This window comes from Ambystoma mexicanum, chromosome 11 (assembly GCF_040938575.1).
Source record: "Ambystoma mexicanum isolate Mex_15411 chromosome 11, UKY_AmexF1_1, whole genome shotgun sequence".
Classification (NCBI taxonomy): domain Eukaryota; kingdom Metazoa; phylum Chordata; class Amphibia; order Caudata; family Ambystomatidae; genus Ambystoma; species Ambystoma mexicanum.
In genome coordinates this window covers 1,451,322,333-1,451,383,280 of record NC_090934.1, presented here as the reverse complement: position 1 = coordinate 1,451,383,280, position 60,948 = coordinate 1,451,322,333, and the positions used below count along the sequence as shown (strand labels likewise).

Below are 60,948 nucleotides of genomic sequence, written 5' to 3'. Positions count from 1 at the left end.
ACGGAAGCATCATCACAGACACCATAAGTCTGTTGAAAAATGTTTAATACGGACCAATGGCCACACGTAGAAACAGCGCAGCAACGTGTTTCGTGCCTCCACTGGGCACTTGTTCACACTAAATAATACCATGCAACTCCGGTGTATAAAAAGAGTGGAATACAACTCTATGGTGTTTTACCTGTAGGTATAATGTTAGTCAAAAATGGCGGCCATCTTTTAGTAAACCACTCACTATCACAGATCAGGGGAATGAGTTCATTTACAAAGTGCACAATGTCAACAAATAATCAATTGCGTCCAAAGAAACATAATATAAGGGGCATGAATGTTTAAATATATAAATGCGTCATTCCATGGTGATAAATAACCTTGTATGTTTCATGCTATTGTCATATATACCATAATCATTGAATAATACAATTTAAAATATGTCCCCAAATCCAATTCTCAAATTCTAAGTTGTGAAATTTAAGTGACTCTTTAAATGGAGCTACCCCTAATGAATCAGAATGGAATCTGCAAAACACTCCACATTTGCCCTCTGCGTTGTATATTAAAGCAAGTGCAAAATGCGCAATTGTTAACCTGTATAAATACAAAATATAAATTGTAAATGCATCAAAGCCCCACACGTTCACTCAATTTAGAGGGAGGGGAAAAGAACGTAAACATTGCACAGTGCTAAAAGTAGTACAAAACAAATTAGCAACCGTGAACGAACAAATGAACATACACCTTGCTGAACACATTTGAACATACTGGAAAAATAAAAATTGTCAATACAATATTTGTAATGAAAACATGCTGGGTACAGATATAAATTACAAGTTGCGGATGTAAACTGTACGTAAAGCTGGAAAGTGCGTAGTGAAAATATCAACTGAACACAGGCTGCAAAGTGCTTAGAGCACATGTAAACTGGATACTAATATAAAGTGCATACGGCAAGTTGCAGATGTAACCATACGCACAACTATAAAGCATGTGTGGCAAATATCAACTGCAAAACTAGGGGGATGCCCCCGGAACGTCATTATTCAATTGCTTACTTCTTAAGGGATAGAACAAATCCATATGAGAAGACTAAAGTTGGCGATCAGTGCATGGCAGATAAAACCAAATTCATTTTATCAGGAAACATTTTTATTTTATTAAGCATATTCTACTATAAAAACCACCAAATACACATATCATTATTTCAACATACAAAAATTCTTCTTATATTCAATTTTATTTAATTTTCATATCATATGTATATCTTAGGCTAAGTCTTAAAACTTTTAATCTTCAAACAACGTAGAGAACCACCTATTGTGCAAAATGTCAATGTGCAAAATAACGCAGACCGTGCAAATCACGCAAAAGTATTAACAGTCTGTCGTAAGTATAGACTTCAGTTTCCTACTGAAGGAGGTAGATCCCCTTGTGCCTGCTCCTTGTTAAATATCAACTGACCACATACCGCATAGTGCAAATGTAAACGGAGCACAAACGTTAAGTGCAAAGTGTAGCATGCAGATGTCAATGAATACTATTATACAATGCATAATGCAATACGTAGAAGAAAGCTCCCTAAGTCAGAATAAAATGAACAAATAAATCATCAGAACCATGAAACAACAAAACCCTAGATCAATAGGAGTGAGTATCCTACTCCTATTCATGCCACTAAATAAATGTACAAATCAAACAACCAAAATTATGCCAACCCTACTATAATACACAGGGGACTGAACCCCAAAAAAGACACACAATTCACCAGAGTAAATTCATAAACCATATACTTAACACCTGGATAAGCAAAATAAAACTCAACTAAACTAAATACATTATATAAACAAATGTTAGAAGACTCAGTACAAACCTAAGAAAAAAACAGAATAACTAATCTAATAACTATTAACTATTGCATTTCATATATTGTGAAAGTAAAGCAAATGAAAAGGCATATACCAGTCATGACTAAACACCAATAAAAGTGTAAAGCTCCTCATCCACATTGTGTCCTGGTGGAAATTTTGTTTGAAAATCAATGATCATTTTAGTCTGCAGCTGTCTGAGTCTCAATGTCCAATCACCTCCTCGGGTATGTTTCTTAATGTGTGCCACTCCAAAAAAGAAAAACCTGTTCAACTGATCATTGTGATATTCATAGAAATGTTTGGCAATGGGATATGAAAAATCCCTGTTCTTGATCACCCGGACATGTTGTAAAATCCTAATTTTCAACTTGCATGTCATGCTCCCGACATACCACTTGGAACAGGAGCAACTAAGGATATACACAACAAAATCAGTATTACAATGAATGGAAAATCTAGTACCATTTACAGGATGTTTAAAAGAAGACATTGAGGTAGCATAATCGCGCACCTTGCATCTTGTGTATTTGACAAACACAAATGTATTCTTTGCTAGCCACGAATGTGACTTGGCTGGAGCTAGGAAACTAGAGAAGTTTTTTCTTTCATAGTCCCTGCTCTGTGGAAAGTGAGGCAGGGGCGGGCTGGGAGGACTCTATTTAGATCCTTGTCTGCCCGGATCACATGCCAATATTTAGAAATGAATCCCAAATCCGATTTGAGGCAGAACCAAAGGTAAGAATGAGTCAAATTTCTTGATTGGTCTCACTGGCACTAGACCTGCATGTGGCCAAGAGAGAATCTCAATCAAGGCTACGCGCATTTACAAAAGCACGTCCTATTGGTTTTTGGAGTAACCTCTTGAGGCAAAACAGGATGCAGCCGAAGCACCCAGAGTATCAAAATCAGACAAATCTGAACAGTTACATCAGAACCGCACAAACTCCCCATAGGGGATACTGTTAATGCAGGTCCTGGGATGATTATTCTTAGCTGACAATGGCTGATTGGAACCTGTTGGCTTACAAAACACAGTAGTGCCCAAGCCATTCATCACCTTGGTTACCTTGACATCCAGGAACACCAAGTCAGTGTCCCTATGTGTTTTATTAAAAAAAATGTAAATTCAAATCATTATAATTTTGGATCTTCACAAAGTCCAACCACTCTGCCTCACTGCCCTCCCACAGAATAAACAGGTCATTGATACAATGGAGCCAACAGGATACCTTGTCAGTATTAAATCTAATTGGCAGAGCTCCACAAAAAATTATGTTCCCACCACCCCATGGTCAGGTTGCATATGGGGGGCAAAAATAGCACCCATTGCAGTCCCCCTTACCTGGTGGTAATCGCAATCATTCAAAAGACAATCATTATGTTTAAGACAAAAAACACAATTTCAATGATCATCTCTGGGTGGCGAAGATAATTGAGGAACCTTATGTCAAGAAAGGATTTGCATGCTGCTATTCCGATATGATGGTCAATAGAAGTATACAATGATACGACATCAAGGGTAGCCAATAACATGACATCTTCCCAAGGTGTACCATTAATTTTTTTTTTGTATTTGTAAAGCACACTAGCAACCCGTGGGCATCGAGGCGCTGCTAGTGATAATATGTGATAGAAAATCCTATGTATTCAGCATGAAAGAAGGCAAAGTCAGGACCAGTGGATTCAAAGTCTCATCAATGAAACCAGGCATAGTTTCTAATACAGACCCAGAACGTGTAACAATGGATCTCCCCCTAGGTCTATAGAGGGACCTATGTAATTTGGAAAGAAAATAAATAGTGGGGATTACAGGAGCAGAAAGCAAAAGAAATGTGGCTATATCCGGGTCAAGAATACCAAGATCGGACCATTTTTCAATAAAATGGAAAGATCCTTGATGTTAGAAAAAGGATTGCATTCCAATTTCTTGTAACAGCGTAGATCACAAAGTTATATAGTGAGACTGGGCTCCTCTAGCAGTCACCCTGATTAAGAGGAGAGTACAATTGGGCCCCCCAGATTCACCCAGCCACAAGAACGGAGGACTCAGCCATGGGGCAAAGTTACTGTCATTTATTACCAAATAAACATAATGGGGATCACACCAGAAGAACACATTTCATCTAGAGCTCTCAGCTTCTAAGCATGTGTCATCTGGTTTTATCCTAGTGTGATGTCACAAATCCAGGTTCCCTCCCAGAAACCTATCAGACATTTACTTTGGTCCGTTTGGTTAAGTTATATATAAAGAATGCATATGTTAGTTTTTTGCAATTGGTTGGCCATATCCAGTGGGTCCTGCTAGGACCACCTCTACCAGCACCCATATACAATGCTGCAGGGTTGCGGCAAGACCATTAGCCCTTGCAACAAATGATATCCCTATGGGAAAGGTGAATTTGGATTGGGCAGAATGTGTCCTTGTTAGGCAGAATCACATGCAGTACCCTTTGGGAACACTACATGCAATTAAGACTACAAGTGTCAGTACAATTTCACCTTTCGTACAAGCCTATACAACACAGTTATGTGGTAGCAGTGGCTGAGCAACCAACCTTATCTCAAGAGTTTAGCGAGCAGTAGAACAAGTTACACAAAGGGCCAACAAATACAGTGATTCAAATATACACAGATTCAAGGTTTCTTGGTAAAAGAATATACATGTATTCACACAATCAGTTAGAAAACATTCCACTAGGAAGAGCAGCTCAATATCACACACTGATAAACTACAATACACCACCTATATGTTACTGAACAAGTTCAGCACCCCTGAAGTGGGAGCAAAATGGCACTTCAGTTACTTATAAAAGGGATAAGAAGACAAGGTTATAAGAAAGGCAGCACAAGTACATTTATAGGCAGGGCAAAGGGTTTCAGTTAACTACAAACAGCAATTCTTCTCAATAGGGTTGGGCCAAAGTCAATGTTTGAGTCTTTGTATAGGATAGCACAGTTCTGCTAGATAACGGTTAAGTCTTTGCCACAGATTTTAAAAGAATTTGGCTAGGCGAACAGTTTGACGAATGTTTAGGGAAGGACAAGCCTTCACAGAAGAGACAAGTTCCACGAACTCTCTCGATGGCCGAAAAAAGATTTCCGGACCGCGTTCCCACAGTACCTTTTCAATGAAGAAGAGCTGTAGCTGAGGCAGTTGTTCCTCACAGTTCGAGCAGACCTTGCTGTTCCGAGCTTCAGTCATGGGGACAAGAAGGAGGATGTCGTGAGGTTCCTGCACTGCCCAGGGAAGAGGCAACAAGCTGGCTCAAACATCAGTTTAAGGTGGGAGTGCCTTAAAGTCCACAAGCTGGTTTCCTTCCCTCTGGCTATCCGGTTTTCAACAGCACTCTGATGAAAATTCGACCAGATGGGGACGGTGTCCAGGTGTCTTACGAGTTGGTTGGTCCCACCAAACTCAAGGGAAGAAGTTAACCTTTAAGGGCTTCTCTGTCGATGGAGTTTCAGGCAATTTGGACCTGCAGCAGGGCTTCACCGGTCGTCCAGGAATGGCAGCAGTCCTCTTCCTTCAGCTCGTCTTTGGTTCTTTCGTTCCAGTGGTCGACTCTGCTTTCCAAGTCCAAGAGACCTGCTTTTAAACAGTTTTCCCCCATTCATTCTAGCCTGGCTGTCACTCGCACAGCAGGGTGGGTGTCCTTGCCGGACAGCCAGCCGGCCAATCACGCCAGAGTGCATTCAGGTTTCCTAGGAGACTAAGCACAGGGAGTTTCGGCCACCTCCCTCACATCCTGTCCACCCCAGACATTCAGGCACCAGAGGAGGGCTTCAGCACTGAAGCCCGCCAAAGGCCAACGAACAAAGGGACCAAACCTGGTTTGGCACGCAGAGACAAACACAAGAAGGACCGTTCCTGAAAGAAATGGCAAAAAAAGCCGACCGGAGTCTGCTACCGTTGTTCGCGGTCGGGAAAAATCATTGTAGTTTGATCTAAACCACTGCCCCAGCCATTTAAAGTAGGAAAGGGTAACATTGGACTGTTACATGAGTGTTTTGACTCAGGGGATGCTAGGCAACCCCTCCAGCACTCTATAGGAAGATAGTGTGTGCTGGGTTTGTAATTTTAAAGAGACTAGTAAAGTCAATTTAAATTTACAGGCTCTGGAAGACAGTAGTCAGTCCCAGTGTAGGTATTTAAACCTTGGGAAGTCTGAAGGACATCCCCGTGCCACTGCACTGAAGGTGCTGTGTGACACACAGAAAAGGATGATGCCTATGGAGTTGTTTTAAACTCCATAACCAAAGAACACAAAAGTAAAACACATTGAAAATGAAAAGTTCAAAGGCCCAAAATTTAAGAAAAGAGCTGGAGGGCTCTAAACTAGAGGGAATTTAGCACTTGTGTGAGAATTCTCCCTTACAGTCCTCCCAGCTCTGGGAACTTAGACAGTTCTCTGATTGAATGTTCCTCTTCATGGTAAAGGGAAAGAACATGGAGGTGTGAAACGTTCTCTAATGTTGCTATTCTCTGATCACCCAAGCCTGTGAGAGTGCAGTCAGTTAACGAGTCTTGGACAACACTTGTATCTTCTTCTGTCTGGTTCTCTGGGAACAGTTTTCTCCGTCTGGGCCACCTGTATCGAGATCACGAAATGAAGCCTTCTCGTCTGTTATTATGAGGATTCTAGCCTGAATTTCTGCAGGTGGATGGAATTTTCCTGCTTCCACTCTGTCCTTGGCTGGATGTCCTAATTCTGCTCGCCTCGAGCTGCGGTGCTCATGTCAGCTTGACTGTGCAGTCAGAATCTGTCTCTCCTTTCTTGTTTGTTTCAGAGGCCTACAACTTCTATAGTATTCCTTATGGCTTATCCATGTTAGTAGCAGTCAAGCATGTGCAAGCTAGATATATGAATTATTTGCATCTTGCGGTTTCTGCTTTTTGCGAAAGATATGAATATAGAGATATGTATGTGTGTTCGTCCTCTGCTTTAGTGGGTCATAAGCATGTGCTTCATGCCTACATGCAATAAACTAGTGCAAGTTTATGTAGCTTCATGAATGGATGAGTATGTTCTTCATGTTTAAGCGCAGCTACATCGTGATGTCAGTGAGGACTTCATTGGTTTCCGATTTCCCCGTCAGTTGACCTGATCGATTGATGTCAATTCCATGTCGTACAAATCATCAATTGAGTATGGTCTGAATGGTTGTCTAAGATGATATCGCTTTTCACACCTGCGATACATCGACGATTGTGGTGATAGGGCTAAGAATGACGCACATCTATTGTTTTCACTGTCTACATGTCGAGAGTCGTGCAGGGGGCATGAGAGTCAGATTTGCCCCTTATCTACAATGTAATCTACCAGCCTCTCTGTATAATCAACACGGTCCATAAGGACAATGTTGGACCCCTTATCAGAGGGCTTAATTACTATATCTGGGAGATTTTGTAAATCATACAGAATATTCTCCAGTTTGATGGTCAAATTATGGGGTGAATCAGATCCGATATGTCTCAATTTCTCATGATCTGATGTAACCAGATCTTGAAATGCTTCCAGACACCCGATGGGCATAGGTGGATTAAATCTGGATTTTGTTCAGATTTTGCTAGTCTTGGACGAGTCTGTACTTATATCAAATTCAGATACATTTTAATTGGATACATCAAGTGGAATGTCTGCCAACTCTGCCATATTTATCAAAATGGGCAGATCAGCAATCATTAAATCCGTTCTACCTTGACTGCTTGTTTTTGACACCATTTTTTAGGATTGGAAAGAAAAAATGCTGTCAGTTTTAATTTCCGAACAAACTTCTAAAAGTTCAATCTAGTTTGAGTATAATCAAAATTAGTAGACGGACAAAAATTCAGACCAAACTGTAAAAGTAAATTTTGTTCCAGAGTCAAAACATGTTTGGACAAATTTATAACTTGCATGGACACAGAACCACTAATTTCTTCCCCCAATTTCCAATTCTTGCTAACCTCTCTGTTCTGCTGTTTCCTGATCCTCCTGCCCGCCTCCTCTCCAGGTTTTCCATTTCTTGGTTCCAGTCTCTGCCTCTTCCTCTGCCGTGGCCTCTTGCCTCTTTCTGAGCATTCCCATCCTTGCAAAGGAGAGCGGCATCTCTTCTAAACAATATCCAGTTTTATGGGTGGTACTTCATCATCACTGGAAGAGGCATCGGCCTCTTGAGGCCACAGAGCCATCGGCCGATGTTATACTTGCTGTAGCATTCCTTTTAGCCCGTTGCCTCAGGGTATCAACCCTTTTCGCAAAAGTATACACTTGGCCAGATCATATTACTGCCTGAATACCCCCAGAGTACGCATTACTAGACCGCAATCCTTACACTTGTGTATCCATTATTTGCGTTTACAAATTAAGGTAACAAATATCATTTGTGAAATAAGTATGAGTCTAATTATTACAAAGCGAATCGTGGCAACCCTGCGTTTTGTTATTGGTATGATTTTGTTTATTAGTAACGCAATGACATCATACATGCTAACGCAGTGATGTCATTGCACATATAACTACCGCGGCCACACCAAAATGGTGGTATACATGCCGGCTCCTCGACAGCAGATCAGAAGGAAACTCCATGAACAATAAGAGGCCATTACACTCTATAACAGTACCAACCTTCTGCTACGAGGTTCATTAGCCTTGATACACAGCAACTTTATTTTATGTTTTTTTTTTCATACGGAATGCATTTACTGTAATCCGGCATGCAGCCACTAATGTGGGAACCAGGCCAAGCTACTAACCATTGACGGAGGCATCGAGGGAACTCAGTGAGCACCCCTTGATTTCGAATAGCTGATTTATTTAAGTAATAAGGAGAATTAGGCATTGAGTGTAACCTCACCTTTGCCTTACAGGATGCTACAAGCCCATTGGGTAGAACCCGCGACGCGTGGGGGCCAGCCCACCCCCACAGTAAGTCTCACCTGATCTATTATAATATTGTTTTGGTATTTGGCTATGATGTTGGGAATTGATTCCCCCATATTTTACCCTCAACACTCGTAGCACCGTTTCCCCTATTTCCAGATATCATAGCGCACAAGGTAAAAAGTGCTCCTCCCAAGTAAGTGAATACCTTTTCTGATAACTTATTATACAATCAAACACGATACATACATATATTATCACCATCGTATGCCCAATGGGCAAATTCTTTAGCATAAGTTACAAACCATGCACTACAAGTAGCAGGTGCTCTACTCTTATAATAATTGGTACTTACGATATCACCTACTAACAACCACACGAGTGATTGCGTGAAAAGGAGTAGCTGTTGCTAGTTTATGAATGTAATAAACGGGCTGATGCAAAACAACGTATCTATAATGTATATCTTCATGGAGCCCCTGCACATGGGTGTACTGTCATTGCTTTTGCTTGTTAGTAGCATGTGTTCGCTGTATGCTATTCACTTGTCAGTTGTAGCTCCATGTCCCTGAACACATTTTTTGCACACATAGGCGCAGCATACTGGTTCTAACAAACACCCCCGCCCCCCCCTTTTTTTTTTAGCAGAACCAGATTAAATACAGCTGGAGTTTGTTTAGGCGAACACGCGGCACGCCGCCGAGGCTCGACCGTGTCTAACCAACACATTCCATATAAGTATCTTTTCGGTTGTGTACTTGTTCTATGCATGCATCTCAGATGTGTCTGAGGTTTTTTGGAACCCTCTTTGATGGAGCTCTTGATAGGATTTCAGTTATGACTTTACTAGGCCCATTACCTGTGCAGAGGTGCTTGCCACCCTGAATAATGAGCTTTTAAGCACTAGAGACGATGTACTGGCCAAGAATCCTTAGGAATGACTCTGGAATCCCAAAAGATTGGTGGCGCCGGAGACACCTCTGGAAGTACAGCAGATGGAAAAGCAAAAACAAAGTGTGCACCTTTAAGGCTGAATGGAGTCTGGGCACCTACCAGTAAGATACTTCCATGTCCCTGGGCAGGCTGCAATTGGGACTGGGGTCCCTCATTCAGACCTGTTGGATGTACAACCTCCTGGAAGTTCTCTTGCCTGATATCTAACTTTTGCCCAAGGGACAATCGCTGATTTATGGATAAGCATTGGTTCAAATTGGAACTTGCAGCCCCTGCAACCGCCCCAGCTGCAATAACTTACACACTTGCATTGAAGACAGTTGATACGGTGGGCAGTAGAATATGCTGGGATGGGTAGGCAGTGGGTGTTACCATGTAAAGTAAGCTATTGTTCGAAAAAAAGGAGGAGAGCTGTGTGGAGCTACTGACTGTACCATCAATAGATGTACATTTTGTTTTGCAGACGTGAACACAACACAGTTGTTTGATGTATTCTGGCTACAGAGCAAAGACGGCTGTTAAGCTTACAAATAGTTTCAGCAAAGGTGGCCTGAGGTTATCCATAGAAAGTTTGAAAATCTGTTAGGGTTGTTAACAGAGTTAAAGAAGATAACCGATATTCAGAAAGGTTTGCAGGTATTGGAAGTTGTGCTCAATAAAGAAAAGAGGTATTTTCTAAGTAGGCCATCATACAGCCACCCCATTTATTCCCTATGATCTGTTCCATTGACAATGACATTTCTGAACAACCTTGCCACTACTCTGTGTAATGCTTTATTTAGTTTCTTTGATAGGTGCCATCCTTTGCTGTTGCAGATGTTGCGATACAGAAAAATAAGGTGGCCCCTTCAGACAATCGTGGAAGCTGTATTATGAAGATTTGTGCCCATCCATGTTACTGCATCTGATGTATTGTGAATCAGAGAAATTTGAGCAAGAGTTAGAAATATCGATGAAAATTCAAATAGAATAAATGTTTATTTTGACATAAATTGTAATGAAGGGGTATGTTAAAGGCCTCCCTGTGTTGGCTCAGTTCCCATGTAATGTGCTGCTCATGTGAACAAAGGAAGGAAGTGCATTTTGTGAACAAACTGATTACATGTAAGCATCACGATTAGTCTCCAAAAATGTTTGATTTCTTTACCCATGGCCCTAATACCAATGTATTCTACATAGCACTAATCAGGGTCTTTCTCATCAATCCACATTATAGACACTCATACGGAAGCGACTCTTGGTTTCACTATCCTGAGCCCCATATTGATTAGCACGTGATGTCATTGCGGTGTCCATAAACACGCTGGCATCACGACGTGTTTGAAATTACTTCTGTCTTCTTTACCACATTGTTTCAATGACTTTATAGTCAATTACGCACTTGATCAGGATCTTTTACAGCACTTTTTAAGCACGATCATCTATTACTAGTGTGACTATGACATTCTAGAGGCTGTTATTCTTCCTCCAATATGGCCGACATACGCGGACGGTTGACGTCATCACGTTCCGGTTTTCAATGCAGTGACGTCACCGCTGACTATGCAAAGCGGCCATTTTATGGTGTACCAACATGGCGACCGTGCCATCGGTGGGAACAGCAGCATCTCCCACCTTCTGTTCTTCATTTACAGGTAAACTTAAATCATTGGTCTGCTCAGCCACTTTAATCTAGATAGTAGCTCTTTAGCAACTCTGTACATTAAGTGTGTATATACTTAAGACATTGCACAAAATATATTGTCCTATTTTTACTTTATAGGCTCCCCCTGATCTTCTCTACTTACCTTGAGAGCACATTGCAGAAGAAAAACATATTCATTCTGATTATACTTATGGCCAATTAGATTAGCAACCATGAACTTCCTTGCTTAAACTCTAAGTGAGTATTTATAAAAAATATTTTTCTTTTTTGGATTTTTTATTGTTTAAATTACATAAGCAATTTTCTTCGCATCTTGTAATCACTTCACACACCCTTGTCTTGCTTTTTAGGGCATTTTGTCCAATTACTAACATAACAACGAGACAATGACTATTTTGACCTATCCTTCATCTCATCAAAGGATCCAAAATAGCAAGAACCTAGGATTCCTTAACTCGCACAGTAACCCTGAAGGAACCAACAAGAACAAATTAAGCCAATCACTCCTCCAATCCTATACAACAGAATTTTGGACACTTTGGTCCACCAACCTCCTGAGCAACCGCTTTAGACCCAAGGCAGGGAAACACGTGTCGAGGACTTTCAAGGGACCAGCCCGATAAAGGATGTTCAAGAACTGTTTTGAGAAATAGAACTAACAGGAACCCTAATCAGGAACCCAGAGACAATTAGTGAATTCTAACTAAACTGTCTGGCGCAACCCACAGATAGTCCAGAAGTAAAGCCATCTGGAATCATTTCTATTTGGAGACAACTAGTGCATCTAACTATATGGCCCAAATAGTGAGCAGTATAAATTACCAAATTGTTTTTTCTCACCACCTATTAAAACTTTTTATCACCTTTAACAGTTGTATGTAATCATTTTCGAAAGAGCGCAATCCTAAAACTCAAACAATTTTTCTGTATGTATAAATGCACCACTTTGGTGGACATCTGCCGCAGGCACGGCTGTCCATCCACACACATTGGAATGCAGCAACGATCTACGACATAATTCGGTCTAGCTGGACACTTAACGTTTCTGCCTCCTTAAACCAGACTTATGGCCTCATTCACAGAAGCATTTTTATAATGATATTGATATTTTATTTATATTGCGCTCGTACACAACTGTTTCAGAGCGCAACAAGGCAATGGAGGGGAACAGGGCAGAACAAAACAGCGATCTTACTAGGCCCAGTGACATTGAGAACGTGCAAGTGCATGGGAGAGGGAGAGGGGAAAAGTGCATGGAAGGTGGGAGAAGTGGAAAGTGCGGAGCAGAGGAGAAAAACAGATAAAAGATAAATAATAAATAAATAAATAATAAAGGCAACAAACTGTGGTAGTGCAGCCAGCTAGTGGCAAGTGCTGGGTTTAAGGCAGCAGACAGGGTATGTCTGATAAGTGCAGAAGAAGAAGGGGGTGGGGGAGGCTGTATGGGTACAGATACAGACCCCAGTGCAAGTGGTGGCCCAGAGGCAGTGCGGGAGGGTGGCAGGGTGAGCAGGTAACTGGGCCCGGAAGACAGAGGGTAGGCCAGGTGCACGGTGCTGTGAGAGAACAGATCAGCAGGGGAGAGGGGGTGAAGGCAAAAGCAAAAAGGAAGGTTCTGGAACCGAAGATGGTTCTCCTCAAGTTTCAGAGTGGCAGGACGGCTGTTCCAGAGGGAGGCCCCAGCCAATGCCAGAGATCTACCCCCAGCTTGTTTCTTGTTTCTTTGAAAAACGACTGACCCTGAGTGAGTTAGAGGTGGAGGAGCGAAGACCTCGATATGGGAGGTATTTGAGGAGGGATAGCTGAAGGTATTTTGGACCCAGGCCCCAGAAAACCTTGTGGACAATTCAGAGGGTTTTGAATTTAATCCTTGCATCCACTGGGAGCCAATGGAGAGATTTCAGAGCTGGAGAGATACGATCCCAGGGCTTGAGGCCAAGGACAAGTCTCGCAGTCCTGTTCTGGGTAAGGTGCAAGAGGGTGTAGAGTAGAGGCAGGAAGATTTAGAAAGAGGCTGTTACAATAGTTCAACCTAGAGAGAACCAGAGCTTGGGAGACAGTGGGCTTCTAGGGGAAGGAGAGGAAAGGCAGAGTTCCAGCCCATTTCAAAACGCATTGTTAATCAGGCCTTTGGTCTCAACACCTCTGCCATCAGAATACAGCGACAACATATGACAAGAATTCCGTCTAGCTGGGCACATAACGAGTCTCTTGCACTCGCACACTCTCGTGACCTCCATCAGCACCCATCCACATGTCTTATCTCCTGGGTTGCTTATTGAAGCCCACTTAATTCCTAATCTTGGGCAAATGCACACACGCAACTGAGAATGTTCCCATGCCTGGACTTTGGTCCCCGAGAGCATTCCCACCACACGCGCGTTGAGACTATATTAATGAGAAAAGGTGCTACGCAAATGACAACTACTGCTACCTGTGGATTTTAGGTTTAACTCCCAGTAGGGGCAACACACCCCTTAATTCTGTGGTGGACACATTGAGAGCCTTTTATTTGGGCAGCGGGCTTGGATGGATACCACACTGTAAACTGAATAGTGAGCCGTAAACCAAAACCTGATGGATGAATCGAGAGAGGAAAATGGGAGGTGAGGGTGGCATAGCATATCTACTGAGCAAGGCTAAAATGGACCCAGAAAGTGAATTCAAGTCCAAATAAATATCCAATTAGGGGAACTTACCTCAATATTTATTGGATTATGTGTCTGTAAAAGAAAAAAAGATTTTTCACTCACTGCAAAACCTTGTTGAAATATCGAAGAGCCAAAAGAGTTATTTTCTTTTTTAAAGCTGTTTTTATCAATATTTAAAGCATAGACAAAACAAAGCAACACCACCCCCACACCCAGGCAGCACCCCCAGCAAAACTTACAACCCAAGGCAGAAGCAACCCTATTAGTCACAAATTTAACAGACAGATTGACAATCAGACCCCACAGAGGCGCTTTGCTGATCGACAACAGGTATGCAACATACGGACCCCAAATGTCTTTCGGCCTCGAGGCCGGGTGTACAATAGATCCATATTCCGCCTCCAGTTCGTAACAGTATAAGATGTCAGACCGCCACTGATCATATGCAGGAGGACGGCCCGTACCCCACACCATAGCCACTCTCCTTTTGGCCAACAACAGCAGCAGACCCAGTAGATTTCTAACATGCTTAGGCAGCTCGTACGTGTAATGCGACAAAGCTACAGTGGGAGACAGGGCCGCCCTTTCACCCGCAATTCCCTCAACCATTTCAAACACCTGTGCCCAAAAAGAGCGGATTCGGGGGCAATCCCAAGCAAGGTGTAGAAGGGTTGCCGGGAAGACAATACATCTCCGGCACGAATCGGGCGGTTCGGGAATTTTGTTTATCCACTGGGGTCAGGTAATACTGGTGCAAGAACTTGAACTGAATTAGCTTGAAGCTGCGATTGATGGCCCCCTTTTGTGTTTGCATGCAACAATATCTCCAGGGTCACCCAGGACGACCCCCCATTTAGCCAGAGAATCCCTGGCCCACCCCGCAGCCCCATCGATTATAGCAGCATACAGCCTGGAGATCAGTTTGGACCTAATCCTCGTGCAGAACAGGTGCAGTAGTGGGCTCCTTGGGGAAATCTGCGAACCTGTCTTTCCGTTCAACACGCAGCCTAAAATGCACAAAAATGTCTAGCGCCGCGGCGACACCACCCTCTTGGCCTTAAAGTCTTCCATCGCCAGGAACTAGCCGTTCGGGAAAAGATCCCACAAGCACGCGAGGCCCAACCCATCCATACATTGGATAAAAACCTTCTCTCTCGTGAGTGGGATCCCCGGCACATGTTTAATTGGGAGACGCGGGGAGTAGTGTAACTCATATCCGTTTCCAGGCGCTACAGGTAAGCTCGACCATATTTCTTCTAAAGCAGCATTTATTTTGCAAAGCGGATGGGGTGGGGGAGATGGGGATTCAGTTCTAGAGCAGAGCCAAATATTTCCAAGTGGGTTAGGAGTTTAAAAGTGACATGCTCACCTACCGGCACAAGTGAAACCTCCCCAGGCTATATCCCTAAAGACCAAATTGCCACAAGGGTTGAGTACCGCAGCATTGAAGCCCTCATGATGTCATAATGTGAGGCTTCTCCTTGCCAAGCATGAGTAAGTCTTGCTTGTAGTCATGATTTTCTGCTTTGTGTTTAGGGACTTGTAGTTTAACCTTACCCATTTTATAAAGTCAGGATTACATGCCCCAGAATGCAAAGCACAGGACGGGACGGCTAGTTCAAGCATGGAACATGATTAATTGTGAGTCTACTAGATTAAGAACAAGCATTTTCAGTGCTTCAAGGACTGCTGTTCAAATGATGGGAGACAATATGCTTTGGTCACAATTAATGTGGGGAAACAGTTTATCTAAATTGCTCAACTTATATTGGATGTTGGTAAATGTTTTCATAACGTTAGGAATTCAGATTTAACTACCCTGCGTGAAGAATGTGTACTTTATTTTACATTTGTATATATTGCGTGTATAATTGTCTCATTTTATCCTATGTAAATCTTGAATATGATACATAGAATACATTTATGTATATTTATTTAGTATTGTATACAGTGAAAAGGTTTATATCAACCAAACCAACTAACTAATAACATTAAAAAATGTATTTATTCACTGGTCCTAGTTGTGGTAGTTAAGGAAATAAAAAAGGCCTTGCGGGATTACTTGATTCTCTAAGGAGCACATCATGTGGGAAACTGGGTTGTAAACTATGGTTTGCTGGTTCCACAAAATATAACGATATGATATGATAGGTTATTTATAACGCGCTTAATACCCAGCGGTTTCTAACCGCGGACCCGGGGATCGAACCTGTGGTGCTCTGCGTTGTCTTGCTTCCAAGGCGAACACATTGCCCCTGAGCTATCCTCCCGAGACACAGTACAGCAGGTGGACCGTTTCATCTTCCAATTTAAAACCAAAATACAATGCTGTGTATTTGTCTTTTGCAGGCTAAACTATGACCCTCTTCAATAAATCGGGTTCGCGAAGCACCAGCTGACGTGGCACAATCAGGCCGATAATATCTCCGGAGTCACACTAGAAACAAATTTTCTTAAAAACAAGTTGGATTCACTTCCTCAGGGAAAAAGGAAAGAAACCGAGTGAGCGTCACAGGGGTTATTTTTTTTTAATGTTAATTTTTGTAAAACGCCACACACCCAGAGGCCTCAGAGCGCTAATAGCTGCAGGGCTATAGAGGTTAGCTACAGAGCTCATCAACAGTCACACAACTTACTGAGATAATTAATATTCAAATGCAAGGGGACCTCACAGGAAGGGAAGATTTGATTCCTGAGCCAGTTCAGAAATGATAAGAGAGGGCACTTTCTCGATGGGGCAGCCCCCACACCCCCCCTGTAAGATGCCTCCATAGCCTTCTGTGCCCCGGGTGCCTAAACATTTAGGTCTGATTGCTGCTCTCTCTGGCAACAAAAAAAAGCAAGCAATGTCTGATGAGGTTCTGTTTGATGGATCCTCACAAATGGATTGTGAAGAGGGAGCAGGCCGCGTCTCCCACCTACCCTCCCCCAATTTCCACAGAGACACCACTTTTTGTTATGCCTTGTTCTTTTCCCTTTAATTGTGAGAGCAGTAAGAATTTAAAGCACAGAACCATAGTATGTGAACTACAAGTCCCACACACCCCTTTTCACTGTCCACCAAACCTCGGTGTCCTTTCTCTTCAAATAATGTACTCCCACAGGTTCTTTCCTTACTGGTGCACATTGTGGAGTTACATTATTTTTTCGCCTTGGTCTTGAATATAGTAGGGCCCTGCATGCTGTGTTATGTATTGTTATTGGGGTCTGTTGCTTGGTGGCTGGGTCTGAAGCCGGGGGTGTTGTACTGGTGACGATCGCTGCTGTCCTATTTCTTTTCTTGAGCGCAGCAGCTCATGGCTTCTTTCATCATCTTGCTGACAGATTTTACTCATCAGCAGTGATTATTGGATACCGCGGCTTGAGCCTCATTACTCCATCCTCTCGGGTTGAGTGTGTAGTCGTGGGTTGGATTTCTATTTGGCCTGTGTGGGCTTGTCACAGTAAAGCTGATTTCACAGGGTCTTTACCGTGAGTGGCTCACGGGTACTTCAAAAAAAGTTAAGTACCTTCTGATGAGCACCTGGGTCTCCGACCCGCCCGCACGTTTCCTTGCCTCCTTCGGAGTTAGTGCAGGGAGCACTGCTCAGATCTGGTGTTCAGGCAAGGTTGCAGCGTGTTCCATTTAATAACTTAAGTGGCTGTTGAGATTCCAGGCATTGTCTGGCACCCTGATGTCGAGCCACGGCAGGCACCGGATCCAGCCTTTTTCCGAAATAACATGGAAAGTGGCACACGCAGCAGAATGGAGGTAGAGAACCCGCTTCAGAACACTTATGCTCTACCTATAACCTACTAGCTGGGGTACCCGGCGTTGCCCTTGTCCTGATCGAGTGGTGTCTCATGTGCCCTGGAGGATGGTTGCTCTTGTCATCATGTCAGCAAGTCTTTCTTCAGTTTGCTCTGCCATCTCATTTGCCCTGGAGAAAGTTTCTCCTGTCCTCTGGTCGGCAAGTCGTCCTGCTGTTTGTTGTGTTTCAGAAGCTCTTGATATTGATTTTCGCTTTGCATCAGATGGAGCTTTTGCAAGGGATGTTAGTTTTTTGTGCAGCATGTTTCAGTCACTTAATGGCTTCAGCACATTTGAGAAAATGTCCAAGAAAGATTGATTGTTTGTGCTCTCTTCTCGTGAATGACCTTAAGTAAACTGTAACCTTGCCATTTCCCATATTTGGAGTGGCGTGATAAAAACATGTTAATTCCCTTTAAAAATGCTTTGATAAACACTTTTGAACTGAATACCACAGGCGTTGCTGGGGGGGGGGGATTAGAGGGCCATAGCCCTGGGTCTTTGGGTTGTAGCCCCGGATAGAAGCTCAGGGACTACAACTAAAAGGCTATAGCTAGCCCCGAATCCTACCAGTACCCAACATTAGTGGAGTCCCTGATCTTTTCCAGACCTAGCAACACCCCTGCTGTATACAGTAATAATACATTTCAAAGGAATATCCAACACATCGAACATTTTGCTTCAGACACTTTTCAAAATGAGCTTCCTTCTAGTACCTACTGTAGTGAATCGGGGTGTCTACGGAGTGAATTTTTTGCATCCAAACATAGACTACGATCTTGCCCCAGACAAAAGAGGAATCCATGCAAAATTTGGTAGACGTGGGTTCAACGGTGTGGATTTGCATAGCCGGATAAACATACACACACACACACACATACATTCAGCTTTATATATAAAGATACAGTCCATAGTAAAATAGTAGTATTTCATCTGTTAAACAGACAGTCCTTGACTATCATGTGAACCTGAGGTACGAGTGAAATCTGCTGTTAAATCGACTCTTCTTGACTAAGTATTATTCAAAGCCGAGTTTGAAGTGGTGTCTCTTCTGCACATTATTTGAAGCTGTGCTGGGAGTGATGTCTGCTTGAGTTAAAAGAATGCAGTCTCTTGCTGAGTGCGCGGGCATTTTTTGCAACTGTTGAACATGAGTTCACTTTTTAGGATGTATATTAACTTGATGCAAAACTTGTATTGTTTGAAACCTACTCTAAACAGGCTTAATGTCACATTTGGTTAAGCAGCTTGGTAAAAGATATGTATACTTAAACCTGTGTGGCCTGTTCACCTTTATTTCATGTGCCCCCACCCCAATACTGATGTCCAGTGATGCCACCATGGTACCAGTACTGGGCAGTAGACACGTCTGTATTTTGAAGGCTGCCGGCCAAAGGATAAAGATTTTGAACTTGGCAGGGGAGCCCACATTCCTTCATACATTTCTACAGCCTGGGAGATCAGCACAAGGCACCCTCTGTTGTTCAGTGTTCCACGAGGGGAGGAACAGGACTTTATTTAATGAAAATCAGCCCCAGACGGAGTGGTCTGGCAAATGCCAAAGAGCCCTCCTCTACAGGGACCCACTTGTTTGGTAAACACTTTGTAAACCATCTGGAGAAAAGGGTGCAGACATGCAACTCCCTGCAGAAGCTGAGGTGCACCCATCTTTAAAACCTGGCTTTGCAACCTGGGTCTTTCTCAGGGCTGGGAGTGGAGAGGCCACCCGTATGGCTTCAAGTCTCTCACGTAGGCAGTGTTCTGTCCAGCAGGAGGTCTTCCCTCTCAAGGCCACCTTCGCGTCCTAAAGGTGCCAGCTTCCCTGGCACAGCGGATCTAGCGGCGGGCATGTCAAGGACTCCCAGGGTCGGTGGTTTTCTTTGGGACCGGCCAGTAAGGGGAAGGATTTTGCATTTTTTAACCATTGGAAACTGGAGTAGCAGGCAAGGGTATATGCCCGCAGAGCTAGAGAAAGACATAGGGTGGCAAGGCAACAATACACAAACATTTCCTTTTTGCTCTTACCACCCTTCCCCCCCACCCCCCTTTGCTGTCTTTCTTAAACCACACCATACCTGCCTAGTCTCCGGGTTGATCATGGAGGCTCTGGGTTTTTACGCTCTTCTCCGGATCTCCGGGGAAGACCGTGGAGTCTCCAGGATGTCTGCCATCTACTGGCAAGACGGTTCTAGCCTGAGCACGGCTGGGGACACTCCCAGCGCACACACGTTTGGGTGCGATGCGTCTGCGACGCACATGGTTGACACTGCTGCGCGCAGTGCGTGTGCCGGCTCCATTGCCCCGCTGCCTATTGAATAATCTCTGGTCCATGCGCTGTTTTCCTGTCAACCTGCAATGCCAAGCGTTGAACATGCCATCCCTTGAAGTTCTGCGAGCCACAGGGCCATTTCATCTTTTTCTATTGTGTTAGCAGAAGAAGCCTTGCTGCCAGCCCTGGCCGAAAATAAGCAAGGGCCCGGCCCATTTCAAAATGATACATGCTCATATAGACGTCTTTTGCCATCAGGTTTGGGGCTTTTTTGTAACAAATGTGGGTGAGGAGTGGGCAGAGTCACACCGAGGGGACGGGGCGTCGGTGACATCATTCCCCGGATTTCTCGCTTACAAATGTAGGCAGGTATGAACTCAACTCATGGGCGTAATTTTAGGGTGGGACAGGGGTGTTTGTCCCCCCAACTTTCATGCCACACCATTTTGTCCCCATTCATTTTGCTGGGGCACCTTTTCTTCAGATGTCATGACCCCCCAATATTTTCAGCAAAGTTACTCCACTGATTCAACTGGTCCATATCATGGAGGATCGCCGGGGATTGTGCCATTGGACATAAGGAGGGTAGATCCAGTAACACAGGGAAGTGATACTAAACAAATAGAACCTAATGAGGGGGGGCGTTATTGGTCAGATAATGCCCCCAGCGCAATAGTTAGAAGCCCGAGCAAAAGAGGATTACCCGACCAGTAATGCCCCCCTCAGAGGGTTCTACACGTAGTCCCTTCTCCCTTTACGTGCTGGCCATTGAAAAGATTAAAAAAAAGAAAAGAAAGAAAATGGCCGACATGGAATGGGGCAAAGGGACTACACATAGTCACTTGTCCCTTGGAGCGTAACAGGTAAGTCTTTGTCCTCCCAGTAAGCACCCGGCGAGGGCCACTCGGATAATTTGTAACAATCTGATTGTTCCTCAACGGGTACTAATGTAGGGTAAGGCGCAGAGAAAAGGCTCCAATCTCTCCTACATTCAAATAAATGCAATGTTAGGACAGTGTATACCACACAGGTTAACTCTACACAACAAATGCTATGTTGACTCTGGTGTCCTGCTTCTTTAGTGATCTTTCTGGTAACCTGTCCCCTAGATGGAATGAGGGCAAAATCTTTTTTCAGTATGCCAGTTGTTTTGGTTTTTAGAGAAGGATGTAAAACACAAACAAGTATTTGTAAGTACAAAGGGGGTGCAGGCCCCTTAATCAGTTCTTCTGCACAGTTCTCTTAAGGATAGTATTCTTTATTGAAGCCAAACTAGCCCTGTAAAATGTATGTCCACATCTATACCTATCTAAGCAGCTGCAAAAACATACATAAAATATGTAAAGTGTGCATTTTAAAATAAAGGAAGTTCTCAAAAGTTGCCTATATGTTATCATTGGCTGAATGGCCAGGGCTGTTTCTTGCCCATGTTTACTTTTGTAAATTACTCCTGGTGTGGATCTGGTCCTGGCAACCTTGCCCTGTCCCTGTGTGTGAGCCGCTAGTCCAGGAAGTGCTTGAGGACTGGTTGTGGAGGCTCCAGCCGCTAATTGACTGCTAGGTGGCTTGCAGGAAATCTTTAGCACGCGGGTCGTGTATGCCATGGGCCGGTCGATGATAGGAGGAGTTGCGGTGGAAGGAAGTTTAAGAAACCCTGAGCCATGTATGCCCGGGACCTTCTCTTTACCAACGCTGCCCCTCCTCCCCCATGGCCTAGAACATGAATGCCACATCTGCGTCATATCCTGTCAGTCTTCACCTGGGCTGCGGCTGGCACAGGCCACGTTGTGGCGCATAGTGGGAGCAGGCCGGCAGGAACCACAAACCCCAGACCTGCATGTGCCATCAGAAGCCCCAGACCTGCATGTGCCATCAGAAGCCCCAGGCCTGCATGCCCCATCACAAGCCCCAGACCTGCATGTGCCATCACAAGCCCCAGACCTGCATGTCCCATCACAATCCCCAGACGTGCATGTGCCAGCCGCAGCCCAGGTGAAGGCTGGCAGGATGTGGTGCAGATGTGGCATTCAAGTTGTAGGCCATGGGGGAGGAGGGGCAGCGTAGGTAAAGAGAAGGTCCCGGGCCACGTTAACTGCAGAGTGACACAGGTGAAGAGTGAGCGAAGGATCAGGCCACCTGGCAGAGCATGCTGCAGCAGTGGCCTGTGCTAAGGAAAGAGATGCAGCAGGAGCAAGCAGGTTTCTGCACACTGAGGGGCTCTCAGTGGGTGGCATCCTAAAGATTGAACCAGGGGGCTGTTAGCATGGCCTGCCGGGCAGGAGGTTCGGAGTCTAACTGCTTCAACAGAGCCCTAATGGGCCTCCTTACAAGTCTGCCGGTCCAGAAATAAGGGTGCCGGTAGCAACGTACCGGCACCCTTCACGGACTGGCAGACTACAATCCTGCCTGCCGAAGCCACTTCACGCAGCAGGTATGACCTAACAGTGCCGGTGCTTCCAAGTCGCCATTCCGTGGAGTCCATCGGGATCTCAGGTGGCAAAAACGGTGTTACAGGCCAGCAACAACTCGCCCGGTTACCACCGGCTTGTAATGATGCCCGTTGAACCTAACCATGTATGTTTTTGAAAGTGTCACGATCAACCCTCAACCTGCTGTGGCCAGTTCATTAAGTACAGCTGAGCCTGGAATGTACTGTTAATAAAAAAAAGGTCCTTACATCTAAACTGTACAGAAATATATTCACCTGTGCTTTTTCATCACCCCCATTTATGGGGAGGGGCTTACACACTCCCCTCAACTTTGACCTAGCCTCGCTCCAAAGAATAGCCTTCGCCTGGGAAATAAAGGTATCTAACCAAGATTTAAATCTTGTGGCCACCCACTGCCCTGGATCTGAGGAGCCTCACACAGTTTTCTAAGGCTCCTTGGGTCCTGCTCAAGTGAAGGAGGGATGGACAAGTGAGAGGAACCAACAACCCTGGAGAATCGCATGTGAACTTCATGAGTGCTCTGCCCGCCCTGATGGAACAAGAACAGCAAGGGCACCTGGAAGGGTCTCTGCCTTTTCTGCCGGTGGCAGACCAGTGGGTCAGATTCCCTATCTTCTAGTGGAGACCTGGGCAAATGCCCACCGCAGTAGGGACTATGGGATCAGCTGTAGGACGGGTCTCAGGAGGCACACTAGCCTCAGGAGCATGGTCTGGACACTGTGTGAACTCATATTAGCAGCGGTCAGGGTAGCGGTCATAGCCAATGCCAAACTGACCATTTCCTGTGTCTGAATCACTGTGATCTGCTTCAGGGTGGCCTTCCACTGGACTCAGTGTCTCAAGGGCTTGAGTAGCTTTTGAGGAATGAGCCAATGCAGTGTCTAGCTGGTCTTTTGTGCAGAGCCAGAGCTGTCTGGTTGCAGGCTGAATGAGTAGAGGGTTGTCTCTTGTTAACGTAACTCAGCCATATCCCAGCGGGATGTATGTCCTTGAGGTGCAAGGTCTTGATGATCCTCGGTTCACCTTCCTGGCACGCACTCGCTAGACGGGGAGATCGCCTAGCTGATGCGCCATGATGTTAAATTGAGAATCCCACTTGTGTCCTAGCTTGTTTTATACTCTTCTGCCCAGGCTGCACATCAGAACATGATCGCCAGGCTGAAGGGCATCGAACTTGACCAGGGCATCGTAGTGGCGTTTGTTTTTCTGTGCCGTCTTGTCCACAGCAGCCTGGGCAAGTTGGTAAATTGACTCTAGCTAGCATTGAAGCTGCTTGACCTGGCTGGCATAGTTCCTGCTGACTGTAACATTTAGGGACACAGGTGTGCAGGCAGTATGTCTCCCAAACATCAAGTAGTATGGTGTAAATCTGGTGCCATTGTTCCTCATGCAATTCCAGGCATGGGTGAGAGTGGCCACATGACGACTCCATCTCTTCTTCTATTCCAATTGTAGGGGGCCCGGCATCTCCAAGATAGTGTAATTGGACCTCTGTACCTGGGCATCTCCCTGTGCATGTATTCTGGCAGGGCAACCATAGGGCAACATGTGTATTTTGCACAGTATGCAGGCAACAGAGCTAGCTTGCTGATCTTTAGAGTGAAGTGCCTGCGCTAACAGAGTTAAGTGCTCTGCCGCCACCAGGATGTTCAGCTCTCCTCGCTGATCCATTTCTAGGCAGAGAAAGTCGATGCAGACGAGGTCCATGAGCTTGGAAATAGGCAGGTTGTGGAGACAAGCTCCCGATAATAGCACTTCAATTGTTGGATGGTACGCGTCCTTGTTCCTAGAGAAAGGGGTGCTTTTCGAAGTTCAAAACACTGAGGTTTATCTGTCGGAATCACTTTCAGAATCTTATGTTATGACACTTCTTACCTCTTGTTTCCTGCGACTCTTGGTGTCGTAGAGGAAGGGTCTATCTCTTGAGGTGGCCACACCGACACCCTGATTAATTCCACCAGGTCCTCAGGCGGGCCCCCTCCAAAGTAGATCCAAAATGCCAAAGGGGAAACCCTCTGGGGTAAAAAAAAAAAAAAACCTCTGGGAAGAAGTTCGAGCCCAAGATGGTCTGGGTGTCAGGTACTGGTGGAGTGGTAGGATAACAATTCCTTCCAGCTTCTAGCGAAGATTCAATAGTTGCAAGGATGATTAACAAGAGGAGAGAGGAGTACGAGGGAAGAATCAAGAGCAAACTGCAAGGAGTCCCAGAGACAGGAGAACACGGAATCAAGCGGAGGCGCAGAGCAAAGAGATACGGAGAGAGGTAAGAGCAAACTCATAGAATGGTTGAGACGCGAGGGCTGCAGTAAACTGCAGACATATCAGACTTCCGGGTCTGCATGAGCCGCGCACTGATTGGTTAGCTGGTTCCCAACTACTAGAGCGCTACATCCGTCTTCCGCAGAGAGCGTGACGGGACCACAAGGCATGTCTAAAATGCTGCGCTCAGCAATTCATGGCATTATCTTTTATTAGTTGGCTGGGACAGACACAAGTGTGAAATGGAGAAAGCTAATGGCCCCTTCCTCTGACAAGTCACTAGGGTCTTTAGCATTCCAAAGCCCCTCATTCTCTGTGTACTCTACAGTTAATACCTGAACCACATAAGCCTGCTTTCTTTTCTAGCTAGTCTGCAATGTGTCTAAATTTACATGAAAACAGTGGGGTAATAATGCACACACACTTGCACATTTTACTCAGCAGATGCTTGTGTGAACGAATTCTATGAGTGAAGTCAAGTAGGGCAATACACAGAGATGTCTGGTTGTCTTGTGCAGGTTAGACAATGTCAAGCATCAGGGTGTTGTAATTGCTTTGCATACTCCTTGATTTAGGGAATAAGGGGTGTTTAAAATGAATGTTGAAAACAAGGAAAGGGGTGTTTTAAAAAATTGGAGACGAGCATGGGTGCCACTTTGGATGGAGAGTGCCACAACCGGGAGACGGGCTGCAGGACGAGCCACTGTCTTCCTGGTGGCACCGCTGGTGAAGGTAGCAGCGGTGCTCTGTCAGTGGATAGTTGGGGCCAGAAGAACCTTGCGTGGGCTGACTCCAATGTTCTTGCGCTGTCAAGATGCCTATGTTGGTACTTGTCGTGGAGTGTATACAGTACAGCTTGGTGGAATCCCCGTGGCATCGACAGGCTATGTAAGGCTCAGCCTTCAATGTGCCTCTCCTTGTACAGGACCCCCCCTTCCGTACAAGCATAACTGTGGTTCTTGGGGCCACAACTGAGCACATCGGCTCTGTTAGTATTAGCCTGGAGGAAAAAGGCTATGCTAGTACCCACTAGCATGAATATTTGGATTGCATCACAGGTAAAAAGCAGTAGCTCGTGTGTATCCCGACTCGTGATGCTGCAGTACACAGTTGGCACAGCCGCAGCCAGTAGTCCTAAGTAGTCCACACTCCTGGCTCGGTCTGGTTCCTGGCAACTGGCAGGCTGGCGGATAGCCCTGACTCTGCTGGTAGACAGTTCTTTCCATGTGGTGGATCCAGTTGAATTGTCCAATGGTGCTTCCGGCCTCTGGTACAGGACAATCCTCACCGATGTTAGTGTGCCCCGTGCCTGTATTCTAGGTTGAAGTTGTTGGTTGACACTGCAGCAAGCCACTAATGCCCTGTGGCGTCCAGCTTCACCTACGTCAACACATAAGTTAGGGGGTTGTTGTCCGTCCTCTCCATCAAGGTGACGTCATGAAGGTAATCCTGGAACTTCTCTGCGATGGCCCACTTCAACACAAGGAACTCCATCTTGTGAATGGGGCAGTTCCCCGCTTTGTTCGTGATCTTTTAGGTAACTAGTCTATAGCTTTGCCCCCAATGGTGTTAGGGCATAGCCTCTTTTCAGTACAGCAGTTGGGGGTCTAAAAACACAAACACTTATTTACAAGCAGACAGGGATGCTGGACCCATAAGCAGTTAGAAGACTGCACAGTGTCTTCAAGTCCAGCAGTCCTTATAGAAAGAGAACCATCCCAATAGAAATATAGGTACAAACCTAAATGTACTAATCTGCTGCAAAAACATACAAATATATAAAGTGCACACTTTAAAATGAAGGAAGTTCTCGAAACGTTGGCTTAGTTTACCTTGCCAGAGCTACTTGTTGTCCAGATGTACTTGTTAGAAGGACTCCTGGTGGTGTATCAGGAGCTGGCAGTGGTATTCCTGAGCAATGAAGCACCCACGGTTGGGAGGAGGGGCTTCTTAAACATTATAGTAGAGTGCTGGCAGCTTGGCCCTCCAGACAGGAGGGTCAGCGGCTAAAGGTGCTCGATTTAGGAGCCCGCATTAAGCCTGATCATTTACATTTTTGAAAGTGTCACAAGAGGCCCTGCACCATGGGGGCCAGTTCATTAGGTATAGCCCAGGGGGGGGGGGGGGCTGGGCTGTACCACTAATAAACACAATCTTGCTCACCTCTAAACACTATAATCTAAAGGTATCTGGTCATTGCATCTAATGCCATTCCATCGAAATGTTTCCACCTAAAAGATTTCCATCGAATGCATATTTTTGGGGGGTAAAGGGTTAATTTTTGTTTAGGTGCATTATAAAGGGTAAAAAAAAACACCAAAAAAAAAGAAAAAAATGCATCCGATGTACATTTTTTAGATGGAAAAAATGTGATGCAAATGCATGTTGATGCAAGGAATTTGATGCAATGACCATAAACCTAAACTAAACACTATAACACTATATTCACACCTGCTTTTGGGTAACCCATATTTCTAGGGCTGGGAACTACACAGGTCCCTCAGGAACCCCAGGTTTTAGAGACAGTACAGGGTTTCGTGCTGGGCTTTTACCAAATCTTGCATCAAATGATTCCCCGGAGGAAGCTCAGGTGGTCGGAGGTAAATCCCCAGGTGATCTCGCAGGATATGATAGGTTATTTATAACGCGCTTAATACTCTGAGGTTTCTAAGCGCGGACCCGTGGATCGAACCTGTATTGCTCCTGTCGTCTTGCTTCCAAGGCAAGCACATTGCAACTGAGCTATCCTCCCTAGACGAGTGAAGGGTTTCTTGCAGAAAAGGGCGTTACAAAGAACCACTTTTCTTCCAGGGGGGCTATCAGGAATATTTTTATAATGCTAAAAAAGGAAAAGTGGTTTCGGCTAGTGATCAGCTGCAGGGCTCTCAACATGTCGTCATTTCATAATCGAGACAATTTCATCAATGAGTAAGAGTGTGGAAATCGATATAATATTATGACCCCAATCGCATCGTTTAAATGTATGTTGGCCTACGCCAAGCTGTCTAAAGGATACTATGTACATAGGTTCCGCGGCAAGGTCTTGACCTTAATGTATCGTGTAAGCCGCCATCTTGGATCTAGCCGCCATTTTAGGTACTCTTGTAGTGTGGAAGTCACCCTGAATCACAAAATGGAGGCCGAACGACATTTCGAGAAAGACTTCGGCCATGATGACCTCCGCACACGTGAATGAATAATATGTCCGCAGGCTACTTGTTAGGGCCATGAACTAAGACCCTGTCCTCTGTTTAACCTATGTGTAAATATGTAACCGTATCAGCGGAACTGATCTAATATATGGAAATTGTGTGTTCGACCTGGCTACGAACCCTAGCCATGGTTCCAGAAATGGTTAACTTGTAAGAGGGCTGGCCAATGCAGTACTAAATGTATAAAAACCCAAGCATCCCGATGATCGGTCTCTCCCACTTTCAGTGCGAACCTAACGTTGAAGGTTCGTGTGTTAGTCAGAGAGCCAAATAGCTATTCGTATGTCAATTGACTCTGGTAACTTTGTAACTTTGAAATAAAGCGCTTTGTATGTCCTTTGTAACCTGTGTTGGTGTGTTTCCTTTTGGGCTTCCCAGCCTCATGTCAATTTCTCTGTTTCCACAGTTGGCGCCCGAATAGGGACCCTCAAGATTGATGCCGGATCATTGAAGGTTGACGCAGACTATCGAATCGGGATCGGACGGTGTGATTCTGCGGGCCCGACCGATCGAGACGCGATACCTCGGCAGCGCTGCACGATCCGATCCTTGGGCGATAGTCGTGCGGTCTGACACGGCATCTTGACGAGGGTCCAATTCCGAGGCGGGCAGATTTGCCGAAACCACCGAACGCAGGTAAAATTTGTTAGTTGAAGTCCTTTGTAAACCGTACGGTCCTCCTTAGGTTTGGTCAGGTGCAGTCGTGACCCGGCTCTTAATTTAACCCTGACAATTTGAATTTGGCGTATTGTATCTGCAGACACAATTATTGGACCAGGTAACACCAATTTTTTGAGAAATGCCTGGGAAATTGTCTAGCTGCTTTAGGGTTCTGTTCCGCAGCGATCGACAATCTTTGGAATTTAGCCGTCCGGCACCACAGGAGGGGTCGCCGGCGTGTACTATGTACTGTAAGTATGGCATTGGTAGTATTGTATTTAATGACATTTGGCACAGACAGACCAGAAATGCCTCCGAATTTCAGTGGCCAATCAATGGTAGCTTTGAGATCCCCCGTATTGAATACTTAGAGTCGATCTTGCTTAAAAAGAAGGCTAGGCCAGCAGCCTTTGATGTGTTACAAAATTGGAAAAAGGAAGCATTACAGCAGCTTAAAAGTAGGGATAAACATGCACGACGTCATAAAACGAATGCAGAAAAGGCATTGTTGTATGACAAGGAAAAACGATTAGATGAAACCCAGAAGATGGATAGAGCTTTCTCGCTCGGGGTCCAGAAAATTTACCCCTCTAAAGATTTCCATGTTTCCGAGGAGTTTATTGAGAAAATATTAAACGAACGGAGGCCTGATTCTTCAGCGCCACCTCCGTATGCTCCCGTTGTGGGCACCTTGCCCGTTCCTGCTATTGCTCCTATCGTTATTCCTACTCCTCCTGCGCAGCCTACTGCCCCTAGTTCTTTGGTTGTCGCTCCTCTGTCTATTTCGTCTATTACATTACCTCTTTCCCCTGCACCCTTGTTAGGTTCACCTACACCTCCGATTCTGGGGAGTCCCGTGTTCACTAAATCAGATCTCGGTGCAGGGTCGAAAATTGTGACTCGTAGTACTGTTCCTGCGGGCAGGAAACAGGAACTATTTGCTTGGGCTAAACATTGCATGGAAAAAGGTGATCAAACTGATGTACTTTCAACATTATCTAATTTGCACGATTTTCCCGAGAAAAACGTTTTTATTGAAGGACTGGGGATTCATTTAGGTGTAATGTGGGGTAGATTGCAGACTTCGGATCTCCCACAAGGGGTGAGAGATCTGAATGCCTTGGCACTTTCGAGGGATACAGAGCAGAAAGTATATGGACATGTTGACAGATTGTTTGAGTTTAGGAGGGATTTTGAAAGGTTACAAAACGAGGATGATGAGGACGACAGGATGTATGCACAGAAACGGTTCCTTTCGTGCCGAAGTTCAGCACCTGAGGAAGTACGAATTTGTACCAAAGACGCGATTCGATGGATCTCGGATTCATCGATACCGCCAGATGAGGTGTATGACACATATAGTCAATACACGGTAGAGATGCAAAGGAAGGTAATCCAAGTGATGGTACAGCACTTACAGGAGGAATGTATAAGGAAGAAGGTTGGTTGCCCCATAGAGTTATTGGGTATTTGTAAAAGAGCTTTTTCGCCCGACACTTCTACAGCTGCTTTAGCGCTCGATCTGGCCTTATTGCTCAGTAAGCGGTCAGAGGTCCCTATATCTCAGTTGCCTATGAGAGAGGTCCCTCCGACCTTTGTCCCAAAAGTAGAAATCCCCGCCAACGCGGCGACTGGTGCTGCCGCGATGGATATCCCTGCACATTACGTATCGCAGTTTGTTCACGTCCCGTTCTCTCGACAGGAAGTGAACACGATTAGACAATCAGTCCCTGATATCAGGAAGAACCCGACAGGGTTTTACAAAGAAATAGAATCCGTTTTGCAATCTTCTGTGTTCACCTTAAGTGACATGGATTTATTGTTTCCAGTGCTTTTACCTGTTGATGTATGGAAACAGGTACGAACAATAGATGATGTGCCGGGGTTAGGGGATACATGGGTAAACTTAACTAGAATAGATGGGGAACGACTAGCTGGTGAGAAACCACCCCAGGTAATACTTACCTTACCCGATAGAATAGTTGCTAAATTAAAAACTATAATCCCAGAAAAAAGGATTATTTGGGACAAGCTTACGGCCTGCATCCAAGGGAAAACTGAAGGTACTACTGAATTCTTTAATAGATTCGAACAGGTGTTCTCCGACTTCAGTGGACAGGATTTAGGTACAGAGTCGGGGAAGAGGTTGTTTGTGGACAAATTTGTGCGTGGATTGTTGCCCGACATCCAGTCACAAATTATGTCCTCAGAGAGCGCTTGGCAGGCAAAATCTCAGTCAGAGGTCTTGCATATGGCTCAGTATTACGAGAATCGGGTTAATAATGAAAAAGAGAAAATCGAAAAAAGAAGGGGTGACCTAAAGACTAAAGTATTGTTGCAGCAAATTGTCAGAAACCCCAGAGGAGGTACGACACAGACTAGAGGTCAGTACATTCCAAGAGGAAATACTCCTCCAAATTCTATAAATATTAATCAGTGTGCTTATTGCCGCCAGGAAGGTCACTGGCGAGCACAGTGCCCTGCCCTTCGTCAGAGGTCAGGAGGCACATTTGGAGGTATGGGTAGGCGACCAAGGGGCCGCCCCGGAGCAGGGGGCCCTGATAGGGGTCAGCTCCTACAAGATCCCCAGCAACCTTTTTCACGGGAAAATCAGACTCCGAGTATGGACTCGAGAAATATATTTGATCACCCTTCCGCCGCCTATCTTTCTGAGAAACTTCCCTTTGATGAAGTTCTGCCTTACTAGGATTGCCCGAAGCAGCGTTTGGAACCTTTACCTATTCCCGTTATTCAGAAGGGCCCCTATGTTGAATTATTGGTGGGGAATAGGAAACATCAGTTCTTGATCGACACTGGAGCACAAAAGTGCTCCATCGACCATTCGAGGGTTCCAAACATCCCACTGTCAGGGCAAACAAACGTCTCTATAGGGTTCTCTGGCATACCAACTGTTTTTCCGGTTTCTGCGCCGGTATCCGTTTCTTTGGGTCCTTTTACAGACCAGTGCCCTTTTCTTCTTACTTCAAACTGTGGAGAAAATTTGCTGGGGTTGAATTTGTTGAAGAAACTGAATGCAGTGATTCATTGTTCCCCTGACGGAATAAGATTAACAGTTTCACCACAGCAACCCTTTAACTCCCAATACTTGACCCGACCTCTACCTCCCAAATTTGACGTTGTCCCAGAATGTTTGTGGGCAATAGACGATAATGATGTCGGGATATTGCACGTTGATCCTGTTAAGATAATATTGAAACATGGGGTTAAGCTACCGCGCATTCCGCAATATAAAATTTCAATTGAAGGAGAGCGCGCTCTGAAATGCATTGTCTCCGATTTTGTACATCGTGGAGTGATTGAAGAGATTACAGGTAGCTTATGTAATAGCCCGATCTTGCCAGTATATAAAAAAGGCGACAATGCAATTCCGTACCGGTTTATAATAGATCTTCGTGCTATTAACCGGGTGGTAGCCCCACAATTTCCAATCGTGCCTGATGTAACAACGATCTTAACAATGATCCCTGCTACGGCTACACACTTTAGTGTCGTAGATTTAAAAAACGCCTTCTTTAGTATTCCGATACATGAGGAGAGCAGGTATTTGTTTGCGTTCACCTTGGGGGGACGCTCGTTTACATTCACAAGGGCACCTCAAGGGTATACTGAAAGTCCTAGTATCTATAGTAGAGCCTTAAAAGAGCAGCTCGACACCCTTGAATTACCACCTACTTGCACGCTGCTTCAATATGTAGACGATTTGCTTCTGGCTGCAGACTCTGAGAAAGCTTGTAAAGAAGGCACTATATTGTTGCTTGTTCATTTAGCTGAAAATGGTCACAAAGCTTCACTTAAGAAATTTCAATATTGTTGTCAGGAGGTTGCCTATCTAGGCTACCTCCTGTCAAAGGAGGGGAGAAGATTGACACCTGAACGAATAAAACACATTTCTGGCATGTCTGTCCCAAAATCACAGAAGGAAGTCAGAGCCCTGATAGGGATGGCGTCCTACTGTAGACTGTGGATCCCGAACTTTGCCCTAGTGGTAAAACCGATGTTGGCTTTGACGAAGAAGGGCATTTCTCTGCCATTGCCATGGGAATCGGAACATCAACGATCATTTGAGCTTCTCAAAGCCGCGCTGTGTTCAGCACCGGTTCTGGGTACACCAAATTACGATAAGGCCTTTGTGTTGTTTGTGCATGAATGTAATGGATGTGCTTTGTCTGTGTTAACACAGGAACATGGAGGGAAGAATAGGCCGTGCGGCTATTATTCCTCCGCCCTCGATCCTGTTGCATGCGCTTTGCCGCGATGTCTGCGCGCTGTTGCTGCTGCCGCTGCGTCTGTAAAACAGAGTGAGGGGATGGTCCTAGGCCACGATTTAATTTTGATGGTACCTCACTCTGTCGATATTCTATTGAATAAAACTCAAACACAACACCTTACTTCTGCCCGGTTGACCAGGTACGAATTAGTTCTATTTGCTCCTCATATCCAAATTAAAAGGTGTTGTGTTCTCAATCCGGCTGAACTTTTACCTCTCCCGCAAACTACTGCTTGCGGCGATGACGGATCACATGACTGCCTGTATGCCACCGAACAAGAAACAAAGGGCAGAATAGACCTCTCAGATACTCCTTTGGAGAATGCGGAAGGGGAGCTGTTTTGTGATGGCTCCTGTTTTAAACTTCCGAATGGCACATCTACAGCTGCTTATGCAGTTACTACTTTGAACAAGATCGTAGAAACTAAAAGGATTCCGCATAACTCCGCGCAGGCCGCAGAGATTATAGCGTTGACCCGCGCTTGTGAGCTCTCCCAAGGGCATAGAGTTAACATTTATACGGATAGTCAGTACGCCTTTGGGGTGGCTCACAATTTCGGAAAACTGTCGTCGGAAAGAGGGTTTCTGACCTCACACGGGACCAAGATTCAGCATGGTCCCTTAATAGTACAACTACTTTTAGCGCTCTCACTCCCTGAACAATTAGCAATCATGAAATGTGCAGCACATCGCAAGGTCATAGATAATGTGGGAAGAGGAAATGCTTTTGCAGATTTGATAGCTAGACAAACAGCTACAGACCTTAGCACAGACATGTACACCTCGAGGGAAGTGAGAGATGGTTGTATAATAGATGAAGGCATTGGGTCTGTGCGAGATATTCAGACTGATGCCTCTGTTGAAGAATCTAGGAAATGGGCTGAAGGCATGGGGAAATTGGATGACGAAGGGTGTTGGGTGGACGCATCTGACGGGAAATGGTTGCTTCCTGATTCTTATGTATTAGCAATGGTCACGATGGCACACGGTCCAACACATGTGTGTGCCCAGCAAATTGCGAAGATATTACAGCAGGTTTGGGTGAATGATAAAATTTTGGAAACTGCAAAAAGACACGTCAAGAATTGTATGATTTGCCTGCAGCACAATGTGGGTAAAGGGACAGTGACTCCAAGGGGAAGTTTCGGGCCCCCCTCTGTCCCCTTTGAAACCATTCACCTTGATTTTATTGAAATGGAGCGATGTAATAACTTGAAATATGTTCTTGTTATCATTTGTGCTTTTAGCAAATGGGTCGAGGCTTTCCCCGTCAAAGATGCTACCGCCATGACCACCGCAAAGATTTTGGTAAAAGACTATTTTCCTCGATTTGGGCTCCCGAGGATAATTTGGTCGGACAACGGCCCCCACTTCATCGCAGTCGTAATGTTGCAAATATGTGTTGCCTTAGGGATAGAGAAACGTTTTCATTCAGCTAGACACCCTCAAAGTGCGGGGTTGGTAGAAAGACACAACGGTATTTTGAAAAACAAAATTGCAAAAACATGTGCCGACACTAAATTAAAATGGCCAGATGCTTTACCTATTGTGTTGTTAGCTATGCGCACCACACCCCAGACTAGAACTGGGCTCTCTCCATTCGAGGTAGTAATGGGAAGGCCTGCTAACATTTGGGGTCTCCCTAAACCTAAAGCCCTGAGGGATGTGGAGAATGTATTGCTCATAGACTATTGTAATCAATTGACTAAAAATCTGTATTTCATTTACCACCAGGTGAACGCTGCCTTACCTGTACGGTTTACGGGCCCAGGACACGATATATTGCCCGGCAGCTGGGTCCTGGTGAAGGCCTACGAAAGGTCTTCCTGTCTCGCGCCTCGCTGGCGGGGACCCTACCAGGTTTTATTGGTCACCAGGACGGCAGTGCGGGTGGCAGGAAAGAAGAACTGGATACATGCAACACATATCAAGAAGATCCCTCACCCGACGCCACACGTTACAGAAGAAACAGAACCCCTCGCTGGTGCTACACTCTCTGATCTCGGAGTAGCAGGCAGCGTTGTGAGTGCGTCGGAGAAGTTCTCTGAGCCTGAGGAGCTCGGGGAGCCGTCCATTTTGTCTCCGCACTCCCTTGATCAATCACTTCCGGAAAACCTTGTTTCGAGCTCTGCGACTTCCGTCGCTACTGATACGACGCTCCCCTCAGGGAGCGACGATACTTTGCTTTTGGATTCAACAAACTTGGGTACCATCCGGTACAACCTTCGACCACGCAAATAAAATCGCCGCACGAGTATCGTGCATCTGGAAGAAAAAGGAGTGATTGAAATACTATCGTCTTCCCTTTTTTCTGGAACAAAGAAAGGGGGGGGGGTTCTGTTGGCCAGGGTTGGGAAGGACTAAGAAGTCGCGCGGCCGAAGTGCCGCCAGCAACGAACATTGGGGCCGTCGATCGGGAGAACCATGATGCCTGCTGCCTTCACCGCTGCTCCTCGTATTGAACTATTAGATAAGGAGGTGACCAATTCGAACAATGGACAATGTGCCTGGGCCCCGAAAACGTACTGTTGTGTTCTCGTTTTGATTATTGTTAGTTTTGCAACTGCTGCCATAGGACTTTGGTACTTTGAAGAAATTTATCCTTTGAAGCCTCTGTTACCGACCAAAATTGTACCAACTGTTTTGACTCCCTCTGTACACCTTCACACTCTGTCCCCTAGGGACTCTCGGCATAGACAGAAATATTATAATAACACTTTGATGATAGTGATGAATGCTACGCATGCTATTTTTAATAGGAGTAATTGTTGGGTCTGCACTCACTTACCACAGCATGGGAACAAGGGACTGGGATGGTATATACATCCCTTACCTCTAACAACCTCTTGCTATGCCTCTCTTAGAGCACTCTTTTTTGGTCGATGGAATGATAGCATCTCAGGGAACTTCGATGGGACTAATTTGAATGAATTTGAAAAACGTGAATTGACTCCCCTGGGATGCTCGCTTTTCGCAAATAGGAGTAGACCTAATATCGCTTCTATTAGGCCATCTGATAAACTTTCTTTTCCTTTTCAAAATCTAGTTTCTTTCAAGATGGCTCCGATAGGCAATAAGGATGCCATGCCTCCTTCTTATTCTGTAAATCATAGTCCTGATTCTGTCCCTTTCTGTGTACAAAGAAACGGCACTAGGCCAATGGGAGATTTCGAGCCTTGTATAAATATTGTAAATTTGACTGGGGAAAATAGGCCTTTGTATGTAGGGGGACCGGTTTATTTCGTGTGTGGTAGTTTAGCTTTTCCCTGGTTGCCCAAGGATTGGCAGGGGACTTGTTATTTAGGGATATTGTTACCAGGTGTATTTATAGCCAGTACCTTAGAGGTATCTAAGGCTCGCCCGCGACGGGATAATGATGGAGATACCCCTGGACAAGTGTTCGGGGATATAGCCAAATCAGTAGTTCCCTTCTGGGGACAAATAGCAAATTCAGAAAACATCAGGGGATTAGCGAGGGTGTTGGAGAAAACAATCAACCGGACCACGGACATACTTTACAATATGACCTTAGAGCAAAAGGCGATAAGATTGGCAGCACTTCAAAATCGAATGGCATTAGATGTCATTTTAGCTGAACGAGGTGGAGTATGTAAATTAGTGGGGTCCGCTTGCTGTGTTTTCGTACCAGATTCTTCACCAACAATATTCAAAGCAATTCAGAATTTACACACTCTTAGTTCTGAAGTCCATATCCCTGTAGGAGACTGGAGCCTTAGTACTTGGTTTTGGGATTCCCTACGATCTTGGGGGTGGAAGGTGCTTTCTGTTATTTTAGGTATTTTAGGGACTCTGTTATTCCTTTGCTGCTGTTTTCAATGCCTCCCGAGTATATGCGGAATGATAGGGGGATGTTGCGCCCAAGTTATGAGCGCAATAGGGCGTAGAATATATACCCCGAAGACAGTATCTAAAGAATTCATGTTGCAAGAAGTTCTTATGAACAACTTTATGGCTATTGACATTTCAGACAATGATGCGGAACCTATGGATGCTAATGCCTTCAAGTATTTTCAAAAGTATTAGGAAATAATGTTTTAGCACTTGGCATAGGCCAAAAGGAGGGTCTGTGGAAATCGATATAATATTATGACCCCAATCGCATCGTTAAATGTATGTTGGCCTACGCCAAGCTGTCTAAAGGATACTATGTACATAGGTTCCGCGGCAAGGTCTTGACCTTAATGTATCGTGTAAGCCGCCATCTTGGATCTAGCCGCCATTTTAGGTACTCTTGTAGTGTGGAAGTCACCCTGAATCACAAAATGGAGGCCGAACGACATTTCGAGAAAGACTTCGGCCATGGTGACCTCCGCACACGTGAATGAATAATATGTCCGCAGGCTACTTGTTAGGGTCATGAACTAAGACCCTGTCCTCTGTTTAACCTATGTGTAAATATGTAACCGTATCAGCGGAACTGATCTAATATATGGAAATTGTGTGTTCGACCTGGCTACGAACCCTAGCCATGGTTCCAGAAATGGTTAACTTGTAAGAGGGCTGGCCAATGCAGTACTAAATGTATAAAAACCCAAGCATCCCGATGATCGGTCTCTCCCACTTTCAGTGCGAACCTAACGTTGAAGGTTCGTGTGTTAGTCAGAGAGCCGAATAGCTATTCGTATGTCAATTGACTCTGGTAACTTTGTAACTTTGAAATAAAGCGCTTTGTATGTCCTTTGTAACCTGTGTTGGTGTGTTTCCTTTTGGGCTTCCCGGCCTCATGTCAATTTCTCTGTTTCCACAAGAGGTTACGGCCAGGTGATAGGCTCGTGCATATGCACCTTATGGTTCTTTTCCTTGTAATGATGATTTCTGTTCAGCAGACAATAATCCCTCTGATTTCATGGGAAGGAGTTTCTCTTCTCTTCTGTTCGGCCATGCCTCGGCCCGATGCTTCACAATGCTGCCGAGACCACCGGACCCACCCCTGATACGCTGGCTCTGTCGGACGTTGTCTGTTATCTATTTGTTTTTCTCTTTTTATCTTACATCGCTTTGATGCCCATGGCCTTTAGCGCTATATAAATAAATTAAATTAAACATTAAAAAAATACTACTTTTCTTAGAACTCGACTTTGATCAAGGCCAATTCTCGGGATAGGTTAATTTGGCACTTGTAGCAGATGGTCCAGTTACCTCAAGGTCATATGAACATCAGCTGGGAGAGGTGTAAGAAAGGCATGGTATCAAAGTAAGGCAGACACAAGTGATCACAGTTCAAGGGTGTTTATTGAACTTTATCAGGGGTGTGAACCCCAATATATGATGGGAGCAAGATACAACCATTAAATAATAATACAGTCCTAGTGGAGTCTGGTGAATATAAAAAGGGCCTATACTAAAAACAAACTATTGCCAACCCTAACCGCTAAGTTACAAACGAGTGTGGGATAATGTTCACAAAAAGAAAGAAGTGTTCACAAAATGATAAGTCAGGATGTTAGGCCGCGAGCTTCCCTTCCCTGTGTTTTTGGCACAGGACAAGGCGGGTCACTCAAGCACCAGTAGACTCCCGAGCTTCTCTGGCATGAGGTTGCAGTTTCCTTTACCAACATCCGGGCCTTCTGTGCCCAAGTCTCTTGTGTACCAAGTTTCTTGCCTCAGAGGACCTGATGTACCACAAACAGCAAAGAAAAGTTCCTTTCTCAATATTCACATTGGGCGATTTACTCTTCACCCTGGACCCCCCCAAGCCAGGTTTCCGATCCTTCTTTCACCCTTAGCCTCCCTCAGTCGGTTCAGACCAACTTCAATTTTTAGGCATCCCGTCGGGGTCACATTCTGGGCCATCTGAAGCACTTTTGGGGCCCTGGACATGGACATCTTTGGGGTCCCCCTCCACCAAACCAAAGGAATAAAGTGATCAAGAATATCTGCCCCGCCCTCCCCCCCGTGCCGCGATAACAACCCATGATATGATAGAGGTATCTAAGTGCAGACCCGGGGATCAAACCTGTGGTGCTCTGTGTCGTCTTGCTTCCAAGGCGAGCATCTTGCCCCTGAGCTATCCTCCTGAGACAACCCATAGGTTGTTATGCTGCCTCACAGCATTAAAAATAAGCATGTTTACTCCCTTGAAGTCCCCTTACCCTCTTCATTCTTGCTCTAATCAGAATGATAAACCAGTACCATTTGAAGGCCAACATTATCAGTCTACGGAGAGGTTACTTCTGTTCTCACATAGGTATGGGGGGCTTTTTATCAATAGCATCCAAGAAGGTATGCAGCCTATAGTATTAATACAGGACTATGTAAAAGGTACATGTAACCCAAAATAGACAGAGAACTCACATTTGCTGCTTCACAGAATGTAAACGTGCTCAAGCATGGATAGAGCAGACCAATAGGGAGGAAAGAGAAAGCTACACGTGTCATAGCATGGATAGTGGATGCTGATTAGAAGCCACCAGGAAGGTGGTAGTATGCAGACAGACTGAGATTATAAGTGGGACATGGTTTTCAAATAGTGTTGCCATTAGAGATCAAAAGAATAAGTGCCTGCGGTTTGCAATATATCAATGCTCACTATTATAGTGGAAGCAACACTATAGCCAGTGACGCCATGAGTGAGGCTTTTGTGAAGATCATACCCTGAGAAGGAAATCACTCTGAAGGGCTGACCATTTTGAAAGGTTGAGGGACTGGAAATTTCGAGAGGCTAGGCAATGTAAGATTAAATTAGATGCCCAGCATTACACAAACTGGTTAAGGGGTGAATCTGGGATTTGTGCCAATGCTGCAATTTCTGAATTTGAACACTTTCATTACCAGTTCTTACCGTGAACTAATATAATCTCATTTTATAAAACTGACTTGGAAAGTAAACCAATCACATTACCAAACATTACTTTTAATAAGAAAATAGTATAGAAAGATGTACCACAGAATGATTCTAACTTCATTCTCTCCATCATCAAGAAAAGTATATGAGTGCCAGCATACCAATCAGTGTGATTTAACAAATTTAATCTGAGTTTGTCTTTTGTATTTTAAAGCTTTACATACTTCTAAAACACCGGCTTGTAAAATTGTCATTTATAAACGTGCAGAAAAACCTTTGACTTTTACAAAAATGCAAAGTGTTTTTATGTGTCAAACAAGCAGACTTTAAAATATGCTTGCCTGAGTCCTGCACCATCTGGTCCGCTCCCTTCTGTCTACCACCCCTTCCACTCAAATGGCCTACATAAGAAGAAAGATCAAGTTACAGGCTAAACAATGCCACCAGTGTGCGAGAAGGCAAACGTCACAGAAGACAGTACAGCAATGTACGAGATATTAGATGATTTGACCAGGATCACTGTATTGTCTGGTGGCAAAGCCAGGATACAAGCATGAATGCTTTGGTTCCAAATGTGGATACTTATTCATCTCTTGGACTAACAGTTTATGCTCATCATTGGAGATGATTGTCTAGGTTTTTACAACAGCCCATCTGAACAAACCAATTTCTAAACCTTCACTATATGGATGACATGTTCGTTTTTAAGGCAACCCCTATCTGGTGTAGGTACATTGCTGATAATAGCACCTGTTGTGCTGCAAGACCAAGTACATATGCAGGCAGGTTTATAAACTTCAGACATGGGAAAGGCTCAGCCAGCCTTAGAGGAATGTGCTAGTCTAATCTTGCATAGGAACACATATCTCTGCAACGAGTGCTTAACACACTGAGCTAATTTCTGAACCATTGTGGCACTCAATTTACCAATATGCTTTTCAAATTTGGCTATTGCACATGATCAACATAATTCCCACAGGAAGGAAAGAATGATACAGGAGTTGTGCCGCAAGATCACACAAACTATATACATACCAAAGTGAACACAGAAACCATTACATGATGAATTGATTGAAGCAGAATGCATTTCCCAAAACAGACAGGCAATAGGGTTCGAGCCTCAGCACCATGCCATATAACATCATGATGTGTGCTATTTAAGTCTGGTGAACAAAGGAGTCTTACACATTTAGATCAGGCAGCCTTGTGGGGCCCCCTCCAAGGTGGTGGCCTTGGGCAAGTTCCCCCTTTGCCCTCCCATTAAAACGTCTCTCTTCACATTTGCCACAACAATCTTCTCAGGGGTGTTTTCACCATTAGCCTCCCTCAGTCGGGTTCAGACCAACTACATTCGGGTTCACATTTGCTTCAACAATCTTCTCAGGTGTGTTACCGTTCACCCCTATTCGGAGGCATCCCTTAGTCGGGTTCACACTTGGTCTCAATAATTGATCCTCGGGTGCATCATCCAGGATCCCCCTCTTCCTGTGACAGGTTTCCCCCTTTCTCACCTGTTTTCGTTGCCTGATGACTTCTTTAGGAGGAGTCTTCTTTCGTATGGTTCGGGTCTTCTACAAGCCCGCTCGGCCGTCCTTGGCTTCCAGTGTTCGTTCAGCTTCGATGTCCGGGATCAAGGGGAAACTCCAGGAAACTCAGAAAAAAGGATAAGAAGCACGCGGAGGCGGTGCAAGGATTCCGGGAAGGCTGGAAAAGATGGAGGAAAGGTAGATTGGAAGAAGGGTTTCCTGGAACCAGGAAACAACAGAATAGTACAAGGAAGAGTACGGAGCACACGTCCGGTCACAGCTAGCAGTAGCGTTGAGACGCGTGGGGCCGCAGGGGTGTGGCCTCTTTATAGAGCATGCTGTGTAGAACGCGAAGACTGGTGAGCAGCGTTCTGGGCTTGCAGCAATGTTGGTAGTATTATGGAGTGTAGATGCCGACGTGTCAGGGACCAGGAGGCCCAGAAAGGGCGAGTTCGATGGTTCATGAAAGCATGCCTCCTCCGGAAACCTGTCCCGCCAGGTTTGCCCGGGTGTATGAGATGGAACCTTCTGAGTAACCTGGGGGTATTTAAGTTTGAGATAGGTTCCCAAGTGCGTTCACTGGGGGGATATCCCTTCCATTCCACCAGTTACTGGAGTTGGCCACGTCTATATCTGGAATCACAAATTCTGGAGACCTCATACTCCAGTTGGTCATTGACAAGCACTGGGTTAGGCCGGAGGTTAGTTCGAGAGGTCTGGACGTATGGCTTCATTAAGGATGTATGAAAGACTGGGTGGATTTTCTTCCAGGAGTCTGGTAATTTGAGTCGAAAGGCCACTGGGTTGATGATTTCCTTGACAGGGGATGGCCCATAATACCGGGGAGCCAATTTATTTGGTCGCAGATGCCGTGGCAGCAGCTTCGAGGATAGCCATACTTTATCCCCTATTGAGTAGGAAGGGCTCGGTCTTCTTTTGGAGTCCGCATACAGCTTGGTCTGGGTCCTGGCCTTCTCTAATTGTTCTTTGGCTTCTCTTTGTACATTAATGAGTGTTTCAATCCAGGAGTCGACTGTGGGTACTGGTGTAGGATGTGGAAGGACAGTAGGTAGAACCGAAGAGTGGAATCCTTGGCTACAGAAAAAAGGACTGGTCTTAACGGCCGAGTGATCTGAGTTGTTATAAGCAAATTCTGCCACTGGTATTAAAAGGGACCAATCGTCCTGGACCTTGGTAGAGAAGCAATTGAGATATTGTTCCAGGGTTTGGTTTACACGCTCTGTAGCTCCATTGGTTTGGGGATGGTAGCCTGAGGAGAGGGCACGTTGAATTCCTAGTATCTGGCAAAGGTGTTTTCAGAACTGAGAAATGTATTGAGGCCGTCTGTCCGATATGATCTTAGAAGGGAGTCCATGTATTCGGAATATGTGTTCCAGGAAAATTCCAGCAAGTTCTGATGAGGATGGCAGTTTATACAGGGGTGTAAAATGAGCCATATGAGTAAACAAGTCAATGGTGATCATGATGGTTGTGTATCCCCTGGAAGGTGGTAATTCCACAATGAAGTCTGTTGCTATGAATTCCCAAGGCCTTGTTGGTAGTGGAGGTTGCTGTAGTAGACCCGCCGGTCTTTTGTTGTCATGTTTGTTTTGATTACAGACAGAGCATGCCTGAATGTACAGTTGTACGTCAGCTTTCATTCCGGGCCACCAAAATTGCCTTTGTATTAGTCAGAGGGTATTGGTAATACCACGATGTCCGGAGTAAAGGGTATCGTGACAGAGGTTTATTATCCTTTGTTGTAGTTTTTGTGTTGGGATGACCAAGGCGTTATCTTTGAACAAGTATCCATGCTTAGTCTTCAAATTCCACTGGTTCCTGCCCGAGATGTCTTTCCAGAACTCAGAGGATTGAGTTTGCATGCAGACTTCATCTAGGAGACTGGTTGCCTGAGCTACAAATATTGTATGGGGAAACATCTTAGGAAATGTTCGGTCTTCAGGGGGTTCATAGTCAGGACGCCGAGACAGGGCGTCAGCGATTATATTTTGTGTTCCAGGAACATGGTGAATCTGCAACTGGTATTGGGCAAAGAAGAAGGCCCAACGGGCCTGACGGCTGTTCCTGCATTCCAGGGCCTGTAATACTTGGAGATTTCGATGGTCCGTGCGAACCTGGACAGGAAGTTTAGCTCCTAGAAGTAATTGACGCCACTCGGTGAAGGCTTGACAGATGGCTAGCAGTTCCTTTTCTAAAACCGAGTAATGAGTTTCACTGGGGGTCAATGTCCATGAAAGATAGGCAATAGGGTGTTCCAGTCCGTCATCGAGTTCCTGTTTCAGAACTGCTCCGATGGCATAGTTAGAAGCGTCTGTTTCCACTAGGAAGGGTCGATTTATATCAGGTTGAGCCAGGATGGGGGCTTGTGTAAACTCTGTTTTCAAGCGTTGGAAGGCCTTTTCCTGGACTGATGTCCAATGAAAGGGAGTATCTTTCTTCAAAAAGGCATTTATCGGCTGAACAATCTCAGAGAAGGATGGTATGAACTTTCGATAGAAATTAGCTAGGCCCAGGAAAGACTGTATCTGTTTTACAGTGGTTGGAGTTGGCCAGGATAGTATAGCTTTACCCTTAGATTGATCCATTCCTATGCCATCTGGGCTAAGGACAAATCCTAGATAGTGAACAGTGGAAACATGAAAAAGGCACTTCTCGGGTTTTGCTAGAAGCTTGTGCTCACGTAGTCGTTGTAATACTGCCTTAACATGTCCTTCATGCTTGAGAGGATCCTTAGAGAATACCAAAATATCGTCCAGGTAGACATGACGAAGAGAAACAGCATATCCGAAAACACCCGATCCATAAAGCGTTGGTAGATCGCCAGAGCATTAGCGAGTCCAAAGGGCATGACCAAGTATTCATAATTAGCAAAGGTTGTTCTGAAGGCTGTCTTCCATTCGTCTCCTTCCCTAATACGGATCAGATGGTAGGCACCCCTGAGATCCAATTTGGTGAATATTACGGCTCCTCTTACGGCTTCCAGGATGTCTGAGATCAAGGGTAATGGATAACGATCCTTAAGGGTGCACTGATTTAGACCTCGATAATCAAGAAAAGGTCTGAGCTCTTTGGTATCTTTCTTAGGAACACAAAATAGTGAAGCTCAGCTGGAGACTTGGATGGGCGTATGGTGCCGTTTTCTAGGTTAGTATCTAGGTATTCACGAAGGGCCTTTTTCTCGGGTTCAGACAGAATAAACATCCTTCCAAAGTGAATCACAGCTGAAGGTTCGGTTTCAATAGCAGTCTTCTGGCCTATGGGGTGGTAAGGCTTGGACAATAGCAGAAGAGAACACATCGCCGTATTCCTGGTAGGGTTTAGGAAACTGGACGATGTTGGAGACCGTGAGAGGAACTTGCTGGGTTGTTGAACGTTCTTCCGATAGTGTTGGAGAAGGATCCGGGAGTAGACAATGAGACATGCAAAATTCAGAACCTAGGAACAGGGAACCTGCTGTCCAATTGATGTATGGATTGTGTTTTTGTAGCCAGGGCATTCCCAATACCTTTGGGTAATGGGCAGATTTTATGATGTCAAACTTTATCTTCTCTCGATAATGGTTTATTGCAAGCTCGATTTCCTTGGTCTGAAGGGTTATAGGTCCAGAAGAGAGAGGTCTGCCATCCATTGCTTCTACGGGTTGCAAGATAGTCCGGGATTCGTAGGGAATATGATGTTTAAGGACCCATTCTTGATCTATGAATATTCCCATGGCCCACAGTCCACTAATGCCAGAATGGGGTAGGTTTCCTTCTTGGATGGTGATAGAAAGGCCTGTAAAATTACCAGAGAGTTTTGTCCAGGAGAGTTAAAGGATGGTATAGATGTGGAGCCTACATCTCTCTCCCGAAACTGAGCTCCATCTATGATCGGGAGCTGGCGTTTCCCGAACGCCGCGGAGAGGCTATTGGACATTCCCTGACTAAATGCTTGTCCGAGGCACAGTACATGCATAAGCCAGTATGGATCCTTCGCAACCTTTCTTGGGGGGATATGGGTCCACGGAAGGCCCCTAGTTGCATGGGTTCGGGTTCGTATGTAGGGACAGAAGGATCTTCGGATTTCGAGGAGGTCTCTAAGGGGTTCTTCTGGAGGGGTGACTTGGTCTTCCTTTTCTCTGCCTTCCTTTCCTGGATGCGAAAATCAATCTGTAGAGCAAGATCCATAAGTGCCTGGTAAGAATTTGGACGTGCCACCCAGGCTAATTCATCCTTGATATCTTCATTTAGCCCTCTTCGAAAGAGAGTGAAGCAAGCTTCAGAAGGCCAACCCGCTTCTTTAGCCAGTTGCTTGAATCGAGTCACATAAGTGAGCATGTCCTGAGAGCCTTGCTGGAAATCGAGTAAACGTTCTGAGAGCCTTGCTGGAAATCGAGTAAACGTTCTTGAGCACTAAAAACCTGTTCTGGGCGGTCAAACATGGTTTTACGTGCTTGGATGAATCCGTCATAATCATCCAAAAGGGCATCTCCAGAATTAACTAATGGTGTGGCCCAGGCTAATGCGTTCCCGGAAAGGTGTGAAATAATAAAGCCCACTTTAGCCCTGGGGGTGGAAAAATAATAAGGTTTAAAGGTAAAGTGGACCAAACAAGAATCCAGGAATCCACGGAGGGTTTTTGCAGAGCCATCATATTTGTCAACAATGCCGCCCAATAGCACACTGTCCTTTGTGGCAGAGTCATGGGATAGTCCCAATTGTTTTAACACGGCGTTCTCAGCTTTCAGGTTTTGTACTTCGGTCATTCTTGCATGCCGCACATAAGATCCTGGATGGCCGCCTCCATGTCTGTATCGAATTCGTCAGGTGGCGTTTCAATCTGTCACAGGTTTACCCCTTTCTCACCTGTTTTCGTTGCCTGATGACTTCTTTAGGAGGAGTCTTCTTTCGTATGGTTCGGGTCTTATACAACCCCGCTCGGCCGTCCTCGGCTTCCAGTGTTCATTCAGCTTTGATGTCCGGGATCAAGGGGAAACTCCAGGAAACTCGGAAAAAAGGATAAGAAGCACGCGGAGGCGGTGCAAGGATTCAGGGAAGGCTGGATAAGAAGGAGGAAAGGTCGATTGGAAGTAGGGTTTCCTGGAACCAGGAAACAACAGAATAGTACAAGGAAGAGTACGGAGCACACGTCCGGTCACAGCTAGCAGCAGCGTTGAGACGCGTGGGCCGCGGGGGTGTGGCCTCTTTATAGAGCATGCTGTGTAGAACGCGAAGACTGGTGAGCAGCGTTCTGGGCTTGCAGCCATGTTGGTAGTATTATGGAGTGTAGACCCCGACGTGTCAGGGAGCAGGAGGCCCAGAAAGGGCGAGTTCGATGGCTCATGACACTTCCAGGCTCTGACCCCTTTTCTACAATGAGTCCCCCTCAGCCGGGCTCAGAACAATTTCAGTTTATAGACAATCGAAGACTGTAAAATGTGCATGGGATTCAACGCAGCGGGGAAAGGGTGTTGTAAGGAAGGGGATACCGCATCTTACCCTTCGGTGTCCCACCTCCACTCCTCGAAGATACTCCATCCAGGTGATGCTCCCGCACTGATCCACCCCCAGGAACTGCATCCAATAGCGATGGCCGTGTCCTGGACACCTGGATGACAGATCCCCGGGGAATAGGGGGTGAGACACCCTCAGATTTCTCACAGAGGTCAGACACTTATATGCAGTCGACACGCAGACACTTAACCATCACAGGAGATCAATTTTCTAGGGGATTGTACCCATTCGGCACGTAGACACTTAACTATCTCAGCAGATCTCTTTTCTAGTGGATTGTACATAGTCGACAAGCAGACACCTAACCATAGTGGGCGAACTGTACGAAAAGAAGAAGTGGAGCTATGTTCACTGCCGGTCTGCCCCGCTATCCTCAAACCCCATCCCTGCGCCCCCTCCCATACCAATCCAAATCCCCAAACACACCTGTTATTTAAGGGAATGTTCAGTGCCGTGCACTGAACTGCAAGCTTAAATTTCTTCCTACACTTTTAATTTAAAACTAAACCGTTCCATAACAATTTCTTTTTAAAATAAAAGTATAGGAACGGTAAAACTAAAAAAAAAAAGGGTAGGAACACCGCTCCCGCCCACTTTGACCTCTGCTTAACCATCTGAGGAGATCACTTTTCTAGGGGATTGTACCCAGTCGACATGCACACACTTAAACATCTCAGGAAATCTCTTTTCTAGGGAATTGTACGCAGTGGGGACGTAGACCCTTAACCATCTCAGGAGATCTCTTTTCTAGTGAATTGTACCTAGTCGACATGCAGACATTTAACCATCTGAGGAGATCTCTTTTCTAGGGAATTTTACCCAGTCGGCACGCAGACCCTTAGCCATCTCAGGAGATCTCTTTTCTAGGGAATTTTACGCAGTCGGCACGCAGATTCTTTTCTCAGGAGATCTCTTTTCTAGGGAATTGTACGCAGTTGGGATGTAGACCCTTAACCATCTCAGGAGATCTCTTTTCTAGTGAATTGTACATGGTCAACCGTTGGGCTCTCAATTTTCAAGATCAGGGCCATCAAGTTTGAGTTGAGAAGAGCAGTGAGACAGCGGGTGGTGTCCCTGATGTATCTCGCCTACTTTACAGGACTAATTTCTTCTTCGATTCAGGTAGTGCTCCAGGGACCTCTTCACTAGAGGGTTGGGGTGGTTTTCTGGTCTTTTGGATCTTTAGGGGCCCTTTTATGTGGCCCTTATCACTTTCTAGGTGACCACTCAACTGCAGAGTTTATTCAACTGGTATCACAAAGGTCAGCAATGTCCTCTTCTTCAAATGAAGTTTCAGTCTCAAAACCCTCCCCCTCCTCCTCACCTCTGTCTTTTCTCCTGATTTTCTTTCCTTCCTTGTTTCCTGGTTTCTCTTTTTTTTTTTATGAAGATATGGACGGCCACGAAAGGACGCCACCGCGACACCGTATAGGTTAGGCGGTGAAAGATCCTCCGTGACCGTCGGATGAGGGGAAAAAGCCTAAAGGCACAAAAAACCCCTATTGGAAGATTTCAGGTTGTGCTCCGTAAGCAGGTTGGGTAAGCTTCACATGAAGGACCAATGTCCACAGAAACGGAAGGCGAAGACAGTCCAATGAGCAGGCAAGGTCGGTACACAGGAAGATGAACAGTTCACAATAACGGAAGGCAGAGGCAGTCCAAATAGCAGGCAAGGTCGGTACACGGGAAGATGAACAGTTCACAATAACGGGAGGCAGAGGCAGTCCAAATAGCAGGCAAGGTTGGTACACGGGAAGATAAAAATGTTTAACCACAGCGGAAGGCAGAGGCAGACCTAAAGCAGGAGAGAGGAGGGAAGGAGGGTAGACGGGACGAAGGAGAGAGAGAGAGAGAGTGAGACGGGAAGAAAAGGGAAAAGGAACGAAAGTAAGGAAAGAAAGAAACAGCAGGAACGGGCGGAGGTAACACAGAAGGCTTCCTAGCGTGGCAAAAGCAAGCGAAAAACCAGGGAGCGTTGCAACGCGTACGCGACCCGGAAGCAGAAGGCTAAAAGCTCCCGGTCGCGTACGCGAGCGGAGAAAGACTAGACCTGCAAGCACGTAGGGGAGAAAGGAATGTGACGGCAGGATCTACGGCGGACCACGTCGATACCGATCCCAGACTCGCCATCTACCCCACGATGTGACAGTATGCCCTCTCCGAAAGCACACTCCCCCCGGTTTCACTGGATGAAAACGGTGGAACTGACGTAACAATCGAGGGGCGTTAATGTGGGATTTGGGCTCCCAAGTATTTTCAGAACAGGGGTATCCCTTCCATCTTACCAAATATTCTAGTCTACCCCTATGATATCGTCAATCGCATATCTGAGCGACTTCCTACTCTTCTTGTGTAGGGTCAGTAGGCAGATGATTGGGTTTAGACTTCCGGGACCAGATATCTTCTACAAAGGGTTTTAACTGAGACGTATGAAATACGGGATGAACCCTTCGTAGACTAACAGGAAGTTGAAGGCGAAATGCAACAGGATTTATTTTGTGCGTAATCTTGTAAGGACCTAAGAACTTGGGAGAGAATTTAGAGGGGTATACCCACCGGGGTAAATATTTCGTAGACAGCATGACTCGGGATCCTACTTCCCACCCTGGGACTTGTCTGCGGTGTTTGTTAGCCTGGGTTTTATAACGATCTTGTGCCTCCTGGAGGCTCAACTTAGCCTCATAATGAACCTTCTGAATGTGAGAAAGGGAAGAATCCACCGAGGGTATATGCGAGGAGGTTAAAGAGATGGGTGGTATGGAATGTGGATGATAGCCATAGGTGCAAAAGAAAGGACTTATACCAAGTGCAGAATGGACAGAATTGTTATATGAGAACTCGGCCAAGGGTAAAAGGGGAACCCAATTGTCCTGTTGTAGGTTGATGAAACATCTTAGATATTGTTCGAGGGTTCCATTAAGCCGCTCCGTCTGACCATTGGTCTGAGGGTGGAAACCCGAAGATAAGGCTCTCTCTATGCCCAATTTCTCACAGAAGGTCTTCCAAAAGCGTGAGGTGTATTGGCTTCCTCGATCAGAAATGATCTTAGTGGGTATTACGTGTAGGCGAAATACATCTTTCAGAAAAACCTCTGCCATTTCAGCAGCGGAGGAAATGCCAGATAGGGGGGAAAAGTGAGCCAGTTTAGAAAAGGAGTCTACCACCACCATGATACAAGTGCAACCCTGAGACCTGGGTAACTCGACGATGAAATCCGTGGAAATGGTGTGCCAAGGTCCTGCAGGAACGTCATCGGACTCCAATAATCCTATTGGTCTTTGGTGAGACACTTTGTTGCGGAGACAAATAAGACAGGACCGTACATACTCCTTGGCGTCCTCCTTCAGGTTAGGCCAATAAAAGTGCCTTAGGAGGTATTCCTGGGTTCCTTTGATGCCTCTATGTCCTGCAATCCTAGAATCGTGACACCATAAAAGCGCCGTCTTCCTCTGGTCCGACGTGGGTAGATACAATCTATCCTTTACCAGATAGAACCCATCCTTGATGTCGTACTTGGTATAGACGGGGTGGAGATCCCCTTCGAAAATTTCCTTTAGAAGTATCTCTGACTTGCTTAAGGAACGTAGATAGTTCTCCGATCTGTTTGGTCTTGGGAAACATCAATTCTCTGGTGCCTTCCGTCTCTGCAAGGTAATCACTGCGACGAGAAAGTGCGTCCGCCACCAAGTTCTGTTCTCCAGGAATGTATGTGATGTTGAAGTCGAACTGTGCAAAAAAGTGTGCCCATCTTGCTTGTCGGGTGTTGTAACACTCAAACTGCTTCAACACTTGCAGATTCTTGTGGTCAGTCCTGATGGTAAATGGAAAAATGCCTCCTTGCAACAGATGTCTCCACTCGACACACGCCAGTTTCATGGCAAGCAGTTCTCGTTCGATGACTGAGTAGTTCTTTTGACTAGAATTGAGTGTTTTTGAAAAATAAGAGACAGGATATTCGAGATTGTTATGTGCTTGAAGTAGGACTGCCCCAACTGCCGCTGCCGAAGCATCAGTCTCCAGAATGAAAGGAAGACCCTGATCCGGTTGCCGTAAAACTGGAGCGGAGCAAAAGTCTTCTTTGAGTAGATGAAAACTCTCCTCGGCTGCAGCAGACCAAGTGAACGGCATAGAAGACTTCTTAAGTAAAGATGTGATGGGTAACACCCTTTGGGAGAAGTTTGGAATGAACTTCCGATAGAAGTTAGCAAGACCTAGAAACTTCTGTACTTCTCTTACTGATTTCGGCGAAGGCCAATTTAGAATAGATGTGACCTTCTGTGGGTCCATCGAGATACCCCTGCTGGAAAGGATAAACCCCAAATAGGAGATAGAGGATGCAGAAAAAACACATTTGTTCAGTTTGACGGAAAGATGATGGTCTTTGAGACGTTGAAAGACTTCTCTGACATGTTCTTTGTGATCTTCTGGTGTCCGAGAAAACACTAAAATGTCATCCAGATAGACGATGGTAGTATGGCATAGTAGATCTGAGAATAGGCGATCCATGAAGCGTTGAAATATGGAAGGAGCATTGACTAAGCCAAAGGGCATTACCTGATATTCAAATAGTCCGAATGGAGTCTGAAAGGCAGTCTTCCACTCATCTCCTGCTTGGACTCGAAGTAAGTGATAGGCGTTCCTTAGGTCAAGTTTTGTAAAGATGGTGGAACCATGTACCGCTTGAATTATCTCTGTTATGAGAGGCATGGGATATCGGTCTTTGATGGTTACTTTGTTTAGTCCCCGGTAATCTATGCAGGGACGTAGCTCTTGTGACTCTTTCTTGGGTATGAAGAATAACGAGGCCCCTGCCGGAGACTTTGACGGTCTGATGAGTTCATTGGCTAGATTCTTGTCCAGGTATTCCCTGAGATAGCGTCTTTCTTCCAGAGACAGGGGAAACATCTGACAAAAGGGGACCAGGGCCCCTGGCATGAGATCAATCCCACAGTCTTCAGGACGGTGTGGAGGCAATTCCGGAGGTATCTTTTCTGTGACTACCTCGGTGCACTCCTGAAGATAGGTGGGCAGACAATGAAAAGTTCTGGACTCACAACAACTTGATGTCTTGACAACCTCGAATCTAGGTTCCGGTAGGCATTCAGACTTACAGATCGTAGAGTGAAAACTAAGGAGATTTCTTGTCCAATCTATTTTGGGATTTTGTTTCCGTAACCAGCCAATCCCAAGGATGATAGGGAAGTGGGCAGCACGGATAAGGTCGAATGAGATCTTTTCAGTATGTTGTTGGACAGACATCATTAGTTCTTCCGTGGTGTGAGTTATTAAGCCAGAGCTTAAAGGTTCGCCGTCGACCCCCTCCACCTTCTGGTCCTCCTTCTTGGCAATGCGAGGCACACACTTCTGAGTGGCCCAATAGGTATCCATGAAATTGCCGGCGGCGCCACAATCCAATAGGGCTTGAGCCTGAATCTCCGAGTCGCCCAGTAATAGAGTTACTGATAGAATCATGAGGCGAGCATCTTCTGGGATCGCAGGTGTAGAGACCGAGAGAGTAACATAAGGACTAGTAGAAGCCCCTCGGAAGTTAGTCCTAACACTCACCGAGGGCGATCGTTTCCCAACCGTCTTGGAGGGACATCTGGGCAGTCCCTAAGTAGATGAGTAGAAGCCCCGCAATACATGCACAGGTTTCCTTCTCTGCGCCTCTTTCGCTCCTCAGGTGTAAGTGGAGCACGAGTAGTCCCTATCTGCATAGGTTCTTCTCGATTGGATCTTGGAGAGGATGTAGGGATGGGAGGAAGGGGATCCACAGGAAGAGACACATAGGGTTTGGATTTCCTCTTCTCAGCACGTCGTTCGGTCATACGAAAATCAATACGAAGTGTAGCAGTCACGAGATCATCAAACGTTGTTGGACGAGCGATCCGGGCCAGTTCATCTTTGAGGTCCTCTCTCAAACCACGTCGAAAAATTGCATCCTGGGCTTGTTCCTGCCATTCTGCTTCAGAAGCAACCTGTTTGAAGTTCGTGATGTAAGTAAGCAAATCCGAATTGCCCTGACGTATATCCAGTAAATCTTCAGACGCCAAATAAGTACTCTCGGTCCGTAAGAAGGTTTGTTGTAACAATGTTTTGAAGGCGTTATAATCTTGCAGCACTGGGTCGGTTTGGTTCACTAGGGGGGTGGCCCAAGCAAGGCATTGCCAGTCATATGTGTAATCATAAAGCCAATTTTGGCGTGATCAGAGTCAAAAGTCTGCGTACGAAAAGAAAAGTGAAGATTACAAGCGTCCAAAAATTCTTTGACCCTTTTGGGGGCCCCATCGAATTTGCCGGAGACTAAAGGAAGAGGAGGTAGATCTGTTGAAAGACGCTCTCTTTCTGTCACCCGCTGTTGTAATGCAGCGTTGGCACTTTTTAGGTTCTGAACCTCTAAGTTCAGGTTCTGTACAGCAGGTATCAGTTCTTGAATCTGTTGAGGGGTTGCCATATTGATATTGTGGCGTTGCAAACTATCACAAAGGTCAGCAATGTCCTCTTCTTCAAATGAAGTTTCAGTCTCAAAACCCTCCCCCTCCTCCTCACCTCTGTCTTTTCTCCTGATTTTCTTTCCTTCCTTGTTTCCTGGTTTCTCTTTTTTTTTTATGAAGATATGGACGGCCACGAAAGGACGCCACCGCGACACCGTATAGGTTAGGCGGTGAAAGATCCTCCGTGACCGTCGGATGAGGGGAAAAAGCCTAAAGGCACAAAAAACCCCTATTGGAAGATTTCAGGTTGTGCTCCGTAAGCAGGTTGGGTAAGCTTCACATGAAGGACCAATGTCCACAGAAACGGAAGGCGAAGACAGTCCAATGAGCAGGCAAGGTCAGTACACAGGAAGATGAACAGTTCACAATAACGGAAGGCAGAGGCAGTCCAAATAGCAGGCAAGGTCGGTACACGGGAAGATGAACAGTTCACAATAACGGGAGGCAGAGGCAGTCCAAATAGCAGGCAAGGTCGGTACACGGGAAGATAAAAATGTTTAACCACAGCGGAAGGCAGAGGCAGACCTAAAGCAGGAGAGAGGAGGGAAGGAGGGTAGACGGGACGAAGGAGAGAGAGAGAGAGAGTGAGACAGGAAGAAAAGGGAAAAGGAACGAAAGTAAGGAAAGAAAGAAACAGCAGGAGCGGGCGGAGGTAACACAGAAGGCTTCCTAGCGTGGCAAAAGCAAGCGAAAAACCAGGGAGCGTTGCAACGCGTACGCGACCCGGAAGCAGAAGGCTAAAAGCTCCCGGTCGCGTACGCGAGCGGAGAAAGACTAGACCTGCAAGCACGTAGGGGAGAAAGGAACGTGACGGCAGGATCTACGGCGGACCACGTCGATACCGATCCCAGACTCGCCATCTACCCCACGATGTGACAACTGGGGACCGACTCTGGACACGGAGGCAATGGCTGTGTTCTTTCTGCTCTGGGAACAGTGGTGTCCATCATGCATTTCCGCCTTTAACCATTATCACTCGTACCCTTTGTCCCACACAGAGATAGGGAGCTTCTTTGGTACTAGTAACCCCTCTGGAGACGCAGATGTGGTTCCCAGTTTCGCTTGCAATAGACTCCCATGTTCGGATACCCGTGATCAGGGAAATACTTCTAGATCGTGGGGATCCTCCATATTTATTTTTGTCTGATTCGCTTCAGTTGATGTCCCAGTGGGATTCTGGGGTATGTGGTCTCCAAAGGAACTTTGTAAATTGACTTCAGGATTCATTCAGACATCATGTGGACCCAGCCTGATCATGGCATAAGATGCAGCTTGGTAATGCAATGGAGAGGGGCAGACGCACGCCTTAGTTGATTCATGGTAGAGATATGTTTGGCAGGTGTGAGGAAAGTTTAATCGACTTGAGGGTGTAGGGGAGAAAAAAATGACGTTGACACTAAAAGTCGTTTAGGTAATTGCAAAAGAAACAAGTGTCCATTGTTGACGTACACTTCCGTGCCCGGCACACCCTTAGTGCTGGTAACTACCAGTCAGAAGTTATGGAGTTTTCTATTGAGGTAATTTCAGTTACTAAAGTTAATTCTTGTACTCAGTCAAGTGAACCTTTCATAATGTTTTTTTACAAATACGAAATTATTAAAGAAATCATATGTTTAATCAAGACAATTATATACAGTAATGCATCAAGCTCAACGCGTTTCTGGAAAATATCTATCTCTTCATCAGGAGCAAATTAATGTTTAGTTTCATGAATTCAGAAATCATTCTTCACACTCCAAGATTGTCTACAAAGTGAATGAAAAATGTGTGTCAGTGTATTCCGTGGTATTCTCTGTGTTCATATTTCAGTGATCAAATTGGCAATTCATTGGCAATTCACCTGTATCTTGGACTGCTCCAGAGACTAGTATTCATTTGTTGCGAGCAGTCCGCTTAAATTGCAGCTGTTCTTGCAGTGTTAACGAGTGTGTGTGGTATGTGTAGAAAGAGAGGAACAATTGTATCACTGAGCCCCAATAATCAATACATTTGAAATGTAGGGAGTACCAGGCAATAATTACCTCTTCTGCGGCAATCGCCTGGAGGCCACTTGCGTTGTCTGTAAAGGATGATCGGATCGTCTCATGAGTCTGACGGTGTCTAGCCCCACATTTGAATGTTATCTACAGAAATGTAGAAAGAATCTCTCAGTATCTTCTGAGGTTTCACTAATTTTAGAATAGTGATGTGATCGCTGGATTCTTACCCCGTTCTGACGCAATCACTTAGCGCGGCAGCTCCAGTGTTCTGTAATGTGTCAGAGGATATGGTCTTAGTGGGATGTTGTCCACGTGTTAAATTTGACATAATACGCTCAAAAGTAGCATACTAAGTTGCATGAGCCGTGGAGTTGTTGAACCATCTGTACCAACTCCTTGGTTACGGCAAGAAGTGCAGCATCTGGAAACTACGAAAAGACATAGGGGGTCATTCCGACCCTGGCGGTAGGGGTTTAACGGCACCGGTAAGGATGCCAGTGCCGTTAACCCCCTACCGCCCTATTACGAGGACCCTTAGCGGGTCCCACCAGAGCCGGCTGGTTTTACCAGCCGGCCTTAGCGGGACCCGTTAAGGGACCATTGAGCTAATAACGGGCCCACAATTTGTTTTAGTAGTCTATATATATGCCTGCTGGTCCCCGGACTGGGTAATGGTCCGTAAAGGACCCCATCGCGAAACCAATGTCTATTTCAAAGAGATCCTATGATATAGTGGCTCTACAAGTGGTACTGAGTGTCAGTATGTGAAAAAATTGGAATGAATTGCATATACGGTCCATTCTGTTTGTTAGATGTATGTCAGTTGCATTATGGGAATTGTAGTGTAGCCCTGGTCTACAGACCAACGATACACAAGTGATCGACAACTCGAGCGACGGCCATTGCTAATAGCAGAGGTGCACATGTATAAACCTTTGGTATCGGTTGAGTAACAAAACCCTGCATGATCTGATATTAAATTGCAGACCAGCCTACCTCACTTAGGTTTTGTAACTACCAGACAGTCCTAACTTTGTTGGTACGAGAGTCAAAATCGCATTTTATTCACATGTTGTTTCTGTCTGCACTTTATTTGTATTATCTTTGAACCATTGAATGTTGGAGTCTCTGAGATTGTGAATTTATTCTTGTGTTGTACGAGTTTAGCCAATGAGTGTTTTTAATAATATTCATTGATTAAAGATGTTCTTACCTTTTCATGTACACCCTTTTCCCTGGTGTTTTTCCATCACTGCTGATACAGAGTTTTTTTTTCCTGACTATGGTTTGTTTCATAGTGAGTATTGAATGTAGAATTGAGTGGAGTCAGGACCGCACATATATTTAAACAGGTGCGTCCCGGTTTTCCCTGTTTTTTCCTTTATACTGTAAGTTATGTCCCGGGAGGATAGCTCAGGGCCAACGCTCTCACCTTGGAAGCAACACAGGTTCGATCCCCGGGCCGCGATTAGCAACTAAGACATATTCCTGTAACAGCGCCTCGATGCCCCCGGGCTGTGTGAGCGCTTTAAAAATGTAAATAAATAAATAAAATATGTTTCCGGAACACTCCTAATCAGGCCCTTAGTTTGCGTTCCCGGTGCTGTAGGTTTTTATCTGCTCACTTAGTTATCTGTCACATTGACTTTCATACATTTTGTAGGGCCGTGGGCCATGAGGCAACACCCGTGGCAGTTCAGCGCATTAAACATGTCCAAAAAAAAATTAAATACCATAACATCCACTTTAGGAAGAAAGTATAAAGTTCCAGTCCCCCCTTTGTGAACCCTTTTTGCCCTGGACACGTTATACATTAGGATCCCCCCAGCTTTATCGGGGACATGGCAAGCTTGGGCCAACTCGCGTTGTTTACAGTGCATGACGTCTCTGAGTTAGTATGGAAAGAATAATATAAATATTTAAAGAAACCCCTGTCCTGTCAGTCCTGTGCGGCTCCATTTTATACAGTCACGGCCTTGCTTGCCACTTCATAGACTTGTCAGGAAATGGGGGTCGGCTCTCACTTTGTCCTCCCCCGCCGATACCAAGAATAGAACCCTCGGGGACAGGGTTCATTTGCTTTACACATGTTTGGAAATGTCTGTCCCCTAGAGATGAAGGGGAAGCAGCTCTTCTGGGGCTGGATGGGAAGTGGCTCTGCAGAGCAGCAGCAGGGGGGGCGTATTGGGAAGGAGCGGAAGGGGACAATTGCCCCTCCCTGCCTCCCGCAAGGTGGCTGGGCTGTTGCTCCCTGAGCCAGAGCTGCAAAATGTAAGAACAAATAAAGTAATAAGACAAAATCCTTCAGAATCTTGCCTGACCTTAACCCTATAACTTCCAGGCTATTTTGCAAGTCTACGAGAAATCAACCTGCACTCCTGTTTCTGTCCAATAATTCGTGAAGTTTTGATATTTTTAAGCAAAATATTGAGTAGGTTTAAGGTGCAGAGGAGATAATAACCAACCCTGGCATATGGGTTGTATAATATGAATCAGAGAACAAATAAGTTCCCAATGTGGGCACTCCCGTCCCCTGCACACTGTCGAAAGGCTCAATACATTTTGAGTCCAGGTAATTTGGTCGTATTTTGTGTGTTTGCTTCAGTCTAATTTCCCATCATTACATTCATATCAATAGGCAATATTTCATATGATTAAATGCTTATCAGATAAACTGACAATCAGTATTCTTGCTAAACATAAGTACACAAATAAATTACTTATGTTTCACAAGAATACTGCACAGGACCCGAGTGCTTTAAGGCCTACTCGGCTTGTGGGTAGATGGGAGTAGGGCCTAGTCTTGATTTCAGCAATGTCGCAGAGGTGCCGGGATGGCCCCCACACATGGGCCTCCACAGTGGGTGACGGGGAGAAGAGTCTAGGCTGCAGGGACATATTGTATGGGGGTTCATACCGCTCAGCGGCAAAGTACACATTTCAATGACAGGTTCTATGACCCAGGATGGTAACCTTGGCACCAGTGCACCCCATATCCCATTGGTCTGTTACAATCCACAGCATTACAAAAAGAGTGTAATAGCACCCTGAATAGCACCCATGGATGTTACTATGTGGTGGCTATAGAAATGGATGTTGGATTTGTTGTGGTACTCACTTCTGGGCACCGCTTAAAAACACTCACAGGAAGATGTAAGATGCATGCATTAATTGTTAGTAGACTACACACTAAGGGGGTCTTTCAGAGGGTATGACGTCCTTTCATCGCAGGATGTTTTTTTGCAGGGTTTTTCACCACAAATTTTTTGCCGAAAAAACTCATCTAATTTTTGGGGGGGGGGTGTGGAGGTTAGAAAAATATATAAATTGGGTGTGGGTGTTCGGGAACATATACAAAATTAAAGGGGATGGGGGCTTGAGGAGACTCCCCCCAAAAATAAAAAAAATAAAAATTCGATGAGTTTTTTTGTTAAAAAAATTCGCAGTAAAAAACCCCACGAAAAAACCTCCCACGATGAAATGACATGTAACCTTTCAGAGTTGGGTGGATTTATTTAATGAGATACTGCTGGAGAAAGTTACCACCTCTGGTGGTATTTCTGAAAATCCACCCAATTCAAAGTTTACCACCATCAGAGGTGGTATTTTCACAATACCTCCAGAGCTATTTCAGAAATACACCTCAGTCATTAGTAACGTAAAAAGGTGTTTTGCAAATATTTCTTATACCATTCGCATACCACAGTAGTGGTGCATACCACAGTAGTGGCACATAGCAATAGTGGCGCATACCACAGTAGTGGCGCATAGCACAATAGTGGCGCATAGCACAATAGTGGCACATAGCACAATAGTGGCACATACCACAGTAGTGGTGCATACGACAGTAGTGGCGCATAGCACAGTAGTGGCACATAGAAAAGTAGTGGCGCATACCACAGTAGTGGCACATAGCACAGTAGTGGTGCATACCACAGTAGTGGCGCATAGCACAGTAGTGGCGCATAGCACAGTAGTGGCACATACCACAGTAGTGGCACATACCACAGTAGTGGCACATAGCACAGTAGTGGCGCATAGCACAGTAGTGGCGCATAGCACAGTAGTGGCGCATACCACTGCTGTATATCTCTTATGCACAAAATTGCCAATTCTGACCCTTGTATGCATTACATGGGTAAGGTGTTGAGAGCGGGGCAATCAGCGATGCCCACCTTTTCACCCCCTTAGCATGGCCCTTTGCAAACCTTTTTTTACTCAATTGCATGTACAGTAAAAAAAAAACCTTTTTACACATTTGGTCCAATTTTGGTTTCTTTTCCTTAACCACTTAGGTGGAGGTAAAAATAGGTGGATTTTCTGCAGAAAGTCCACCTAAAATACTTTTGCTGGTATTCCCATGGCACACCGCCGATGGTATTTGATCAAACACTGAATTGGGAGAATGGTAAAATCTGCAGTCATTTCCCAATATTGCCTTTTTTTTACTGTTACCACCCAACTCAGAATGACCCCCTAAATCTGTGATAATTGTTCAGTGTCTTGTCCAGAACCCTCTAATCCTATGTGACCAACAAAAGACACGCATACAAGTCAACAACAGATTCAGATATATGAATACAAAGCCACACACACCCATATACATCTTCCCACCCATACTTTGCGCTGCTCATAATACACTAAAACACATCACCACAGTCACAGAAACTAAAACACAAACACAAACACACACAAGCAGACACACACACACCTTCCTTAAAAACACAACACATATAAATATAATAGGGCACTCGTGCTCCCTCTCCATCACCACATCCCAGGTGGATTCCCCTTGAAGTTTCCTTTGATTCCCCGATTTCAGATATGCAGCCAACTTTCCACATAAGTGCAACTTGGGAGCACAATAAAAGGCCTGCTCCCTTGGTATCTTTTGCTCTGCGTTGCCCAAGTGCAGACCCCATAGCTGTAATTATCAGCAGAACCCTGACCACCGCTTCTTGTTGTGTCTTGCAGAACCTGACTGGCAAATCATGTTGCTCTACTGTCTACATGTGAACCAGGGCATGGAATGTGGTGAGGAGCAAGGAATGGGCTTGGTGTGATGGGCAGTTAAAGGGGGTGAGTGGCAAGCAATTGGTGCTTGAGCGATGTGGGCAAGTGAAGGGGTTGCGTGCAAAGTAAGTGAAAGGGATTGAGTTAAGGATTAAAGGGTCGAGCAAAAGGGGAATAGAGGTCTGAAAGTTAATTGTAAGGAACGGGGGCATCCAACACGTGATGCAATGGGATGACATTAGAGTGGTTAAGGAAAGTAGGGGAAATGAGACAGAGCTATACAGCTGGAAAAGTAGTGTACTGGAGTGCGGAGCGACCTCTGAACGGGTCCATGAGATTCAGAGCTTGCCCTCCGGCACCTTAAAACAAGATAGCTGCACCTTGAGGAGCATGGGGTGCAGGATTCTCTTACTCCAACACCAATCAATAAGGCCAAGTCAATGGTTTGGCAAAGGGAAGTCTGTTTAATGACAAGTACAAATGGAAATCATCAGAGCTGCGATCGCCTGTCTCGCTACAACTTCCAAATTCTTCATGCAAACAGTAATTTTTATAGCAAATTCTCGTCATCATTGACGTGTATAACTCATAAGTTTGACATGCAATTCTATTGGTTGGGAAAGGTAACTTAAGTATAGGTACTATATCTGTATATGGTAACAGAGCGTGAGGATTGGATAACTCTTATCGGGTGGGCGTCTATGCCCATCCC

At 45.3% G+C, this 60,948-nt stretch overlaps 1 long non-coding RNA gene across 1 annotated transcript; it reads left to right on the top strand.

Moving 5' to 3' along the window:
* The first annotated feature begins 6,797 nt into the window (after positions 1–6,797).
* LOC138504538 (uncharacterized) lies at positions 6,798–18,051 on the top strand. Its single transcript, XR_011279861.1, has 3 exons — positions 6,798–11,316; positions 11,445–11,564; positions 11,678–18,051. It is a non-coding gene; the product is annotated as an uncharacterized lncRNA (long non-coding RNA).
* Positions 18,052–60,948: the final 42,897 nt, after the last annotated feature.